Source organism: Megalops cyprinoides, chromosome 14 (assembly GCF_013368585.1).
Source record: "Megalops cyprinoides isolate fMegCyp1 chromosome 14, fMegCyp1.pri, whole genome shotgun sequence".
NCBI classification, from domain to species: Eukaryota; Metazoa; Chordata; class Actinopteri; order Elopiformes; family Megalopidae; genus Megalops; species Megalops cyprinoides.
This window is the reverse complement of record NC_050596.1, coordinates 5855586-5927674: the sequence shown is the minus strand read 5'-3', so window position 1 is coordinate 5927674 and position 72089 is coordinate 5855586. Positions and strand designations below refer to the sequence as shown.

Sequence of the window (72089 nt, the reverse complement as noted above, 5' to 3'; positions counted from 1 at the left end):
AGTAATATTACTAATATGTAATATGAGTAATATGAGTGATTTTGTTATTTAGCTTTTTTATTCTTATTGATTTTCAAAAGGTGTCACATACTGTGCATGAATGTTCAAACCACATTTTTAGCTTGCAAGTTTCACAAAAAGGTATGGTTTTATTGCCCGCGTGGCTCCTGGTTCCATTTCTTCAAAGAGGATAAAGTGGCGTTATCCTCTGTGAGACACGATTTTAATCCATACCGCGTGCTTCTGCTTGGGGGCTTGTCATCGATCATCCTCTCCCAATATAAGAGAGTGATTAATGATCAAATGCAGGCCGCTGTCAGTGAATGTTGGAGCTGCAGATGTTTCCGGTGGTGGCCTTGCTCTGCGAGGCGCAGCGCCATCTCTGCTTTGTGTGCCCTTCGGAGGACGAAACGGTGGCACTTAGAAACAAGCAAATGTGCCGTGTTGTTTATGCAGGCTTTCTCAGCTGCATTCACAGGAACACGCACGGTACCGGAGTGGAAGGTTTACTGTGGGAACATGGCTAATGACAACCAGAACACATGTTTGAGGGAAGCTCACTGCGGGTGGCTGTCTATCGTGCGTGGTGAGGTGTGGAAGTCAGACGTCATCGCGGCAGCTGTACTGTTTCATATCACAGCAGGATGTGGTGCTGTTTTCCCTGTAATGTGCAGATGCTTTCCCTGATAAATGACATGGAGTTTGCGGCACTACGGAGATGAACAGAGCACATCTCTCACAGAAAGATGATCAGACCTGCAGCACCCTGTATGGAGAACATACTCCTCACCTGTGCAGGTGCCAGGTGTTTTTTTTGGGGGGGGGGGATCAAAAACACACAGGAATGTGTGTTCTGACTCTCAATGTTCTGAGATGATGACAAAATGGTAAGGATAATCAAACAGTAGTAAGTTCTCCATTTATGCTGTTCTAAGCTCACTACAAATATCATTACACAGCAACAGTTATACACACTATGCAACAGAACACCTGCCTTTCAGAAGAGCACAACACTGAGCATTTGATTAACACTAAAACGCCACTGCGCAGTGGCACCAGATGAGCAGCCTTTGCTGTGGAATAGAATACTGCGTCAGGCTGAATGAACAAACTAGATTAACAGACAAAGCCCTGCTGTGGTTGTATGCCCAAATCTGGCCATGTTTCAGTTGATTTATGTAACTGTGTTTTAATATTTTAATCCCGACTGGACCTCTGGCCCTTCTGGAAGATGAGGAATAGGAGAAAGAGGCAGAAAGAGAGTGAGAGTGCAGACTGCCATGATCTGGGAAAGGACTGGGCATGCTCCATCCACATTCAGGAAGTAAAAATAAATTTTCCATGGCAACAGCATCCTCAGGTAATTGTGTTTTCATCAGAACAGTCTGAGTCTCCCACGAGGGTATAGATCCATAGTGAACATGCCATGACAGTTTTAATGAGGAAGCAGAAGACAGTCACTGAAGGGCACATGAAGTCTCCTCTGAAAAATGTGTTTGGTAGCAGTGTGGATTAGAGTAGAGGTGACCAACTGTCAAATTCATATTTTTAGCACATTTTATTTTGAGCAGTTCCCATGTCATCGTACTCTTGGTCAAAATAAATTCCAAAACTGTGGCCATGAGAACAGAGTAGTGCAGAGTAGTCTGATATCGACAGTGTTACAGGATAGGTGTGTTTCTTCTGCATAAGCTGGTTCTGAATTGCTCTGCAGAAAGCCCAGAAGTAGATGCATGTTGGGTCTCTTGCACTCTGTTCACATTGGTGATAATCAGCAGCTCTACCAGTCAAATCATGATCCTCTTTTTATGACATCATCTCACACCTTGTTGGTCTACTTTCAGTGCTGTTTAATGTCATGCATTAATGTCAACTTAAGGGTGGAATCATTTTCTACCCTGATGCATTGGAGACAGTGATTCAGGGGCTGAGATGGATATCTAGAGATAACCAAGCTGGCATAAGTGCCCTTTCTGTGACATTTGAAGGAGAGCACTGGAGAGAAGCCAAAAAAACTGCTAAATATATCCTATGTGAGAAACTTTTGGCTCTGGAACATTTTTATGGGGAAATTGATTTCTGTTACAAAAAATTGAAATTATTCCACCATCTAAATGCTTGAATAAATAGAAAATTTGGTTTGAACAAACTGACTATTACTTGTCTACACCCGACATATCATTTTAAAGTGGGACTTTAGCTTCATGTGGGTCAAAGAAAACACACCCAGTTTTCCCATTAACCTTACATTCCCTTCCTTTATGAAACCCATTGCACTTCTGCACAATGGCCATCCACTTCTTCCTTCTGCGTGTGCCTTTGTGTGTTTATGAGATTCTGTCAGCGGTCACCAGGGGACAGAAGTCCAGAACCTCACTACAGTATATGTGCCTGTTGTGGTGAAAGCCCCCCATACATCATCATTTCAACCTGCACGCATACGCTGACTGACAGCCTTACCCAACAACTTTATCCCACTGTACTCTCACAGTTCAGACACACTCATCACTCAACAGTGGTGAATACAGAAAGAGACAGACCATGTCTGAGTTTGTGCAAACACATCACACAGTGCAATTGTATCTAGTGCCATACTAAATACTGGCAAAGCACTGCAATACTCAAAATTTCAACACCTTCCTGTGTTGAAATTAAAGTGCAACAATGATAACACCCTAAAGTACAAAAAACACAAGATGGCTGGGAGATGACCAGTGTCTCAGCTGTTTTCACTGATACAGGAAACTCAAACCACAACAGCCCGTCTACAAACACACAGACTCCTTAACTATATGGTCACTGCTATCTTTCTCTAGACACACTGACTCCGTAATTCTAGTGTTACTGCTATCTTTCTCCACTCCCTAATTGTAGTGTTACTACTATCTTTCTCTACGTCTTAAATGCAGTATTACTGCTGTCTTTCTCTACAGACAAACTGACTTAACTGCAGTGTTACTGCTGACTATCTCCACAGACACACTGACTCCTTAATTATAGTGTTACTGCTGTCTCCCTACAGATACACTGAGCCTTTAAATGTAGCGTTACTGCTGCTTCTCTGTAGACAGGCTCTTTAATAGGTTTTAATAGGACATAACCAGCTCCAGGAAGTTATCCCCCCACACCATGGAGAATCGTCAGCTGGCTGAGGAACTAAATGGGTACTACTGCCATTTTGAAGAGACAATAGCCACACCCCTCACCTGCTCCAATCCACACCTGGCATTCACAATTACATCCCCACCAGCCCCCATCTGTACCAATTCTTGCCCTGCCCATGCAACAATACCCCCCGCCCCCCAGGCTACACTTGGAGTCTGTGAAAAGGACATTTGCAGACTCTTTCAGCAACAAAAGATCAGGAAAGCACCAGGCCCAGATAGAGTTTCACCCTCCTGTCTGAAAAGTCTGTGCTTACCTACTGGCTCCTGTGTTCACAAAGATCTTCAACAGGTTACTGGAGCTATGTGAAATTCCCTCCTGCTTCAAACACTCCATAATTATACCAGTCCCCAAAAAACCCGGTATCATAGGACTTAATGACTACAGACCTGTTGCACTCATCTCTGTAGTCATGAAGTCCATTGAGAGATTGGTGCTAGCCCACTTTGAAGGAGATCACAGACCCCCTGCTGGACCCCCTACAATTTGTGTACCGGGCCAACAGGTCCATAGAGGTCTCGGTCAACATGGGTTTACACCACATTCTCCAACACTTTGACTGTCCAGGGACCTATGCAAGGGTCTTATTTGTGGACTTCAGCTCAGCATTCAATACCATCAACCCAGAACTACTCCACTCCAAACTTTCCCATCTCACAGTGCTGCCTCCACCTGTCAGTGGATTATCAACTTCCTCACAGACTGGAAGCAGCAAGTGAGGCTGGGGAAACTCACATCCACCACCCGGACAATCAGCACTGGTGCCCCACAGGGCTGCATGCTGTCCCCCACGGCTCTCCCTCCCTTTATACAAATGACTGCACCTCCAGGGATCCCTCTGTCAAACTCTTGAAGTTTGTGGATGACACAACAGTCATCGATCTCATCCGAGAAGGTGATGAGCCTGCATACAGATGGGAGGTTGAACAGCTGGCCCCTCTGGTGCAGCCACAACAGCTTAGAGCTGAACATGCTTAAGACAGTGGAGATGACGGTGGACTTCAGGAGGAACTCCACACCCCTAACTGCCCTCACCGTACTAGGCAGTGCTGTCTCAGATGTGGAGACTTTCAGGTTTCTAGGAACTATAATCTCCAAAGACCTGAAGTGGGAGACCAACACTGTCTCCATTGCATTGTCTCCAGCAGAGGATATCTGAAGAAGTTCAGCCTGCCACAGGAACTGCTGGTCAGTTCAACACAGCAATCATCAAGTCTGTCCTCACCACTTCTGTAACAGTCTGGGTTGGCTCTGACACTAAACAAGACATCAACAGACTACAGCGAACCGTCAGGACTGCAGAAAAGATAATTGGAGTTAACCTGTCCACACTCCGAGATCTTTTCAATACCAGAGCCAGGAAACGGGCAGGCAAAATCATTGCTGACCCCTTGTATCCTGGCCACCACATATTTGAACTCCTTTCCTCAGGCAGGTGCTTCAGATCGCTACCTACCAAAACAAGCCGAGACCAGAATAGCTTCTTACCACACAATATCACACTCTCGAACTGTTAAACTAGTATCATTTCAACCGTATCTCTGTTTCGCATGCTCACAGTGCAACAGTTGTACAACTACAGTTGTACATATCCATTGCCTGCATTCACGTGCACTTTATTTCAAGCTCATTGTACAATAGCTATATTTAACACAGTGCAATAGTTGTCTATAACAAATTGTTGTACAGACCCAAAGCCTACACTCATGTACATTTTAACTCATTGTGCAGTAGCTGTTAACTTATTGTACAGTATCTGTTCATATTTATTTTTATATACCTCATTCACTATATCCTTACTCCATTCCATGTATGTGTCCTGCACTACTGTTATTGTTAGCTGTACCACTACTGTTGTTTGGTATTTGTTGTTGTCACCTTGACATTGTATGAAAGCACTATGGGAGACATCAGAACTGGTGTCAAATTCCTTGTATGTGTAAAAGCATACTTGGCCAATAAAGTCTGATTCTGATTAACTGTAGTGTTTTTCCTCAGTTGATCTAGGCATGGCCACATGGTGGCGAAGTAGACCCTGTAAAAAAGAGTAAAGACCTTAAACATTTGCTCGTCTTCCACAGCCGTGCTGATTACCTACCCTCCTGAACACATTGTACAGAAATCATCACATTCAAATAGATGTTTTTCATGGTAAAAAATAATAATTTATAGTATGTGGAATTAGCACATGCAAAGAAGGTGCCCTCACTGTAACCCCAGTTTTTGGAGGGAGAAAGAAAGTAGTAGTGTAGCCACGGTGCAAACACCATACGCAATCAGTGGAGTAGACTGAGAATGTATGAGGCAGGAAAAAAATACATGATAAATGATTGCTTTCATGACCTCATGATATCAACCACTTATTAAGACTTGTCTGCTTTGCTTTACAAAGATCTGTTCTTTTTTCTTTTTGTTTTCTACACAATTCTGCAGCTAAATGCAGTTTTGTAAATGCTCAGTGAGTTTGTGTATTTCACTGATCATAAAAAGGAAGATTTCTGCCTTGCAAGGAGATCGGCAGATGTTCGGTCCACTGTTAATAATCAGTTTTTCCCATCTAGACATAATAACAACCGTTATGAGAAATTTTGGAATCTGAAAGGAATGACTCAAATGTCCAGATAGTTCCAGAACAGACCAGGGCCTTACAAGGAATCAGGCTATGAGCTTAGAGTCAATTAACTTCATTAACATGAGATTGTCCCCCCTTTTTACAGCAGCACATTTGGAGAAGATACATGATCAAAGAAGACACAATCGATAATATTGACACCAAATATTAACACTTTACTCTACATGGAAACTACCATCGTAAAAGCAAATAACTTTATTGTTATGTATTTCTTAAAAAGGTCACTGAGATAAAAGATATTGATACAGACTGTTCAGAGAGTTCTGTCCTGTTTCTTTTCTGTTTACTCCAAACAGAAAATATTTGGAATGCTTATTCCATTTTCATATTCCAGTAATAAAGAATGAGACTTGATACCTAACTCAGACACAGGAAATGAACACTGAATCCTGTAAACTTTAATAGAATAAAGAATATACTATAGCTACCCATAGAGACATGGAGAAGCAAAATCGATATTCCACAGCTACTCAATTAATGATAGGCATGTTTCATCCAAACTCTATACTTCAACAATGCATTTCCTCCAAAAATTTTAATTCTCATAAATTCTCATAAATTTTAAATATTAATATTCATTTCTCGATGAGAAGAAAAGACGAAGAGTAATGTCAAAAATAAAGGTATTAATAACTTCACACAAAATCCCCTCAACAACAAAATTCATACTCTTATGTTGTCCTAATATAAATGTGTACACAGAACACCTTGCAAGTGAAAAAAAATGCAGCCGTGTAAGAGACAACAGAATAGACAAAACTCTACATTGAATGAAAAACATTGATGGTACATTATACAGCACATGTATCTACAACATACTCACACACTTGTACATACACACTTGCATAAAGGATTTATATCCAAATTCAATATTAGACTCATGGCTCTTACACATTATAAAAACAATTTCATACTGAACACAACAGATAACATAAATTATTATCACCAATTACATCTATCTATTGAAAAAAAGTAGTCTCAAACAATTGATGAATGGACATAGCAATGCTTGACCATGCTTTTTTTTAAATGTACATTTTTAAGTGGTCAATACACAGAGTCATTTTCGGATTATGAAAAGGAAGGACTCATCTTGATCTGTTAGGTTGTCCACCTTAACCTCTGTATTCTTTGCGTGTATGTACCATCCGGTGCAGTTAGCAGATTCAAAACGGCGAATGTTGTCCCTCGTAGCTTTCATGTAGAAAACAAATGGCCAGGTGTCCTTATCCCCGTTGGAGATGTTCTTCAGCCTCTGTTTTTCGCAATTCTAAGAGGAACAAAACAGCAACACAAAGTATTTCTCGTGACACACAGTTAATTCATGCCTCTATGTATGGTCAGACCTTTAAATAAGCTCTTCACCTTGATAATCTGTTCAAGATAAATGTAGAGTAAGAAAACTGGAGTGGCACTATGAGCAACAAACAGTGAGAATATGGGTAATGCAAAATCTCGAAGCAACAGCTGTCACGCTTGTCTTGTGATGTCGACCCGGGGGAACATACCTCTACTGTAAGTGTGGCCCTGCCACCTTGGTGGTAGCATTTGAGAAAACAGTCTGTGCCGGTGAAGTTCAGGACGACTGGAGCCCCACGGAAGTCCCCATCCACGCAGTCCGACTTGTAGTAATAGATTGTAATTTTTGCTGACAGAAAAAAAACAAGATTTTGATTTTTTCTCCCGCCAAACCAAAGCCTCATTGCAAAGGCATCATCATACCATTTATTTTCATTAAAGACATGATATGTTATTTGTCATTAACAGTACTGAATGGATGTATTATTGTAGGACTGCTCTTTATGTTTTACTTCACTGTCATTTCACATACAACATATGACAGTTTTCAGAAATGTTGAAGGATTTCAAAAAGATAGCCAAAAGCCCACGATAAGCAAATGTACTTAATAACAGCAACAAAAACAGTCTTTGTTACCTACTTGAATTTGACTGGGACTGTCTCGCCATGGCTGGCGTTGAACGGGAACGTTTTTGCTGAATGTACATGTCATTCATTAAACTTTGGATTAGAATATTCTCCTGCACTTTTTCTCGAAGAAAATTTGCAGTTCCCCTTGACACTAAAGAAAAGCAAAAAACACACCGAATAAATGATAGCTGACATTCAAACACAATTTCAAAGGTTCTACGATGATGTAGTGGCAGGGCCGCTGGTTGTCATGCTCCTGCAGTTCTATCTACATAAACTTAGAAGTGTCCTCCTCCAACTCAAGTCTGCACAAGCCTAGCATGGGAGCTGCGGTGTGTAAAGAGGTGGCAGTTGACACGTTTCAGAGGAAAGCGTGTGTCTTTCTGCATCCTTCTGCACTGACAATAGTGGTTGCAGCAACAGGGGCAGCATCTGCCATAGCTGGGCATTTCAAATGGGCAAAATGAAGACAATTTGTGGGTTCCCAGTCATTGTTGGTTGGGTGATGACATGGCTGAGATTGAGCACAGGCTATAGTGCTAGGCATGCACTGAAAGAGAATGCCTCAACCACTGAGCTGCTTGGAAGTCCCCATATCCTGCTATTCTTGAACCACCACACAATGTGTGTCATGTTATCTTTCCTATTCATTGCTCAGACAGACCCATGAGCTGTGAAGAGCTTTCAGCTACCAGATTTTCACAGGGCACCCTCTCTTCCTTCTACCTTTAACTCCTTTAACCCTTCATTTTCAGATAGAGTCTGCCCCTTCCAGGACCCCTCCCTGGGCATCACCCTAATCATAGGAAGATTGGTCAGATTGGCCTTCCCCAAACTTGATACAACATATCAATTCATGGACACCCGTAGAGAAGAAGCTTTTCAAATTACCAGTGAGAAGTTTTATTCTCTTGAATTGTCTGTTACATTTCTGTTTTTTTCCTTTCAGAGCAGAGTTTGAAAGACTGTCATACAAGCAACAAGCTTTGGAGAAGGCTGCCTTTGCTTTGTAGGCCTCTGACGGGTTGATCTGTGTAGCTTGGTGAGAGTGTACTGCCCACCTGCAATATCACTTCTAGCAGTGTGTGAAATACCTGGTGGCAATCAGGGGGGTCCCCCCTATACCCAAACCTGCCAACATTTAGGTTTCAAAATACGGGAGGTTTTTTCAGCTGCGGGAAGTAAATAATTCATTGTATGTAGTGTGTGAATTGTGTGTGTAGATTGTATTTCACAGATGGTCTGGCAACTTGGGTAATGTCAGACAAACATACAAAACTTATGGATCCGTGTATGTATGTATGTATACGATTATTCATAATAAAGATTGTCATGCAAATTACGGGAGTTTCCCGGGAGAAACAACAAAACGGGAGGGCACTGGGAGATGGCCTTGAAATACCGGAGAAACCCGGGAAAAACGGGAGTGTTAGCAGGTATGCCCCTACTGAGTGCTCCAGTGTTATGTTGCAGTCTTACACAGACTCAATGCGCAACATACAAGATTTCATGGATGCAAGCTAAGACAATCAACTAGGCTATACACACACATCACCAAGGCTTATATTGTTAACAATAAGGCCACTCACACAACTACACAACCACGCAACAACTATGCCCTGCAACAGAATCCACCATAAAATGCTGGCAGAAGAGATATCTTTTCATAATTGTGTAGGGGAGATTGTCTGGAATCTGGCAATATCAGAACCATGATGGTGGGATACTCTATGACTTAGCAATTTGAAGAAATATGTGCTTAGTGCCTAAAGGAAATAAATGTCATTGTTTTATTCACTGAAGTCTTGTCACTTAATCATTGAATGAAGAATGTGGTTTATTTTATGAAAACCTGCGCATGTCTTTTGTGTTTATTTTTCATACAAAGTGGGATGTAATGTCAGCCCTATGTCGGAGACAATGCAGAAATTTGCTGTGATTTCAAAACACTCAACAATGCTTTGTCGCACAGAGAAACAGCTAGTATCATCGGAAAGGGTGACTTCTGCTGTTTATTTTGATATGCAGTATGGGATAGGGACTTTGTGACTTATTCAACCGAGAAGCAGGAGTGTAAAAATGGGTGAAGAAATTAATAAAGATATTACTTTGCAGAAGTTTGATCTGTCTTCACAACGTGATTACTCGGTATGTACAAATATGTGACTAGCATCATTACGAAGCTCCAGTTCCGCTCTTTCTTGTGATATATGTGCCATATCTATGCAATGACGAGTTCATGAGTAATTCAAACAAGAGTAATGGGTGTGGAGATGGACGCAGAGCTGTATGCAGATTGTAACTATGATTAAATTTGATGTAAATTTTGATTTTTCGTCGCATAGACGAGCAACTAGCATCTTTAGCGATGAACACGGGAGAAGAAGGGATGTGAATTTGGACACAGGCTGCGTCTGTCAGGCTTTAAGGGTTAAAAGCCATTTTTAGTGACAACTGCAAGTGACAAATAATTTTTTAAAGATTTTTCCAGAGACCCCCCAAAATTTTGCTGTTGAGGCTTTCAGGGAGTCTCAAGTGTCAATCAAGGGGTCTTGGACCCCCCGAGACCCCCCATATTTCGTACCCTGACTTCAGGACTTTTAAGCACTCAAGCCTCTTGATGAGGAGAGGTCTGAATGCTTGCTCTAACTGTAAGGGGATTTGTGCGAGTTTAGCAAAAACCTTCCTGCAGAAAACAGCTAGGTGAACTACCAACCCTTGCCCAATGAAGAACACGCTGTGTTCTGTAGATGACCTAGATACAACATGGTGCTGTACTGACTGGTGAAAGTGCCCCTTGGCAAACTGGGAAAACACAAGTTAAGTGGTTATACAATGTCACATGCTCACTTTATAGCTTTTGTGACAATTCTTTTTTTGGAATACTTCATATCACATGAATGTCTAGTGTGACATAATGAAAAGCATTAGGAGCTGGACAAAGCAGCCTCTTTTCAGCTAGGTGTGAAATTTCTGTTCACACTGAGGAGAATTATCAGTAGGAGGATTCACACCATACCTAGGGTGATCTTGCTGGACTCCGCCACCATCACCACCTCGTTGAGGTTGCACCCAGTGCCACCACAGTCAGTGCAGGGACTTCCAGCATCACAGCCCCGCCCCCTGATGATGGAGATGGTGGTCCTCATCATGGAAACCAGCAAAAGGTCATCCATCTCGGAGCAGGTGTCATCAAAGAGACAGTCGTCACCACCGCCAGGCGTCTCCTCTCTGCCGGATGTCCCACTGTCGTCTCCTCCTCCTTCTTCTTCCAGCTCCTCCTCCCGCCTCATCTCCAGGCTGAAGTTAAGGATGATCTGCTCCTTAGAGAAAGGCTGTAGTCCACTCCCCTCCAGGCACTTATCCTCTGGGGCGTCCATGCCGGGGCTGTGCACTGTCTGAACACCATGGAACATCAGCAAGAAACAACTCAGAGGGCCTGTGCCATTCACAGGGAATGCATTGCACAGATCCCCAGTAATATGCAAATACTGCAGACTAATGAAGCAAAGGCTTCCTCCAAGGGGATGTGTTCCTGCATTTTCAGTATAAAATCATATAAAGAAGTGATTAATATGTATGTTTCTGCACTATTGCTATAAATGTGTGTAATATGGAAAAAGTGGAAAACATAATTTGCTGGCATGGCGCTCATCGATGTGGCAGCAGGTAGCAACAGATATAAGTACACAAAGAATTGCCAGTTCTTTTAAATACAATATGATATTATTTTTATACCCCATTCACAGTTGAATCCTATTCTCTACATTTACTGATGGACTAGGATCTGAATTTCACTCACTGCTCACTGTCTTTCTCTCTCTCTCTCTCTCTGTCTGTCTCTCTCTCTCTCTCTCTCACACACACACACACACACACAGTACACTAGAATAATTTGGACTCTCTTTTTTGTAAATCCTCTATTTGTTCCACAATTTTGTGGTTTTCCTGTATTGTTTTGTTTTTCATACCACATCACAGATATCCTGGATGGTTCCTAAAATTAAACAAACTAATTCTTGTGCAATCTACTTCCCAGCAAAGGCAGCAAAAAGCTGACCTGCACCCTTCATTAACAAAAACATTTTCAATCGAATTGAAAGACACCAAAGGCTTCTCCCTCCTTGGCTTCTGTCTGATCAGGCCGGGGCCACACCAGTTGCGTCGCGTGTGCGTGACGGCTACGTCGCTGAACTGTTTGTCCACACCGCCAGCGTTGCTGCTGCGGCCCTGCTACTGCCGGTCCGACCATTCTACATTGAGTTTGCCTTTGATAATAGACACCAGTAATAGAATGTCTGCATTTATTTGAATGAATGAATTTAATTTATATTTAGTTTAGACAGACAAAGGTTAAGAAGCGTGCGCTCAATCGTGGTTAATCCATTTTTTCGTTGGTTTTTAGTGCGAGTTATAGACAGAAGAGAAGAGGAGAAACTGGCGAAGAATGTGGGTTCACCCAATAAACCAGAGAAGGAGGCAACTTGGAGCTTTTCACCATCTTGCTGCTGAACTGCGTCTTGATACGGACAAACACAAGTATTTCAGAATGAGCGCTGAGCAAATGGATCATCTTCTTTCCTAGACTTTCTAGTACACATGTAGCCTCCACTTTCCCCTTTAATAACATGCGATAGCTAAAATGGTTAAAAAATATTTATATTGTTTCGTGTCATATAGCCTAGACATTGAAACTACAGTGAAAGGTGTCAGTTATGTAATGTTGCTGGTATGATATCAATATGATATCATACGCACACACGACGCAACTGGTGTGGCCCCGGCCTCATAAGTCAGAAGCGTGAACGCACCAGTCCGCGCCGAGGACGTGACACAGCGTTTGTGCACCTTGGCATGTGACATGTTCAGGAGTCAAGAGGGAGACAGAAAGTCGAATATATAGACTTCTGCAAACGCAGTGCGAACGCCTCCCTGGCCTGGCTTCCCTCCTCCATCAAACTCAATTTTCACAGTGAGTCAGCGTGCATCTCGGGGCAGAGCAGCGACCCACCAGCATTGGTGAGGCTTCTGCCAGCAACTCCGCAAACGCCTCCGGAGTCAGATCCTCTAGGTCCTGGCCATTGATTTTCAGGATCTTGTCTCCTTTCCTAGGACAGTATGAGCGCAGATATATACATAATAACAATAATAATAATATCTCTATAATGTGCATATATAGGCTAATTTTTCGATATTCCATGGAATACTGTTTATTGTAATTTATAAATGATATGTTTTCATCTTTAATCCTGTGTCTACGGCAAAATTGATATTTAATTATATTAAACATGTGTTAATAAACTATATTAATGTTACCATGTGAATCTTAAACCATCCCTCCTTAAATCTCCCACGAAATTGAAATCGAATTAAACTAACATAATGTGAATAGAAAATCATAACAGATCGCCGTTTTATCATCACATGCCATTTAAAATCGCGGCGCATCAAAAGTTTCGTGACTTACCTAACGAAAGGTCCGCTCTTGTAATCCTTTTTAAACTTCATTACATGCGCCACCTCATAGTGATGTTTTTCCTGTAGAACCTTATGGATTATGGAAACGCCTCCCTTGATGGGGTTATCCTGGAGGATAGGGGAAAAAATAAACATGTTACCCATCATGGTGGTGTTACAGAATCAAAGCAGAAAATAGTTAAACCAAAAAATGAATTGCACGTCCTTGGTAAAAATTCATATTCACGTTCGTATTCACGGTCACTGAAAATCACATTTCTATCAATGAAGTTTACTATTACTACGACAAAAAAAGACGTCACTAAGTAATCACATAAATTTTTTTTCGTTTTAAAAGGATTAAAAGTGGTCTTCACCTTGATCTCCATGGTACTCTGGAGTTTGCAGTTTAATGCGCCGTCAATAGCGCTGTCCCATTTATAGGTTTGTGCTGATTAGCATGAGGATGTAGAACACTTACACTTCTGTTTTCGTTGCTTCCTTACCCTGCTCAGTAGAACGGAAGTTTAAATCACACTTTAAAAGCCATGACATTGCCCTTAACAGGAATTTTACTCAAAAGAGGAAATTACCTTCAACAGTATTATCACAATCGCCAACCGTTCGTTTGTGCGATTGTACAATGGGCAGGTACTTAATGAAAATGAACGAATTAACCATGTTACAAAGTTCCTGAATTTTAAATCAGAACCGAAACGTAAACTTTGTGGTAATATTTCACAGTTTCATTGTAACGTTAACAGTAATGGCAGCAGAGGGACAGATTGGGAGAATATGAAGGATCTCATTGTAAGAACGGCCAATCCTCTTTGCTTTACGATTGGTATTATTTACGTGACACTTAGATCAGATTATGTCAAAAGTGTCATTGTATGAAACTTTCATGCCATCCTCAAAAACAATCTGTACAAGTAGAAACAGAGATTACTATACTATGAATATTTTCAGTTACATAAACACAAGTGCAGAGAGGGAGGTGTGGTCCTCAGAAAACTCACATTTTTCATTTTCAATTTTGTTGAGCAGATGCTCTTCTCCAGTGTAACTTACATATCTTTAATTCCATGCCTCTACACAGCTGGACACAGACTAAGTCAAGATGAGTTATTCCTGTGTTAGTATTTCCACTAGGAGTCTCTTCATCACCTTTTCACCTTTTTTCCCCTCAACTGGCCAGGGTTTTTTCTGATTTTCTTTATTCCCCCAGAAAATCCACTAAGCTATTTGTACAGTGCTTGAGACAACCTGAACTGTAAAAATGCACTATAACAAATAAATTCGGTTTGGTCTGAAGCGCTTTGCTCAAGGGTACAACAGCAGTGCTCCACCAGGGACTCAAACCAACACCCTGACAAGTCCTATTCCATCCCACTACTCCACACCACTACACTATGGAATATGTGGTCAGAGTGGTGTAAGACCTGAAGGCAAACAGCAGTCACAGACACAGGACTGGCTCATAAAAACACATCACAGGAGTGCGAAAACAGTGGACACTGCTGTTAGGATGAGAGTAAAATGATACGTCTCTCCCCTGCATAACTTGTTCATTGAGTTGAATTTTAACAGAACTACATTTTGACCACTGCTCTGGTCTCTGTGTTGGAAGGGTTAAAGAACTGGAGCTGGAAGAGTTAAAGTGTGGCATCATTTCACACCCTTACTTTGGATTAGCTCTGTTAGTTATTTAGGGCCTTCATCCTATTGTTACCACAACTTGTTTCAAACCATTTCCGGGCACAAACCGGACAAACAACTGTCACACCACTGCTCCTTGTGCAATTGACACTATTCTTTTATTTTATAGTGGTCAACCATTTGGTCATTAATTCCTTCATCAGAGCATCAGATGGCTGTATCAGACTAAACTGATCTTTTGGTTATAGCATGGTGTGAATGGTTTCGCCTCTCATTATATGTGCGCCAGACATTGCTATTCATGACTCATGATGCTTAGTAGTAACTTTTTGTGATAGATTGTGTGTCAAGTTACATTCAATACGCTATGACCACCATAGGAGAGTATATAATTGTGCTGCATCATATGATCCAGAAACCAAGTTCTGAGGTGATGACACATACAATGACTCCCCAATTTCAAAATTGTGTGGTGCTTCAGCCTTTTCTCCACCAATTCCATAATGTCCACTTCATTAAATTTTTTCCTGCTTGATTTAATATAGTTTGGAGGCAGTTGCTCAGTTTTAGTTGATCCTACATTCTGTGCATCTGTGCCCATGCATAGGCATGCTCTTAACACAACCCAACATCCTGTGGTTTTAACACCACATTTTCACCTAGAGCAGGTCTTTCCTGTGTGCTTCTTTCTTGCCACATTCTCGTACAGGCCAGTTTTGAGCAGATCACTTGATATTGTTGACTGGTGCACCTTTACTCCACTCTCAGCCGTTGACCTCTGTAGTTCCTATAAAGTGATTGTTGGCCTCTATGCGGCTTCTCTCAAAAGCCTCTCTCTAGATAAGCATTGGTGTGTTTAAACATGTCAGGAGTTCAACAGGCACCGGGCGCTAATGTTCTCCTTTGCAATATGTGGCACGCATATGTGGGGAAGGGGCGAGGGGAAAACAACCACATCCTCTCATACACAGAAGTATCCAGCCCACAGTGAAGGACGGGGGGAAGCAGCGAGAACATGAGAGAGAGAGAGAGAGCACAGAAAAGACACTGACATTGAAAAGGGGCAGTGTTTTGTTTGCTGTTCATTTAATTTTCTTTTAGTAATTTGGTTTATTATTTTCTGTTGGCAGCCCCATAAGGACAGCCTTCTACGAGCTGTTATCACTCGCCTCTCGGCTGCTCAATAAACACCAGTTTGCAGACAAAACTGCAAATTCTATCTCTCATCAGATCACTTCTAAACTAGAGCACATCTACAGAGTGTGACATAGGGCTGTTGGGCTATGAGCTGTTGCAGACTGAGCTTTGGGTACTGAAAATGGGTTCATATTTAGTCACTACATTCTCCGTATATATTGTATTCATCAAACAAGTGTCATGGAAGGGACCTCAATGTTAAGATCATACTGGTCCTAATAAATAGGTATTACTCTATCAGTTACTAATTTTGAGTAAATCGAAATTGAATTACCCCTGATAAAAATGAATATTGCTGGGGCTGTCCCTGACATTGAGCCATTCACACAACACAAAAATCAAAACAGGAAACGAGGAGTATCAAACACTGCAAGTGAGCAGCAGGACACAAAGAAGAGGGAAGTGAGAGGGGTGCTAATGCAATTACCCTGGCAACAGGCAGGGGAACTACATTTAGCTTTCCTTCACGAACCTGGAAGCCTCTTGATTGCTTTGATTAGTGTGTTGTAAAATCATTCTTTTTCTGGTCACCTACCCACTGAGACCACACCCTCCTCCCTAATTTCTTAGATGTAGTCATGATAATAACCTAGGATACACATACATACCTACACACACACACACACACATATTTCACACCGGATCACACACCATATCAGATAAATATCTAAGATGAGTTTAAGACTAAATAGTTCTTATTTAGTACACCTAAGTGGAATTTCTGCCTAATGTCTGTTTTACCAGTGTGCTTAGAGTAAACTATGTTTCATAGCTCAACTGAAACACTTTTCAACAGGCTTACTTATAGGCTAAACACTGAAACATATAGACTGAAGGCTGTTTGGTCTTAAAATGAAAGTAAAGAGATGCTTTCAGAATCAGAAACATGCCTTTAAATGTAATTTACTGAACAGCTGGCTCAAAAGAAAAAGTGATATGATGATATTCCATTGCAGCATGAACTGGTCATTCTAACCTTTGAGTTGAACATGCTGAAAAAGTAATGAGAGTTTCCTTGGCATCTCATTCCCTTGGCTGAATGAAAGCTTTTTGAGGTTAGTTTTCAATACTGTGCTACCGTTTACACCAGTAAAAAACGTAAGGGAGAGATTTAATCAGAACATAAGAACATTGGTGCTAATGCTTCCTGTTGTGAATCACATTCAGAGAAAGCATTACATCATTGAATGTTTTAGACAAACCATTATTGCCAAACTGTGTGTGAGATGAGCAATATTAATCAACACTCTGACTCACAACAGGCCAAAAAACATCAATACTGCAATATGCATTACATCATGTGTCAAATGGTGCGTGCTTTACAAAATCTACAGGGACCTCAAAAACACTTGTCATAGAGCAACTGCAATTCATCATATGTGAATATATGATTGAGGGGCAGCCCGATTGCTGGTCTATCCTGAAAACATTGTATTTTTCCCTCTAAGAAGGCTGAGGTCACAGGTTGGCATAGGATGTAGCCCTGTCAAGAGTTGTTCCCACCATCCAATGTCTGGCACAACATGAACAATTTGTTGACCTATCATGTACTCAACATTATGACATGTCAAAAATGAGGCTCTGTTTTCTTATTACAGATGGATGGGTACATGCCTGGGATGTGTTCAGTTCTTGGGCTTCAGAATCAACATGGTTCCAGCAACATGGTGACCACTGTGAAAACAAGTTGCTCAATTTCAGGCATGTGTCACAGATGTGAGGTCTATCTTGAGAAGAATAAATGGAAGGATACTGCTGAAGACTAGAATTCTTTCTAGTTTTTCAGATGATCCTGCTACCATATGCAAATGTATGCATACCTGGCCATTCTGTGGATGGGAACAGATGCATTTGGTTAGAATTATGACATTTTCTCATATACTACAATAGGCATTCTAGATCAAGGCAACACTCTGGTGACACCTAGTGTTGGACCAATGCCGCAGGCCTCTATTCAGTGTCCACCACTATCGAGTTTAGCTCAAAATGGATTCATAAAACGCTCCTCAAAAATGCACTCTTCTCATCTGTATTCCAAAAAAGTACCCAAGACATTTCTTTGAAGCTTGTCTGATACACAGAAATTTGAAATCCTTCAAAAAAATACTGTGGCACATTATAATTATTCTATTTCCATTTGGACTCCAGTATAAAGTTGGAGTTGCTTCAAAATACAGTATCGAATCTACACTAACAAACAAACAACAAACTTTCGGCAGCATGCATCTTATATCAAAGAGGCTTATCTACAGGGAAGATCTTACAAAACCATCATTTCTAAGACTAATCTGCACTGACAGAAATTGTACCTTGATTTAAGCCTTACAATCAGTTTTCTGTCTTTGACGATTCTTAAAAATATCTCCAACACATATAATCTCAAATTGAAAGGGACATGATTTCAGAATGAAATTATGAAGACAAATGTTTGTGCTGAATCTGTCAAGACTGGCTGAACATTTTATTTAAGTGTGTGCACATTGATGCATGCATTGTTATTTAGGTGTCATGAATGTTTTAAAGAGGTGTAATGCCTGTATAATTTTTAAAAAGTCTTATAATGATACCAGGTACATAACCTTACCTTCATTTATCAGACACTCTTATCCAGAACAGCTTCTGGGACAAGAGCACAGAAGTGTATCCATCCAAGTTAAATGAGTAACCGTGTCAGACCAGGCTAACATCACTCCCAGACCAGCTATACCAACACCATTCAAGCATTACCACAAGTTAACATGTACCAACACAGCAGTCAGCCCTGGCCCATTCCCTTGAAAGAAAGAGATCAGACAAGCTGGTTTAAATCTCCACCCTGACACTGATCTCACACCAGTTCACACAGCACCCAGAACAGGATTTATGCTGCTAATGGATTTCTCCAAGATGTCCTTTCCTCTGATTCACATGTACACATATTCAGTCTCATTCTGCCTAATGACCATAACAGCATTTGCTTAACATTGAAAAATGATACATTTCATGAGAACAGTGAATTAGACATTGTTATTATGCGTTAATAAATGTATGACGTACTGTATATAACTCACTGTGATATTTAACAGACATTGACACTAATATAATTTACCTAAACCTAAACATCCCAGCAGGGTAATCCTTTTGCTGAGATTTTTGGTTCATTTAATGCATTATGCATGTGTGGTTTCATCGTAAATGTGTGTATACTTTTACGTAGTGTTTTATCATATGATTGTTGTTTTGTAATTTTTCTCACCCACTCAAAGCAATTTGGTGTAAAAAATTTCCCGCAGCAGTCAGACATGCCTCTTCTGACTGAATCTTGACTTCCCTACCCAAGCAGATCTCTCATTCCCCTATTTCTGTAGTTTTCCTGTAGGGAATGCTGTACTGTACTTACACATTGAACACGCAAATGTATGTACACTGTGGTTATGACAGCTTAATGTACGGGGCTGTCCCCTATTCTAGCCTGCCTGTTTTATCCTGCGTGCACAGTTCTTCAGACCACTTTTCAATGAACTTTGTACTTTCTCTTTGCTTAAATCACTGAAGGTAAAATATAATATCTGTGAAACATCTGGAGGCTAATGTGTCCTTTTTGCAACCATGGTACATTCAGTATTTTTCTCTTACAGCTGCATCCTTTTGAAAGAGAATTCTTTGGAACAGGTTTCTTCACTGCAGATCTGGTAATAATCATTAGTTGATTTCAAATGATACTGAAAGTGGGTGGTGGCAATATGTCCTTTCACATTGCACATGACCACACCCAATTATATTCATGTTTTTTATTAACAATGGATGGCGTTCAAGGATCTTTGAGCACTTTATAGTGAATGTGAAGTGACTCACCAAACCACAAAGTGTAGCACCAACCTGGGTGACACAATGGAGGTCATTTTCCCCTAGAATATTCGCAATACATCAGCTGAGGAAGGACAGGATTTATGTAGCCAAAGAAATTGGGAGAAAATTAAAGTTATATTGTGACATCAGAGATTGGCCAGGACATCTGGGAGCCTCTTATTATTTCCTATCAAAGAATCAAATTCTCTGATCTGAGTTCCATATGCTCTTTAATGGCCACATTAAGTTGGAACCACAGGTTTCATCCAATAGGCTGCATCTCCTACAACACAGTGGCCCCTCAGCATATGGATCAATGGAGCAGGCTTGGGAGGGAGAGGGAGATCAAGAGGTTAAGTTTAGATAACATCCCTCAATTCACAGTGGTCATTTCAGTTCCTGAAACTAGCCCAGGGTATATTAAATTACTTTTATACTGTCTAATATGAAATCCAGTCTAGACAAATTATACTATACAGTATATTTTAAATTATTTGGAAACAATTCTGTGGTGACTTTGCTTCTATTTCTTCCTGCTGTAGATACAACCAGGAAGTGGATGATGGCAATTGGATTAGGCCTCACGACATCATTTCCATTGCCACCAAGCAGCCCATGTGACATGGATTATATGCAATTATTCATAGGTGCCTGCCACTCTGTAGAGACCCTCCAGGCAGGTTGTGTCTGACTTTCCTGAGAACAAAATAGAGCGCCTTCCTGAGAACACAAAGGTAAGCACTGTATCTACTCCATACATGTTTATATATATATATATATATATATATATATATATATATATATATATATATAAATAAAATTCTAATTATTTCAGATTACACTCATCCAGCTTTTAAAATGAAATAGTGAGTGCTCAGTGCTTGCATGAAAAAGCTAACCGATTCCAGATAGCTCGTCTTGCTGGTGGGTGGGAGGTAAATGTTCTCGGAATGTCCACTGCCACAGCTGCGCTGATCATTCTACAGATAAGCGAACCAGAATAAGGCAACGGCAAGAGGTGGCCCTGCTCTGCGGCTTTGTATGACCGCTCCCCATGCTGAAGCAATTCGACATGGGCGAGGCTGAAAGTGTTACTTCCACATCAAGCAAGGCATGAAGCACAAGGCATAAAGCAACTGCCAATGATCCCCTACATTGTATTGCACAATTTGCTATTACAGCCACAGATTGGTCCTCTTTTTTATTTCTAATATGCTTGATTTATTCCTCTCTGGCAGGGCCAGATGCCTGGACTGTACAGATTGTGAAAGAGGAAAAAACAGGGCAACCAGATGTGATTGCGTGGACTTGGACTTTCTGAAAAGCTAGAAGGATTCCAACATTTCTCACAGTAGTGAGATATACTGCAATACATTGAAGGTTAAATGCAACAGAAACTGACGCTCAAGGGCTGACAAAGCTTTGTGTGACCAGAGTCACCTGGTCACACAAAGCCTGACTTTATTATGAACAAAGGTTATAGACCAAGCGACCAGTCCTCCTTGTTTAGCAGATACGATAAAGGATTATCTGAAATCTAATTCTGTATTTGAAATATAATAGTTATGAAACGTTTAACTGATGTAAATCCGAGCCTCAATGCCACAGTCATGTGATAATTTCATGTGACCTACATTAGCTTGTTTATATTCCCATGAAGCCCCCCAATCAAAAGATGTAACATTGTTACAGCTACAAGAAATGTCGTACTATAAGATAAGATAACAGTCAACAGCGACCATATATCAGCTCCTCGTCAGATCTAAATAATATTCTACCGACTTCAGACAAAGACGTCCTTAAAATTCTTATATTATCTCGGCGAATGATGGTGGGTAACTATACTACCTAACATAGCTAGCTAGCGAGCTAACTATCAAGTCATCTGCTAATCCGCCAATTTTCTCTTTAAACGGAAATAATTTGCCAGAAAGCCAGATCATCAGAGTTTGCCAGAGAGTAGGTAATGAATATTTTCAAATCAAAGCAGACATATGATACAAGCCCAATCCCAAGGGAAACGCACCGTGCTTTGCCTTTTGTGTATCATTTACTGCCGTTCACTGGTTGCCTTGGACACTCTTCCGCACATGCGCACAAACAAGACACGATCACGGTGTAAATTTGTAAGTGGGTATTGTCAACCTGCTTTGGTGCGTTACTCTGCGCTTACTAAACATTAACGTTAACTTAACCGCACATTGCGATTTTTAAGCAAATCCTTTAGTGCAACTTCTCTGTAAAGTAGTCGCACTTAGCTTATTGGGTTGCTAGCTAACTTGCTTGCTGTCTTAGTCGGATTGTATTGTATGTCATAATAGTATTGCTGGGACAGGTGTTTCTAATGTTAGGTAGACTAACTTCATCGCTACGTGTTTGGCAGTTATATTAAATATTTAGATGTGATCTCTGTTTTATATGTAGTGTATTCCCCGTTTAACTGTCGCAGGTAACTTTAGCCCGCTTACTTGCTAGCTAGCTTGGAGTAAACCTGTCAAATTACGCCTGACACCAGGGAGGCGCCTAGGTAAGAAGGTGATAGTGGTTGTCAGAATTCCTTAAAATACTGAGCATACATCAGTTTAGGAACTTAATCACATCAATAGGCTATTCGATAATTTAGTTTGATAAGCGTTCCGTATGTGCTGCCTGTTTGAAAAGTGCGTGCTGATAAAAGCGTTTCCTCTCGTTAGCAACATTTAGGCTAGTTGAAACAGTTCCTGGTTTTCCTGAGTCTACAACTGCACCTGGCTAGTTCACTGTGATTGTATTATGAATACATAGGGTGTGGAAATTGATGAAAGGTGATATTATAAACGTAGATCGCTTATTCATGATTATTTTATGTTTTATTTGGAATGGAAAATTATTTTAATTGCCTTCAGTTTATAACTGAGCACTGTTTGCCCTAAATCCAGTCTATACAGAAAGTACTGATTCTCATCCGTCTCATCTATTCAGTCAGTTATCAGCATTTAATAAGTACTAAGTAGGCCTATATGATAAACAACACAAATAATCAAGCGTTAGCCTACATGATGGATTGAATTGCGAGCTTAATTATGGTACAGAACTCTGCTAAACTGAAGAGTAATGAGTCATATCCAAATCAAATATTCTTCTGCTTTGCTTTTAAAATTTGCAGAAATAGTAAAACCTTCTGACGATATGCAAATAAGAAGAGTGGCGAATGTGGTTCTCAGTGTGGAGCAGCCAGAGGGCGTGGGAGCCCGAGTTCGCAGGAGCATCGGCCGTAAGGAGGTGGGTGGTGCTGTCCCAAAGCGCAGCAGTGATGGACATTTTCACCCTTTTTACTCAACCGATGCACTGAACGAACTGAACGAATCAGTAATGGGTCGTTGAACTGCAGACCCACGTAGTCACGACCTGAAAGAACTGGGTGAACGAAAGAATTGTAGGCACTGAACGAATCGGTGTACTGTTGACTCATTTCCTGAGTGCTTGGAGCGTTTATGTTCAGTGACTCTACTAGTTGTGATACACTGCCTGGATAGCAGTCTGTCCCAATGGAACTTTTTCTTCCACTCATGGCCATTTTGGTTTAGTAGATTTCTATAGGCTGATATAATTGTTGCTCAAAGCATATTGGGGAGTTTTCATGACTTTTGAATAGTAAAGCAGTACATACAACACAGTGAAAAGATTAGTTAAAACAATTGTTTTTTTTTTTTTTTTTTTTTCTAAAAAGCTTCATTCTAAAAGATTAGTTTGTTTGCTAACTGCACATCACTAGAGCTTACCCACAGATGGCCAACTTACATCTTGGCTGTATGGCTTTTCATTGGATTCAGCTGTTGAGCATATGGGTTGACAGATTCAAAATAAATGCTTCAGACTGAGCTTTCCACTTTGCTTTTTCACAAACAGATCTCCCACGTACCAGTCTGATTTTCAAGAACGATATGTGTTTTTTGTGTAAGATGATGCTGATTAATGCAAGTGACTTTGAATGACTGAATCAGACATGCCACTCTTTGTCTACAGTTGAGGAATTTGGACCCCTTTTTGATGTTAGATGAATTTAAAGTCAGCAAGCCTGCAGGTTTTCCTGACCATCCACACAGAGGGTTTGAGACAGTAAGTATTATATATGTAACCTTGTGCATAAGAAATTGTAAACCACATTATACAGATATTTAACTCAGCAGTGCAAATGTATGCTCTGAATTTTAAGAAAAAACGCATTCCACTTACGTGATAATTGCAATTAATCAGCGAGGAACATTCGACTTTTAAGCATTTTCTTCACGCTTGGAAATGTTTTTGCTTCACTATTGATACAGTATAGTCATGCATATGTTATGAATTAAATGGAAGGATTCATCTTCAGTCACTGTTGAGTGTGGAGCGGTATTGTAACTAAATGGTGAAAGTCCGCCCGATTGCATGTCACGGCATGTTTGCTTGCAGTCACACCATTCTGAGATCACAGGCCTCCCTCAGCAGGAGCTCAGGAAGCCACAGGGAGACAGCTGTTGACCTCTGACCCCTGGCTCTCTCCATCCTCGCCCACCTCTGTGGGGGAATGCAGGGCTACTCTCACACAGCCTTATGCACCCTGGCATGGTTCAACTCTTTATCATGAGTAGCACAGGTGCATATCTGAGCAAAATGCAAGCATTTTTCACAACCTGACTACCATAAAGCATTCCAAACCAGGCCTTCTGTGGACAAGTGTCAGATTGGATGATATTCTGCTATTAATTCAAAAACAGGTCATATGTCATAATGTTTTCAGTAACTGACTCAGGACATGCCAGTTGTGCCCTGCAGGTAAGTGCACCCTGTTACTCAGTCTTTGAAATCACTGTTTTAAATGAGTGCCTGCAAATGCAAATATATGATTCTCTCCAACAGCAGGTTTCCCTCAGTTTTGTACACATCTACTGTATAGAATATTTTACAGATTTGAACCTTGTTAGTTTTACGTTTTGCATTCACTGTCACAGTGCGTCACTGCGTCTCCCCACAAGAAACAGTATCAGCATGAGTTTAGACTGTTTACTGTTTATTTAGATATCTGTCTCTTTTATTCAGAGCTTTGAGTAAGTGCAGTGTTACTTGCTTAATGTCCCTTATGTGACAGTACTTAGCATTGTATGCCAATTTTGTCTTAAGTTCAGTATTTTCAATAATCACTTTGCATGCTTTACCATAATGTTGCTAGCAAATATTAGCATGAGATCATTTCTGTTCAACATAGTACTTTATTAACATGTCAGGTGAACTACAGTATTTCTTAAAATTATCAAAAGTATATGATTATATTTCTCAATTAAGCAAGTAAGAGAATAAAAAAACCACACAGTATATACTTTATTATGTATAATTTTTGTATAATAATAATGTGAAACAGGCCAACATCATAGAAGTACTATTCAGGCTATGCGGTTAAAAAAAGAGGGCAGAAGGATCTAAGTCAACAGCCAAATACATTTCTTTTGTGTGTGTGGTTAAAACATTCAAATGTTTTAAAGACAACTATAACAATTGGTTAGGTATGGAAATACACATTCAACACTTTTTAACTTCTTTCGGGGAGTATACTGTAATTTAGGAAGTTGTATCACAGAGTTACACATGAACTACTGCATACCTGTTTGGATTTAGCTTTTTGTGCTGTTTTCCGCAACTCTCATAGTTTGTCTTATAGAACCATACCCAGAGAAGCAGTTAGTAATGTTAACATGAAGGCATATCACCAGCAGGTGCTTGTTTAGACAGCTGGTCCTATTTGTGATGTCTTTACAAACCCCAGAATCAAAAGTAAATGCCAGTTTAAGTTTGACTGTATACTAAAAAGCTGCATTTTTTGACTGCTTAGAGTATTTTGAGCACAGTCATGAGGAGGGTGTTCAGCAATCCAGCATTAGAATAGTATATGAAATCCCTGGAGTTCCGTCCCCTCACCTACTTTTACTGCCTTTTTACAAGGTTTATATAGCTAAGCATGGTGGGATTGGTTAGATTATAATTAATAAGTTCATTTGTGCCTACATGGCAAAAAAAGAGATTGGGGTACTCTAAAGGGAACAGTATTGATACTAAGAGTACATTGAACACTGAAACCAATTGTGGTAAGTGTTTTTTTTCAGCATAAACACAGTAATGCATCTCACATCCCTGGCATCAATTAAGATATCAAATATAGTCAATTGTAAAATGTTGTTGGGTGTATTGCACAGGGAGTATCATTGTCCTGTCGATGACAATATTATTAGGTCCAGATGTACATAAATAGTCCTGAACATGCCTAAAATGGCTACAGTATTTCTCTGGATCGTATTAAAGCATATGGGCCTAATCACTGACAATATTTGTTCTGCCCTATTTAGAATCACTAGAAGTAGTTGGCAAGAAGATCTGCTCTCACCTATGTTGTTCATTCTTTCCATGGAAATGTTGTCTCTGGTAGATATCCAAAAATATTAAATTGATAATGGTAAATTCTACTAAATACTATATGTCATTATATGCTGATGATATTTAATTATTTCTTGACAATGTACATCAGTACATGCAAATCTCTTCTGAACTTGATGAATACATTTGAAAATTTTAGCTCTATTTTCAATGATTAAATAAATTGGACAAAATCATCCTTGCCACTCCTTTGTCCACCATTTCAGAGTGAGTGTGCCGATTTTGGTATTCTAGCTGTTTCAGACTTGAAATATCTGGTAATAGAAATATTCTCCTCCTTAGAGAAAACTATTTCCAAGAATTACCACAGAACTCTCAAATCAGTACAATCTTGTATTAACAGATGGTGCAATTTGTCTATTGTATTATCAAGCAGAATCTTGAAAATTATGAAAATTAATGTCCTGCCTAGAATACTTTTTGTAGGTCCATGCTGCCTCTCTCTCCCCCTCATGGGTATTGGGATAACATACACAGCATTTGGATGTGGACGTGACCCAAAATTAAGTTAGTTCATCTCTAAAGAAAGAATTAATTAGGAGATCTGTCAGTGCCTAATGTTTAACTCTATTTTAAGGCAATAACCTTTTGCCTTCTACTGAACAGTTTTAGCAATGAAACTCCATGTCCTTAGGTAATCATAGAGAGAAATGTGGTGGCCCCAACTCTAGGAAGAGGTTGTGTTTACACAGTTAAAATAATGTAGATTTTGATTTGGGCTCAATAGTGGCACATACAGTGTTTACCTGGTGCAAAACCGAGGTGCTATATAATTGAAAAAACAAACCCCAATCTTTCATATTTCATCTGTGCAATTAGGAAGACATCCCTTTTATTTTACCTCAATGGTGATACACTGGAATACGTACTGTAGGCAATATCATGGATAGTAATGGTTTGAGAAGCTTCCAGGAACTGAGTTTGCCACTTAGAGGCACTGTGTAAGTCTCTCTGCTACAGAGTGTCTGCTAATTGACAGTAAAATGTAATGTAATGTAATGTGAGAACTGTGCATCCTGTGATTCTTTTTTCTATTCTTAAGACTTCGGTCAGCTGTGCTGACCTATGGGGTCCCTTGGCATGTACAACTTTGTCTTCACCCATTGATGGATTTAACTAAAGAACTGTTTGGACTCTCAAAACGATTTGTTTGAATCACTTACAAAATATTATGAGGGTGTTTGTTGTCTCCCTTAGCAACTGTAAAGCTATGGAACAGAGATTTTTTTACTCCAACCTACCCATTAACTGGGAGAGTGAGTATGGAGTATGGAAGAATATCACCAGGTCATCATTCAATTTGAATCATCAGATGATTCATTTTAAGTTCGTTCACAAAAACTTGGCACACTTTATCTAGCTCCAAAGAAAAGATGTTTGGTGAAGATGTTTAGTGTCAGATGCAAATTGTACAGTACGTCACTCAAACCATGCAAGTAGATTTTTGCATATGATGTGGGAATGACATGCAGTTAAAGCAGTCTGGGGCCAAGTCACTAAGCTTCTCTCAAAGGTAATGAATACAGATTTAATCTGTTCCCCACACCCAGTACTAATGCTAATGTTAACATGAACCAGAAACACATTTGGCTGGTGGGTAGTATTGCCACCAAAATGATGTTAGCCCCCAGATGGCAGTCTCATCCATCTCTCCCAGTACTCCAATGGATGCAGTTACTAGTAGATATTTTATCCATGGAACTATCCATAACTAGAATGAATGGTGCCAGTCAGGATGTAGAGGCCTGGAAGAGAGGTATTGAATCAGTAAGGACTCAACTAAAATTTTTAGTGAATCTTACCGTAGTCTTAATAGATCTTAATTTTTAAATTAAGACCCATAAGAAAACTGGCCCAAGAGGCCTGGCACCTCTGTTTGATAAGCTCAAAAGCTCTGTTGTAGTGCGCTGTGTCTTTAACCTTGAAAAACAAGGACAGTCTCAGACTGCCTTGCTGGTTTCTTTTTCACGTTCAGGATCACTCTCTCATTGTGTACCACACAGGTCTGAAGGAGCTTGCAAAAATTTTGCACTCTACCCAATGATATCACCAGATATGCCTTTCCCATATATTGGGCATGAAGTTTTTAACCATTATTCTCCAGAGATGGACATCTTCCAGAATGCCAGCAACTTCTTATGAGTATGATACATTTTGTCTGTCTGATCTCACTCTGTATTTCACTCCAAGAATGTTATTTTTGAGAGAATGTAAGTAGAGAATTCAAGTCAGAATTCATACTTTAGGTCACTACCAGACATTTCTGTGTGTAGGACTGTAATGAATCATTTCATGTGAACCTGTCTGATACTGCCCTGTTTGTGTTTATTGTAATGCAGGTGACCTACCTTCTACAAGGGCGTTTGGCTCATGAAGACTTCTGCGGCCATAGTGGAACACTGAAACCAGGGGATTTGCAGGTAACGCCTTTGTAACACCTGTGCCAGCTTCCTTAAATGTTTAGATTAGTATCAGGAATAACAATACTAGTACAGAATAACTGAAACAAACTGAATCAAACTGTTCAGTAGAATCCTTTGAATCACTTTCTTGACATAATTCCATTTAGGATGTGAACTGTTGTAAAACAACTGAGTTACATGAGGTTATGTAACCCAGGATAACATGATATTTTGAGATTTATTTTTCCCTGAAGCCTGAATGCACAGCTTCGTCCCCCCTACATTCAGACAGATGCACGCACACGCTCACACACACACACACACACACGCTCACACACACACACACACACACACACACACACACACACACACACACACACACGCGTGCCACTGTCATGTCTGAAAGTGATTTCCTGTGCTTTGAGGGTAATAAATGATTTTTTTCCTTGTCCTTTGTCCCAAACGTCAGTTAGGGAGCATTTTTTATGAGACTTAATTGACTGGAGGCTTCAGCCATTCAGGGGCTACTGAGCTCTCTCTCTCTTCTGAGGTGCACATTAGAAAGCTCCTCTGTGTTTAACAGCACAGTGGAATGGGAATACACAGCTTTGCTGACTAAGCCTTTGTGTCGCATGCAACTGCTGCACCTGCAGCATCTTCCTCTGAACCCCTTTAACCCCATGGAATAAGGATGGAAATTTCCACACACATGAGTAGGAAAGAGAAATAGCCCATAGTCTCAAGAGCCTGCAGTTTGGCTGTAAAACTACAGTTGTGTTAAAAGCTGTAGTGGGTAATTGCCTTGTAAAAATGTTTAGTTAATTGAGTTTTAGTAGATTTTTTTTCCATTCATTTAAAAGGCTCATAGGGTTGCTCTGTGAGAAAGAAAACCCAGGGTAATTTTTGTTTGTTTGGTTGTACCAAGCGTGGATCGGACAATGCAGTGTGTCTGGCATGTCCAATGAAACACTTTCATCTGGGTTTCAGGTACAAATACTTAATGATTTTCTACCGAAAGCTTTGCATTTGAACGTTCAAGCTCAGTTGAGATGATGGAAAACCAACAGGAGGACAGGCGTAAGTGTACTTTAGATGACGTTAAGTCAAATTATTTGTTGTGAGCAGATGGGTCACTGTGCGTCTGTAAACCCTATGTGGTGCAGATGCACAGTATACTGTGCTGTGGTTGTGTGGCTCATGTCGGGGTCCCCTCACTCAGTGGATGACGGCAGGCCGGGGGGTGGTCCACGCGGAGATGCCCATGTCTGAGGAGCCTGTACATGGCATCCAGCTGTGGGTCAACCTGAGGAGGACAGAGAAGATGGTGGAGCCACAGTACCAAGAACTGAAGAGCAGTGAGGTCCCCAAACCCAGCTGCGAAGGGGTCACCGTGGCTGTTATCTCCGGAGAAGCACTGGGAATGAAGGTGAGGAGCGCGTGGGTTGTCAGAGCGAGTCCGTCTTTCACATGAGGGAACACTGGGAAAATATATAGAAAACATGCAGGAGTAATCCCTAGGCTGCAAATACTGGACCTTTATTGGCTTTAATTGTGACCAATGATTATTTATATAGTACTTAGGAAGATCAGGGAAGACAGATAACACAGGGAAGTCGGAGAACACAGAACATGGTGATTTGAGGCAGCATTGAGTTAAATGTGTCATGAGCAATGGATTTTTTCTGCTATCCTGTATAGTGGAAAAGCCTGTATGCTGAATTTATGTGCACTTCGCATTTTGGTGTTTTTGTATTTAAAAGCTAAAAAGCTTGCTGTTTATTTTAATAAGGACTGGGTATGATTACTCAGTGCTGTATGTTCAAGGTTTTCTTTCCTCTGGTGAATGTTCTGAGAGGTATTTGCCCTTCACTGCTATGAGATGGAGCACTCTTGAGACGCACCTGCTTGTGCCCCATAACAAAGGGGGCTTTGTTTTGTATTATGGAGTGAAAGGTCTACCTTTGTGTGGTGCCTTGTGGTTTTGTTCTCCACTGTCAACTTCTCTGCATTGTCCTTCTCTGTCACAGTGCACCACAAAGCAATGATGTGACCTGTGGCTTTCTTTTCAAGAGGAAATGTAAGAATCATAGGGGCAACAACCTTTACTATGTGAAGTGTGTAGCAACTCTCAGGTTACTCTTCTTACACTACTCTAAAGTTAACGTGTGAAATGAAAGTCATTTAACGCAGTGCGTACTCGTCATATGAGCATTGGAAGCCACAGCTGGACAGATAAGTGACTTTCAGCAGGAGCTAGTGTTCTGCTGACAGCATGCTTCTGTTCATACCACAACATCCCCTTCTTTCCCCCCTTTTACTGGCTTTTATAAGAGCCACTGATGATTTCAAACTGAACTCCATGTGGAGGAGTTTACTGGACATAATTGATAGCAGTCTCAAATAAAAAGCCTTTGCATGGAAGAAAGCCATGGTTCTGTTTTCCACAGCTAAGATGTTTTCCATCATTCAAACACAACAATCCTGATTACTTTTCTAAGGACTAAAGTAGGTCATTAATACTCAAGTGGGGTCTTTTTTCTTACTTCACAGTCACAGTTACTTCACTTCAATAATTTTTAGCTTTCACTGTGTTTCTGAGTGCCATTGTACAGGAGATAGATTAGGCAGAGGCAGGCATATACTTCTAATTTGTGTAAACACCATTAAGTGTCACTCACATGCCATTTATATTTAGAAATGTAGTCCTCCTATCCAGAATAATCTGTAAAGCAAAGGTACCTAAGCACTTATAACAGGACAACATGACCAACAAAATGTAAAGCCGCCTCTGAGCATGTGTCAACATATCATACAGTGCTAGAATAAGTGGTTCCGAACAGACTAAGTGCAACAATAATCAGACTTTCAGCTACTAAGGTCAATAATAATACCTTCAAGTATTACACAGAAATAGGCAGAATTACATGCTGTGACTAGACAGAGAAGCCAGCAACTGCACCGTCCTGACAATTATGGGTAGCTCATTCTGCCAGATTGTGGCCAGAACAAGCAGAGGACATGACTGGAAGTTCAGCCCCATAGGGCAGGGACAGTTGGACATGCTGAGGTACTTTTGGAGGTTGTGAACCAGCCGAGCAACAGCTTTCAGGATGGGACTTGAACCCAGACTGGCCAGGGACACACACAGACTGGCTGGGTTCATGCAGATTTTGCTTAAAGACAAGAGGGTACAGTTGATTATAAACAGCAGGTTTTAAGGGATTTGAAGTGAAAGGGAGAGTGGGTAGTAACTCAGCTCAGCAGAGGAGTATATAATTGAATTCTTGAGCATGACACAGACCTGTAGGTCAGTAGGAGAGGACAAGGGATCATTTTCAGTGGCAGTCAGTGGGGACATTGGAGGTTGTTAAGTGTTAGCAAATATTACATTAAGTGTTATTTTCATGAAATATGACAAATTTCTATCAGTTTGTCTTGGCATTCATTTTTCAAAAGGGCACTGGTATTATGACAAACAAACACATTTAGTAAAACGGTAGTAAAGTAAAAAAATGGGTCTGACTTTTAATTGTTGTCATTGTTCATAGTTTTCATTGAAAAAATTGTGGTGGTCCATGGAAAGGCAAAACAAATGTAATATGGTGAATATCTCAGTTAAATCCTTGCAATTTAGCTATCCTATTAAAATATATAGTTTCTGAATGGGAGAACTTTGCAAAAACTACTCTTATGATGTTTTTTGGAAGATGATTGTTTGATTGTCATTTCAGTCATAAATGCTGCATCTGATTTTCATCAAGTGAGTCTCACCCTCCCACAGATGTGTACTCATGTGGCTGGTACACATTTCGTTGTTTCACTTTTCTCGTGTTTGTTCAATGCCATTATTTTGACATGAAGTCCACACCCCACTTGGAGTAAAAGTGGAGGTAGTGCTGAGACAGGCTGTCAGGTTTTTGATTGAAGCTGAGTGTCAGAATCAGTAAAGGTTGCATGTGAGTATTACAAAAAATGATATTAAGAACTTGGGGGGGGGGGGGGGGCATGGAGTTTGAAATGTGTGCCATTAAGTCACAATAACAGACTGTTTTGGAGACGATACTTGCATAAGTGTTTTTGTAATGATTATGCTAAAAGCAGGGGGATTTTTACATAAGAGCCATTCATTTCACTCCAATGACCCTACTAATGCTTCTGTTAAGCGTAGGCCTAAAAAGTGCATGGAAATTTTATGACCTCAGAAAAGGTTAACTGTAGATTTGTGAACTCAGTAATTAACCTAAGTAAATCTTCCTTGATAATCTTCCTTGATAATCTGGAATTATACATACGCAGACATATATACATAAGTCTGTATATCTGTGTTTGTATTGCTCTGTTTCTTTATTAATAAATGGCATGCAGTAAGGTATTTCAAATGATTTCCAATGCCAGTTTGCACACAGAGGACCCACTTACTTGAGATGCTGACATTGTTGTGCATGTGCCAAGATTTTACCATTCTGTGTAATGACCTTTCTGCGTGACTGGACAAGGTGACTGTTCTTGAGATGGTCACCTGCATATTGATATTTTTATCATTATTTACATAAAAACACATGGAAAAAGTTCAGCTTTTTAAAATAATGAGCCTGTAATAATCTATGAATATTAGCCATCATCTTCCCAAATGAACTGCACTCTTTCTTACCGTATTAGTCAATGCCAAGCATAGGATAAGAGTCAACTAAGTTAATCTGTGAATTGCGTAAAAGCAGTAAAATATTGTTCCATAAACTGTTGTCTCGTCCCCAGCACAGCAGGGAGAGTGATGGCGCTCAGCCACTTTGCTACAGTCATTTTATATTTTACAGCTCCTGTTATGTAACCTGTGTACAAAATCGCTCCCTTTTGCGTTTGGAAGACGCAGCCAGCGGTGTCCTAATTATTTGAATAATGTATGCTGTGAAAATGTAACCTGCCTTGGAAGACAGATGACATGTTTGTGCTGACCAAATCTGTGATAGTAGAATGACAACATTATATACCCTTGGGCGAAACCAGTTATATAATTTTCCTTTGGACACCTCTGTGGTCTTTTCTTATGTTGTTTGTCTTCTTTATATAGTTTTTGTTATGCATGTCATATTGAATTGCCTTGTAGGCTTCTTACTATAAATTAGTATAGGAATGTCCTTTCTCCAGTGTCTTAATGTAAAGGTTTTGTGTTTTGCACATTGACTGTTGACTGAGACATTGCTCATTACTTTGTTTTGTAATGCAAAAAGGCACAGTTTATGTTTGGATCTTCTTGCTGTAACAAGTATTTCTTTAGAATACCTGCTGGTTTGCACTGGTTTGCCTGCTTGCCATAGCTATCTTAATACATTGTTCATTATCATCAGGCTGATTTTTCCAACAGTAAAATTAGCTCTTTGATAATATGTCTGTGTGTTGCTAAAAATTCCAGAAAAAACTGCTGTCTCTGATCAGCTTGAATAGGTTAACAGAAGTTAGAATAACTTGATTGAAAAACATCAGTAATATCCCAAATATACTGAAAAAATGTGGTAGGCGTGCAAACAATAGTTCTGCTGTAATTATTGTAATAGTTTCACTGGCATGTTTTTTTTCCACATCATTTTGATGTGGTTATTCATGATGTCAAGGTAAGCAATGTCTGTCTGGCTGACACCAGTGTCCCTGACAAACCCAGACCAGCCTTTGCGACTCCTTCGCCAGTTAAGTACACAGTCTGATCCGCACACTGACATTTGAGTCTACCACAACAATTACAATAAACAGGAGTCACCCTGATTTTTCTTATGTTGGGCAAGAGTGGGAAATTGGGAGCAGATTTCTGTGGAAACGTTTCTGAATGTTTGGGATGCAAATGTGACTTCCTGACGGGGTTACTTGAGGGCTTCAGCTCAGAGCATTTAATGTAGTTCAGTTCCCTGCGTGCTCAGGGAGGCTGAGGCAGCCAGGCAGTCTGGCCGAAAGGCACGCCCCAGCGCTGTAGCACCATAGCATTATGGTAATGTACAGCGAAGGTGGGAGGGTGTGCCCAGCACAGTCTGTCAAGGTTGCATGAGCTCCCCCCAAAAAACAGGGGGCTTGTCTGAAACAGGTTTTTCCCCCTAGAGAAATTGTGAGCAGGAGTGGCATTCGGACAACCTGTTCCTCACCTCTCCAGGGCTTTCGCTAATTGAGAGATGTGGCTGAATCATTGCAGGACTTGTAGGATGTGCTTTCTCTTTGTGGAAAGTAGGGATGCATTCATACAGTTAGTTCATATAACCCATAGCTGCCCTACTGCCTATTGTGTGTAAGGGTCTGTACTGTGTCTTTCACTTAATTGGAAAGCATACATACATGTGAGATGCCATTTAGCCACTGCGTGGATCTATGGGGTTACAATTATGTATTTTCCTTTAAAGTGTGATAACTGAATTTTTTATATATATAAAGTACAGAAACATTGTAGAATAATGGTATGGCTGCTGCTGGAGAGAGCTGGCTGTTTATTTCAGTTCTGGGTGAGACCATGCGGGCACTTTTTAAAGTGCAAATCAAGCTGTATAATATGAGTTATAGGTAAAATACATGTGGTAAATCACTCTAAGCGTATTAAATTGGATACACAGCGTACCTTGAGCTGAGCATGCATTGTTTTTCTCTTCTCTTCTAGTCAAAAGTATACACAAGAACTCCAACAATCTACCTTGACTTTAAGCTGGAACATGGAGCAAAGCATATTCAACTGGTTCCTTTAGGTAATTATAATCTATTATTATAGCTCAAAAATATGAGCAACATTTTTGTTATATTTTTTTCTTATAATATTGGATAATTCCTGTATGGTTATTTGGTGGTTTATTCTTTATATTATCAAATTTAGCTGGAAGGGTCCATAGCATGTGATCCCTGTAAGAAATTAAGGATCGTATGCAAGAAGGAAAATGTAAATAATCTGCTCCTAATTATCCAGAAAAAAATAGTGAAGATATCAAGGTATTGTTCTAGAGATGAATGAATACAGAGTGTTTATATATGAAGTCTTGGCTTCTTTTGTATCAGAACGTATTTACATAGACAGCAATTGTGTATCATTTAAAACTTAAAAATAAGAAGCTTTGTTTGTAGGCAAAGTCATTTTAATAAATATCAAAAAGGACATGAATCAGTAGTGTTATTTTTATTTCTGTTTTGACAAAATGAAATATTCATTTGAGGCAATTCCTGCACTATTAATGGGAGTGCCCAAACAGAGAGCGTAGTAGGCATGCTTTAGACCAGAATGGTCTTGAGCTTGAAATGAAATCAAAATTCCCCACAGTCAGACAGAACACTGGCACTGTTTGAATAAATGTATCAATATTGAAAACTTCATGCTGCTTCCTAAATGACTTAAAAGGCAGAACAGATCATGCATTTCCCTGTGCAGACTAGTATAATTTTCATACTTCCTGCTTTTGGAGATTTTGATTCATATCAATATGACATGCCTTGAGTAAGCATTTTTCAAAAATAGAAAGCACTGTGATAAAGCACTGTTGCATCACAGATAGAAACTTTATTTAATACTTGCCCCAAGTGGCTAGGGTATCCTTATGCTTAATCTATTTTAAAAGCTTTAAATTTGTTTTGTTTTTCCATTTTAGCTAGAAGGTAGGCATGCGCCTTCAATTTTTATTTATAAAAATGTCAAAATCTATTTATATGATATCAGTCCAACATGTGAAAGACTTCTTCATCCAGACCATTTGATTTCCTTTGTTGTAAGGAAGCCTAATTGGTTATGGGTGTGCCATCAAACTGTTTATAGTAACATTTCAATAATTAAACCGAGATTTAAGGTTAAATCCACATTAAAAGTATTTTTCCATCACATTAATTTCAACAGCAATGAAAATGAAGCCATTTCCACAGATGTGTTGCAGAGTTTTGGAAGCATAGAAGGTGGAACACTCGACCAGAAGCACTAGCAGATGAGCACACTATGTAGTACATATGTACATACAGTATACAGTATGCAGAATTCTGTGTTAGCAAAGTGAACACAGCTACATCAGTCAACCAGTTTAGCTTGCTACATATATCGATATTTTGTTCTCATAAATACCACAGCTGGCCGTTTAATTTACCCAATAGTACATTAAGTATGTTAGTTTCTGACCTAAAACAGATATAAAACAAATGTATGATAGTAATGATTGGTAAATATTAAAGATTTTTAGCTGTGGAGAAGCTGACCAGCACTACCCACAAAAAAATGAATAAAAAAAATTAGCAGAGGGAGCAAAAACAAATCGTTTATTTTAAAAAATCAACAAGGAAAAGGAACGAGCCTGAGGATACAGACAAACCAACTCAAACAGCCCTCTTCTCTCCAGCCACACCTGTATTTAACAAGCCTTAATTGGGCAGACGGGGCCAGTTAAGCAGGTGCTGATTCACAAGGTGTAAAGACAAAGACAATTGTGGAATAAAAAAATACCAATAACCTGACTAACAATAACCTGTTCAAATGAAATTGATTGACATGAGCTCAGATATTGAAGGGTAGCAACTGTAAACACAATTTACAGTTTGGGGTGCAGACAAGTGAATGTTCTTCATATGCCACCATATTTGCCACCTACCTACATTTGTGTGCAGATTAGCTGTTAGGCTAATCAGGACAACTGACAATAAAGTACTGTGCAAATTTCAGTGCAGGTGTGTCTTTGGCCATCACTGCTAAATACTATTTATATTTGAATTGGGCTCAATGTTTTTAACCATAGGTTTTTGGATTAGGGCAGCATTTTGACTGTGTTGTAAGAGAAGACGTTTTAGAGAAGAAATCTACTGAGGCCAAAAGCTTTTGGTGCTTGTAAAGTTTATGAACTTTCCTCAACCATGTTTTCAATCTTTTCTTTATGTGCAGTGGTGAAGTTCTGGGTAATAATGAAAAAATGTCAGGAACTGTAGAACGTCAGGTCCTGGATTAAACCATATCATTGTGGTTTCTCTAAATAGCAGGCTTTGATATCACATGGCAAGTCATATACTGATTAACCAATTCACTGTAGATGAAGACATGGCATTTTAAAATTATATCAACTCTGGGAAGGATTAATTTGTTAATCTCAAATGATATATTCTGATTCTGACACAGTGTAGCATTGTTTAAAGGATGTTTTCAGTTTACGTTTAGTGTTATGTTATATTTCATACAGGATGGACCACAATTATCTACACCCTCTCAGGAACTGTACATGCTGGTAAGTCCATCTCCCATAACGAAATGGCTCTGAAATTCATTGTAATTACATTTCTCTCTTGAATAAAACTCCCCAGCTGTTGATCTCTAAATGGGGTGTTTTGCCCTATTGCCTCTCTGACTAAGGAGGAGCTGTAGTTCTTATGCAGCAGTCAAAGTTTCTCAAATGTTTCATGGTCAGGCATGGTAGAATGGCATGTAAAACAAAAGAGGCTGACCAATTTGAGGATTAAAGTATTGCGGCTCTGAGAGGCCACTGAGTCCCGGTATGGTAATAGGAAATGACTGTCTGCATTTTGCAAAAGGAGGGGGAAAAACCTACTCTCGAGTTGCCACAGTGTAATATAAAATGTCTGTTTGTTTCTCTTTCTTTTTTCTTTGAAGGTCCTGATGATGATCAGAAGAAAATAGAACCACATCACACTGTGGTTTTTGAAGATGGAGACCATGTGAAACTTGAAAATAAGGTAGAAGCAAAATTTAGTATATTTCATCTGAAGAATAAAATTTGTTCATGACACAGACTAAATAGAAATAGAAGGTTCTTTCAGTTGTGTTTGTCTCTTCATATGCAGCTATTGACAGTCCTCAAGGTTTAATATTTACTTTAAACAATAACATGACTTAATAAGACTATGAACTGAGAATCAACTGAAGTGTATTGTATAACAGACATCCAAAACGGTTTGTTTTTTCCCCAGACAGCTGAAGTATCCCACTTTGTACTCATTGCTGGAGAACCAATAAAGGAACCAGTTTTCCAAGCTGGTAGGACCATTCTCTATTTTTAAGGAGCAAAGTTTTTATGATATATAAATACTGTCTTATGACACTGAGCCCAATTTTCATGTGATGTGAATACAGGAGGAAAACTGTATTTGTCCAGTCAAGAATAATCAGGACTAAATTTGTGATCCCTGCCTCATAGCACTACGTTGAGCAGTGTGGTGTTGCTGTGGGAGCAGTATTCTGACAGTAGTTTGTCTTTGGTTTCATATGCTTCAGATTGTAAAATGCTTTGTGAATCTGGGGTGAGAGGAATGAACAGATCTCTGTAGCCCTTAACAGAGAGCTAATGAGCGCTGCCTGACTTTGCATTGTACTGTTATTTTTAATACAAATGCTGCTGGGTTTTAGCAAGCATAAACAAACACGTGAATTATTTACAGGATGGTGAAATCATAAGATTTAGGTTATGTCTATATTAAGAGGCTTTATGTGAGTGCAGACTGAAAGGCACACTTGTCTTAATTTGGTCAGAGGTATTCTTTTGAAAAATATTGATCTGCCTCTACTTGAAGTTGATCCTAAGATTCAGGTACTGTTCTAAACAATATGTTGTTTACTTTCTTACATAACTGACTTTTTCTTACAAGAGTCAATTAGTGGTTCTACTGGTTCCCTCATATTAAAAGTAATTTGATACTAGAGTAGAAGTGTACACTGCAAAGAGTACTGTGATGTCTACATCAGAGGAAATTTTTGTTGTGTTGGTCAGGTTCATTTAAATATCGTCAGTTTTCCAACTGACACACTGGAGCTTGTTAGCTTTGCAGCATGTCCCAGCAAAACAAATTTTGTGTAGCTCTTAACCGGAATGTGGCTGTACAGTCTGAATGGCCAGTATACACCTCCATCCTTGCCAGACCCCCTACTCTCTATTAAGTGTTATCCAGCACCATGTGCTGGTCCAGTGCCCTGAGACTTACTGGAAGAAAATTGTAGATTTTTTTTAATGCTGTTCCTGCTCAGATGTGTTATGGTAGGATCTGTGTTCTGCCTGCTGATTGAGGGAAGGCTGGAAGAGGGAGCAGTGTGGTGTAGTGGTAAGGAGCAGGCCTTGTAGCCAAAAGGTTGCTGGTTCACAGGTTGCTGGGCCACTGGTGTTGTACCCTCAGGCAAAATACTTAACCCACAATTGTGCTGGTATGTATCCAGCTGTATAAATGGATAAAATTGTAACCTTTGCAAGTTGCTCTGGATAAGAGCATCTAGATGGTAATAATATAATGAAATGGAAATGGCAGAGCCATTTCATAGCATTCACATATTGTCACATGTTGTAACTATAAAGTAACAGTAATTTGTTCCTTGTGTCAAAAGATTTTGACGATTTTTACTCATGAAAGGTAAATATACAAGATTTTTCCTTATATAATGGTTTATGTGGTCACTGTGTCCTACACAGATTTCAGTGTCCTCCTTTTCTTCTTTTCTTAAGGTCCTTTTGTCATGAACACTGAAGAGGAAATTAATCAAGCAATCAGTGACTATAAATCTGGGACCAATGGATTTGAGAGGGCCAAGATGTGGCAGTCCAAAATCCGTCACACCTGAATGTTCTGGAGTCACCAATTCAAACAGATTTGTATAAATTGTGACATTTTTAAAATTCTGTTGCAGTGTAATATTGAAAGGGTCTGCTCATCTTAAATTAGGTTTTTGTGTTTATAATGAAGTCTCTATGAGCCTTAAGTACTCGTGTTTTGTGATATTTGCAGTGCAACCTTTGTGAGACTTTTTGTGCAATTAATGCTGACCACTTTACCTCTGAACATTAATCACAGGCACTTATAATCTTAAAACTCGAAAAATAATGTTTTAACTGTAATCACATGGTTTTGTCTGTATCTGAGTATCTGAAAAATAGGTCTTACTGCTGTCAATGGTGATTTTAACTGGAAATAAAAAATGACTTGTGAAAATATTTGTTGTTTTAAGACAGATTTAGTATATCAGTGTCATATAAAGTCACAGTTAGAAACAGCTTGTTAAACTCTGAGGATCAACTTTTGTCATACACACTCTTATTTAGTGTCACATGGCTGCAAAAATGGCTGCAAATCACAGCACCACCACTGACGTCTCTTTCGCAGTAAATGACTCTGAGTTTGAGCAGTCAGTTCCAGGCGGAGGCAAGCGGCTCATATCACATTTCAAGCTCATTTTCAGCTGTGACGGGAAGGACATCTCACTCCACCAATCAGCAGTTCTCCTCCAGCCCCTCCCTTTCCCATCCCAGACAATCGGCAGAGTTTGGGTGGGACCTCAGCCAGGCTCACTGAGGTCTGAATCACATTTAAAACACATGCTCCCTTGCAACTCTCTGTCAGCCACAGACTGAAGCTGGAAGGCACGGTGATATCGGATTAAACAGCTGGGGAACAGGCATGCCTGGCTCTCGGACGCCGCTCCACACCGTAAAGGAGGGAAATTGACCGACGCGCCGGATCTCACACCCTTGGCCGCAGTCCTTGCACCGCTGCAGGGCCCGCGGGACAGCGTGAACGGAGGCGTTCTCGACTTGGGTGAGATGTTGCCCTCATTCCTACATGAATGCTCCAGAGCAGAGGCTGCAGCTGGAGTTTTGAACTTGTCCTGCCGGCTCCAAAGACGCCCCCCCCCCCCCCCCCGAGAGAGTTTGGGCCGCCTCCTTGGCAGCGGCCGCCTCGGGTCACGGTCTGTCCGGCTGGTCCTCCTTCTCCTCTGCTCATGCGCAGATCCGAAGGAGCTGGCTGAGGCATCTCGCAGGCTTGGAGGAGCTGCGTTTTATGCCCCTGCTTAAACCATGCTGCGTCTCTCTGACTGATCCCAGTACAGGGGCGCTGCCTGGAGCCTGAAGCAGTGATGAGGATGCACTCTGGGATTGTGATGCATCTGCTGGTGTTCTCCTGCTCCAGGCTGATGTTGGCACACGAGGACCACAGCACTCACAGAGTAAGCAATCACGTCTGCATGTCTGCCTTACGGCTGATGGGATCGGTGATTATCATAGTCACAATGATTTATTTTAGCAAAACCAATCTGGCTGATTTGAAATGTTGAGGATGATATATTTCAGATATGACGTCCTGAAGTGAGTCAACAATAGCTGCGTGTCAGGAGAAAACGATCATTGGCTAACCAGGCTAGATTTAACATTTTGGTCATTCCTGAGATGAAACTCTTTTTGTTATTGCAGTCATGAGCGCCCAGTAGTAATGTCCTCAAAGGCTAGTAATGGTCCTCTCGCAATATAACTGCTTTTTTTTGTTCCTCTGAAGTCTTTCCCGACATTTCCTGGCTCCTACCGTCTGACACCTAATATAGTTAATGATGCCAGTAACATGCACATTTAGGGCAGCTTTAAGGGATGTATTATGAGCTGGTGTTTAATTAAATTTAATTAAATTTGGACTGAAGTGCTAACCAGTAAAGCACCACACCTCTCGGTCTGGAGTTCAGGAGCACAGGAGTGATGTTAACAGGCATGGCAGGGAGCTCGACCCCTGACTCTGTCACACAGGTCAACGCCTTGACGTGTCAGAGTGCAGCCTTTTCTGGGCCGTCACTTCTTGCGTAAGCTGTCATGCATTTATTTAGAGTGGAAGGGCGATTTGGTGTTTCCAGATGAATGGGGTGTGAGCGGAGAGTGGTGGGGCTCACGGCTGAGGAAAGCACCCTGAGGATGAGCGTTTTGAAGTTAGTGAGCAGTGCTCGTCTCTCCCCTCCCCTCCCCTCCCTGGCAGGCCCCCGTGCCTCATTAGCGGCTGGGCTTTCCCAGCCTTAAGCAACGATTGGAAAACTCCCCACACACCCTCTCCTCCTCCTCATCCTCCTCCTGCTCCTCCTGTGTTTTTATGTCAGGTTCGTCTGATTTAAGTGGAAGCAGCCTGTCACGCCCTGGCGCATTTCAGGGATCAGAGCACTCCTATCACTGATGGAGGCGGGGGGAGCAAGCCCAGCAGTGCTCTCTGTCAGCTCACGACTTTATAATATCGCACGACAGCCCTTCCTGCCCTGGTCTGGGCCATTTAACTTTCCATCCGTTCTGCGGGTTTCCCTGCTCGTAAAACATGGTTGGATGTCCCTCTGCCTCGTCCGAGTTCCCCCTCTGCGTTTTACCCACATCCTCCATGCAGTTAGCGTCAAACTCCCTAAATGGCTCGACTAAACAAGAGGGGCTTAACGGGATTGCTGCAGGGTAACGCAATGATGTTTTTTTTTGTGTGTGTGTGACGCCATTTGGTTAATGTGTACGCTAACCAAAGTCTGGCAGTTCGCGTCACCTTTTTTTGCTGCATGTGGAGCATGGCTGTGTGTATGAGAGAGGTAATATAAACAGCCTGCTGCTTGTTTACTTCCTTTCACGTTAGTGTGAGTGAACTGTAAACAGGCGTGGTGTGTTTTAGAAGCTGAGGGAGCACTGGGAATGCCTGCCCGATGCGCATTGCCAGTGACCCCCCCCCCCCCTCCTCCTCTCCTGCAAGGTGAATGGTGGTAAATCTCGGAGCGCGCTGAAAGAGGCCATGGCACCACGCCTGCCCCGGCCTTTCCCGCACCACGCCTTCCACAGTAGCTCATTGTGGAAGGAGGCGCTCCGGTCCAAGCGTGTTTACAGCGCAGCTGTGTCACGGTATGTGAGGAGGCCGTAAACCCAGAGTAGCGGGTCGCAGCAGGGATCCTCTGTAAGGGCTTCCCAATTGCTGACCCACACACCCCCCCCTTCTGCACACACTCCTGCCTGTTCCCCCTGGGGTAGCTCGACAGGTGGCTGTATGACATACACCAGCAGAGGCCAACTTCCTGAGCCCAGCTGTTGTCCATGGGACGATTCGAAGGGGTTGGGTGGCACCGAGCTGTTGAGCGCTAGCTGCCAAATCTGGGTGTGGGCTTTCCCATCTCCATCAGGCGAATGACTGTAGACCTATTAGAGCTTGGAAATACAGCCAGAAGACACCAGTGGAAGCAATCCCCGGTAAATTACTTCCACTGGTAAATTACTTGGATGCCTCAAAATTTGGTGCTTCTGACAGCCAGCACAAACCCCAAAGCCTGGCTCCTCCACTCTGCGGTGTGGTAATTTGCGGCTGTCTGACGTCAGCACTCCCATGCACAGCTGCAAGTCATCAGTGGCTGGCTGATTATCCCCCCATTAACACTGCGGTTCCAGGCAGCTCGGTGTTAAATCCGCCGGGCTCCCACCGCACCATAGAAGCCTCCCCGCACAGGACCGGCCCAAAGCCTGCGTATTGATAGCTCATGTTGTAGAGTTGGAAGTGGTGGGGGAGGGGGCAGGAAGTATGCTTTCGGGAAGCCATACACCTCAATTTTGGGTCAGGGGTGACTTTGCGGCCAGAAGACAGAGTGTATGTGACAATGCAGCATTTTGCAAAAGAGAGATCCAGGGTTAGTCCAGTCCCAGGCCTTGGGTCCTTGCAGAGGGGTGAGTGGGGAGGACCACAGAGGGACAGGTGACAGGTGACAGGTGATAGATGTTGGACGCCGATTCTGAAATGGGAAGCACTGAGCTAACCTGGTCTCCTGGGGTTTGAACCACCAGCGCTGCAGTCCTCCCTCCATCAGCCATAGGGCAGACGTACCTACAGGATATTCTGTAGCAGCAAAGTTGAAGGACATGTGTTGGATTTACATGGATAATATGTGAAAAACTGTAAGCCATTCAAGCCACTCCAGGTAAGAGTTTCAACTTAGCAAAAACCTAATGTGATGAAATGGTAGGGGTAATGTAATGTAATGGTAGGTAGTGGACTGGAGGCCCTTGCCATTCTTTGATTTGTGATTCGTGATTCAATTCATGATTTGTGATTCATGAATTCAGATTTGTGATTTGTGACTCATGAGTTGCATTTCGGGATTTGCAGTTATTTATACCTCTGCAAAGCAGCACACCCTGTTTCTAGGACGCGGAGCACTGCGCCAACCCATGCTGCATTTATTTGACATATCACACATTTATATAGTTATTACAGAGCTATAAGGATACATATGAATACCTTGTTTATTGAATTATTACAATGTATTTATACTGAAAATGTGGTTGTTGAGAGCAAATTCTCTTTTGGTCCATCCAGTGACCATCTCTTCTTTTATTCCTTTTTCATATTATTTCACAAAAGCTGAGTAATTCAAGAGCACTCACATCGCTTACAGTTACCTCAGTGAAATTGAGTTAGTGCAGTATCAGACTTATTTTGGAGGACACTGTTGTAGTCACTACTACAACACTATGGCAGGTACTAGGATTCTTCCCAATCATACAGGCAAGAGAGGAAAATTCTGCTTGCTGCCACAGCCAGTCAAATTGCAGCTCACTCAAGTGCCAATGAACACTGAGATGGTGAGCTGTGTGTTGCTTCCTTTCTCTGTACTTCCATTGTACTCCACTGTACTTACACTGTCCTTCTCTGGCCTTGTGCTTCCATTAATATTCATCATGAAACCACAAACAAGGAAACTTTTAATTCCCACAAGGACAGCCAGAAATTATGTCCATTTGCTTAATATGGTATGTGTTTGGTCTTATGTGGTTGTAACTCTGTTAACAACTCTCTGCAGTAAAAAGAATATTGAGAACGTTGAGAAAAAAATTCAGCTATTCTCATTGTTATTACATACGCTGATTCATGAGTTTGGATATGTGCCACTTGGAAATATTTCAGCGCAAACTGCTTTAGGTGAAGCCAGTTTGCATGGCAAGGGACATATATATATGCTGTATGGTCTTAGCAACAAAGTCTGCAAAGTCTGTCAAAGTGACAATGCCAGTTGGACATTTCTGTGATTTTTTTGTGAATAGTTTTGAGAAGCAGTTTCTCATAATACACTTTATGGGCAAATATTGACTGTGCCAAGAAAGAACAAAGAAAGCTTGTATTTGCTTGTATTTCTTCCTTTTGATGAAATACATCTCTAAATACAGTTCTGCATGTGTATCTTCCAAAATACACAAGTGCATTCCTGCTATCAGAACTGTCAAACACCAGCACATCATTACGGTGGTTTGTTAGTACTAACCAATTGGTATTTCTTCTATATGTACACCCGATTGCCTTAACTGTAGTTCTCATTGCTTACTTTAAAACTCATAACTCCCACACGACAAGAAATCATGACTTTGATCTTTTTCCCTAAATAATGTCAGTTTTCATGCTTGTAGCTAAATCATGGGGCAAGGGCTTTCTCTGTCGTAATACAATTAAAATGTGTTATTAATTGACCCCGCTGTCCAATATGCCTGAGAAATATTGCATGTTAGCCTTGAAGATTTAAGTAGCATAAAGTGAGACATACAAGGATGCATTTTAGTAGACATTCGAATAGAAGAATGACGCCCCCTTGTGGAAGGGAGAGTAATAATGTCAGAGAGAGGGAAAGAGGGAAAGAGAGCTTGCACATCTCAAATGTGTCTCTACCTGTGCCTACAGTCGTGATGGTATGTCTTATCATGCATTCTTGTTACTGTTGTTTATTTATTAACTTATTATGTGACTGTTTTGAAATGCACTAATGATGAGCAATTTCTGAATTTGCCAAAAACCTGTTTGTTTGTAATCACTGCGATCCGCCTTTCCCCTCCCCTCTCCTGCAGTCAAGGAACCAGGAGCAGTGGGAGAGGGATGTGAGGTCGGCCTCAAGCCTGGAGGAGCTGCTGATGCTGACCGACTACCCTGACTGGAAGCTCTGGAAGTGCCGCCTCCGACTGAAGCACCTGGAGTCGTCCTCGTACCCAGAGTCCCACTTGGCCTCCGCCAGGGCCAACCGCCCCCCTCGTTACGCCGCCGCCTCCTACAGCCTGGAGATCCTGAAAGGTGAGCACCGGAGGGGCTGTGCTAAGGCAGGGCCAAAGCCGGGTGCTTCTGGCAAGCCGTCTGTGGAAGCACGTCACCCGTGTTGCTCGGGTAAAGGGTGGCGTGTGAATGAGATGGTAATGCCAACCTAAGCCAATGACTTGAGCTGATGAAAGACCAATACTTCCGTGTCGTCACACAGGGGGCTGGTGGCAGAAAGTGGCTTTGGCTCCCGTAGACTTACATGCAAAATTCACGACTTTCTCAATGTTATTAAATAAGTTTACCATGTTTATATAATGTCGGTATATATATATATTTTTTGCATTGTAGCAGTCTCATACTACCAAATACTGTATATTCTCACCAACATGATCACATGAGTAACTTTAGAGATTTATTTTAACGCTGGTTTTCCCACATAAAGATAGCTGACCGAATGCATGTGTCAGCCAGCGCTTTAACAGTCACCGACCGTCTTGGTAAATTAACTTATTGATTATCTAAGTGCCTTAGATAAAGCATAAAACTTCACATTGGGATTTCGTTTTTTATTAATATTACACCTGACAGCACAACTCTTCGCTATTACTATTAGGCTACTGGGGATCCGTTGATATGTGGCTAAACTGCTACCTAGCTGCTAACTAGGTAACATTACTAGCCTGCAGATTCCCCATACAATCATATAAGAACATAAGAACATATGATGACGAGAACAGGCCATTTGGCCCAACTAAGCTCGCCATTTCTTAATTAAAGAGTATCCAAAACTGCATCAAGTCTAGACTTGAACACAGCAAGGGTCTCTGCCTCAACTACATGACCTGGCAACCTATTCCATGTATTGATAACTCTTTGTGTAAAATAATATTTCCTTACATCAGTGTGGAACTTAGTCTTAACTAGTTTCCATTTATGTCCTCTTGTTTTACAGACTGAACTCACCCTAAAGAATCTATTATAGTTAACCTTATTGATTCCTTTTATAAATTTAAATACCTCAATTAAATCACCCCTTAGCCTCCATTTATATTTCATGCCAGGAACTAATTTAGTTGCCCTTCTTTGAACCTTTTCTAAAGCTTCGGTATCTTTTTTATAGTGCGGTGCCCAGAACTGCACACAGTATTCCAGGTGCGGTCTGACTAAGGCATTGTATAATTTCAATATAACCTCTTTAGATTTATACTCAATACTTTTGGCTATATATCCCAGCATCCTGTTGGCCTTTTTTACTGCTACAGCACACTGCCTAGATCCTGTTAAGCTTGGGTCAACCATTACTCCCAAGTCCTTTTCACATTGAGCACATTCTAGTTTTTTTCCACCCATGAAGTAGTCTTGTCTAAGGTTCTTATTTCCTACATGCAAGATTTTACATTTATCTAAATTGAAAGTCATCTGCCAGGTATCTGCCCACTTTTGGATGCTGTTTAGGTCTTCCTGTATTACCTTAGTTGATTCTATACTGTTGGCTAGACCCCCTAGTTTTGTGTCATCTGCAAATTTTACTATTTTACTTCTAACCTCTGCATCAAGATCATTTATGTATATAAGAAATAGCAAAGGCCCCAACACCGATCCCTGCGGGACTCCACTTCGTACAGGACCCTGCTCTGATACAATTCCTCCCACAGTTACAGTCTGCTTTCTATTAGACAGCCAACTTCGTACCCACTCGGTGATAGCTCCGATATGGTCTTCCCCGAACGGTACACGTTACCTTTACAATTTTTTTTAATTGTAGGTGCACAGAATCGTTACTGTAGACAGATGTTATTTAATATACATCTGATAGATCATGTAAAAATTATAAAATGTAAGATTGCACGATGATAACACAATAAAACACACTGTCAAGAATGGTCAATTTTCTGTTGGTACTGGTTAGGCTACTGCCTGGTGGCTTTCCACCACCAGCTAATGCTCACGCGCCGCAAATGTTTGTAAATATAGGAAATGCAAAGTTAACGTACCAAATAATCATAAATAGCCTACCGCAGCCACCTTGTGGTAAAACATATGAATGAATGCTCATTTAGACCTATTAGCAATGTTGATAGTCTAATTTAGACTGATACGCTGTGGGTAGGCTACCTGCATTTAAAGGGTTCAAATAGGCTATTTTTTGCGGCTCCAGGCAGATAGTGAAGGCTCTTTAGATAGTGAAGGTTGCCGAACCCTGACACAGACAGTTGCCTAAGCTTCGAAGCTGCCTAGATTGGGATGAGAGATATGAGGTCTGCCTCCTGCCAGAACGAGGTGCTGATGCTCACTGACTTCCCAGACTGGAAGCAGCCTCCCAGCTGCCTCACTGTTCCCAAATGAATGTGTTGTGCTGTTGTGTCTTTGGCAGCCATTGATGACGAGTGGCAAAAGATCCAGTGCATGCCCAGGGAGACATGTGTGGACGTGGCCAAGGAGCTGGGTACCAGCCCTGACATCTTCTTCAAGCCGCCCTGTGTCTCTGTCTTCAGGTGCAATGGCTGCTGCAACAAAGAAGGCGTGTCGTGCAGAAATACAAGTACTACCTATGTTAATAAAACAGTGAGCACACTTCCTTATTTACCTCTTCAGTTACCTCTGTGATAACAGCATGTGGGTGTATGTGCTGGTGTATTATTAGTGAATAATTTCATATGCCCCCATTTCCTCTGTAAATCAAGTGTATTGCATCTTTATGATCAAGTACTCACTTCTACCTAAGTGCTAAGAGGTCATTATGCTGATCTTATAAACCAAACTGTAAGAGGGTTTTTTTGTTACTGTGTGATTACTTAGTAATGTGTTAAATCCTGTCTGTTTCTGTACTACACAGCTCTTAACCGTGATACCATATAAACACGGGCCAGAGCCGGTTCTATTAAAGGTGGCCAATCACACCGAGTGTAAGTGTATGGAGCCGTCGATGATCAGGCGACACGCCCACCCTCTGGGTAGTACCGGGTGAGTCACATGATCGAAGGGGGTCAGAGGAGTCTTCAGCACTGCCTCTCCCAAACCCTATGTCCTCTCACTAAAGTCTAAATGTAGTTTATGTGTAGTTTAAGTAGGTGAAGAATGTAGGAAATTCAACATATTTGATATGGTATGGCAGCAGTTGTATACTGATTATGCTTTCTATTACAAATACTACCTTACATTCTCCTGACAGTTTGTGTCATAGCAGCTATGCCGCGCTACAAAGAAAGGTCAGGATGCGATAGCATCTGCTCACAAGGTCCTCACAGCCCAGAAAAGAGCAACTTTTTATATAGCAAATAATAAGTCATGCCTCAGATGGCCAGTTTATACTTGTAATGTTATTAACTGTGATGACTGGTGCCATTGTCTTCCTGTAGTTTCCAAAGCATGTGTGACTATATGTGGTATTTTAGCGTTTGAAATTGCATTTAATCAATTTCATCACCTGAGACGACACATTATGTGAGTGTTCAGTTTGAGCCGAGCTCCTCTGTGTGACATCTGTGGCATCCGCAGGTTCCCACGGCAGCGGGTGACGCTGTCCGGTTGTGCGCTGTATGTTCTCACAGGTGTTCACCTAAGTGTGCATTACTCACAGGTGCTCCCCGGTGCTCCGGATCTCGGAATCCAAGGATTCCCGCAGGTTGTGCGCCAGCGGGTTGATCTGGGACTGCATGGCAGAGAGATGCATTCCGTATCCATCCAGCCAACCAGGTGCATCTCGCGCTCCAAAGGGTCTGCTCCAGCTGATTACTCCCAATACCACAGGGTAGACACACAAAACTAAGCACCAATGTGAAATCAAAATCTTGCCTTTTTTAATGTCGAGTGAGGTCAATGGAGGGGTGGTTGCCAGTGTATTATGTTAAAGGTTCACATTAAACCGTAATGCTTTAGGAGTTGGTGTCGTAACATTCCAATGTGATATGTAACATTGCAACTGCCTGCATTTTAAAATGGCTGATATTTTTTTTTTGTCTGTTTTTCCCACAGAATCCTCTTCTAGCCCCCGGATGCCGGACTGTGAGATTGACGTTGATCGCTGCGACTGTGTTCCCAGTAACAGCACGCGACCCCTCTACCCCTGTCACCTGAACTCCACTGTGTGCACCGCCAAGGGCAAACGTTTCGACCGGGTCACCTGCAGGTGTGTTCTCCCATCTCAAACCGAGCTGTTACCAAGGTGCCTCAGTCAACCGGCCTGTATTTTTAAATCACCACATTTCTGTCTCTTCGCATCATTCTTTTTGTAAATTCATAATATTTCAGTAGCGTGGGGATACAGTACAATGCATAGCTATGGTGTCCCCCTAAAGAACATGCTTTGTTCTGCTCTCTGCAGGTGCAAGTGACTACCCCCAGGACAAAGCAAAGACATTCTGCAAGGAAGCGGAGAACCAGCCTTTATTTATTACTCTCTATTTATATCACACACACTTCATTCCTATTAACCCCTGTCCCTATAAAATGACAGTGCTGAGTGTTTTAACATGTTGCTTGTGCTGTTACATAAAAGATTACACAACTGTCCCCTATGCACTGAATGATCATGTAATTTACTTTTTAAAGTAATATTTTTATAATTTCCTCCCTTCAGTAACAATTCCTATTTAAATGTATGTAAATAAAAAATTATTACTTTTTTGTCTGTTGCTTTACACTCATTATTTTAATCATAGTTGCCATGACAGAAAATGTATGGTAATGTTTTCCTGTTTACTGTGTGGGTAGAAACACAATGCCCTTATATTCATGTTATTTAGTAGTTCACATATTGGATTTGGACATTTGTTGATATCTTTCACTTCAAAAGAGTGACTTTGTCCCCTTTCATATTAATTTCCACAAAAATCAGCTTCTATGAATTATGAGAAGAACACTAATGTGTGTCGCTAGCAAAGCTGCTCTGGTCCCCAGGCGATTTGGCAGTGAGTAATACGAAAATTCAAACGACGATATAGTAAGTACAACTGAGCTCTCGGTGAAATACATGTAATTTCAATGACGTCAGTAAACGAAAAGGAATGTTCCCTGACCGGGAATCGAACCCGGGCCGCGGCGGTGAGAGCGCCGAATCCTAACCACTAGACCACCAGGGAAGTTAGTAGTACTTAGAATGGTATGACATATGAATATGATCATCCGTCATTATCGTCATCATTGTTGACTTAACTGTGTATTTGATACGTGCCTACAACCGTTTGCGTTTTTATCCCAGGTATTGAAGGTTCTCCCTTCATTTTTTTTTTCTCCCTCCCTCTCTCTCAGCTGTGAGAAATAGTCGAACCACAGGCCATACTTGAATTTGTACAGCAATTTGTAGAGAGCCACTTTCTCCCAAGAGTACAGCTGCTTAAAGCCCTTTTCCGCTGTTCGTGACCGGGACGACGGTAAATATATCGTCTGTGTAATTCCTGGAATTTATAGTAAATTCATTTTCACACACTTTTTAACACTTTTCACACAGATTAAAGTTTTATATTGTTGGCAGTGATATGCCCCATTTGTAAGTAAAGATTTCGATTTTTCTCTTGTCAGCAACGCAGTGAGATCCACGAGGGGCCTCTTGTGTCAGAGTCCGTCTTCCGCCAGTCCAAGAGTAGCCTCCCCTGACTTTTGATGTAGCCGTGGCTGTGTATTGCTTCAGTTTACAGGGGCAGTGGTGAAGGTGCTGGAAAAGAAGTAATCAATAGTTGGTCAGTTTAGCTGGACAAAAACTACAGCGATCTGCACTACGTTGTATTTTAAGGTGTACTCACTTTTTGTTGACAATTTTCGAGTTTTGTTTAGTGTATGTTCTAGAAGAGACTGAAAGCCTAAATAGTAATCTTCTACAACATGTACTAATATACATATATAATCGAGGATTGCTAACGGACCCCCCCCCCCCGCCAAAAAAAAAAATGGCTAAAAGTATCTCGTTCAATTTTCACTTACTAAATCGGCATGGCTGCGTGGGTTTGTATGGTATTTGTTATTTTCCACATGCGCTCTCTTTTACACCAGACCCGATAATGATTATATGAGGGAAATATGTAGGCCTATTTGTAGACAGGATTTCTAACAACTTTAGACACATAACTACGCGCACAGATTAACTGTTTTAATTGTGCTGCATTTATGAACTATGAACGCATACGATATCCTAACATTAACTAAATTTAATTGCGTTAATTAATGTTTGTGTCGTGTCGTGTTACCTGGAAAAATAGAAGGTTCGCAGTACAGATAAGCACACTTATTTTGGCCTTTAGTGGCTGCGTGAGACTGTGTAGGCACAATTAATGAATGTCTACTCACATATGCAAGGGTGAAGAGGAACAACAGAGATAAGGTCGTTGTGACCGTGTTTACTGGAAATCTTTCCAGGCTTTCAGTGCTACCACACTTCATGTTCTCCACTTGTCAGTAGCGTGTCTCCAGGGGTGACGCCTTGGCTGCCCCGGGTTAGTGTCATTGCAAACCCTCTGGCTGGATATCCGCGGTAATAGTTCACGGTTGTGCTCCCGACGATGGCACTTAACTCCTCTTGTGGCGGTGTGTCCCACAATGGCACTAATGATTCATTGTTTGTGTGGCTAATTGCCAAATCATAAATAACACACTTCATTTAAGTCTCTCTGGATAAGAGCACCTGATCTATGAACAAATGTAAATGCACTACCATTTTTGCTTGCTTATTCCTGTTTTAATAGTTATGTTTATGCTCCTCGCAATGCACATTTAACGTTCTCGAAATTGTACGTTGCTCTAGATAAGAGCGCTGGATACATAAATAATATAATGTAAAAAGGAAATTTTGTAAATGTTATGCTCTGCTTTCCCAATACTATGCAGCATTTATATTGGGAGCCACGCTACGCAGCTAATCACAGCAACCTAATTCCTTATTGTGTGAATTGTTGTATAATTAATGGATTTAATAAAGTGTTTCTTTTGCCTTGCCCAACTTTTTTTCATAATTTAATTGACCCCCAAACCTTTCTTGCTAGGTGAAGGCATAGTCATTTCTGTATGTTGCAGTGCACTGAGCCGTCGGCAATGACAATCAAATTGGGGGTGGGGGAGGTGGGTTGTATTGTATAACTCCAGGTGCACATTTAATTTGCTATGGGAACAGGGGATAACAGGCTTTGCAGTGTCAGTCTATTTACTAGGCATTAAAGGAGCAGAAGGTTAATATGGTGATATTAATTCTATGTGCGGTTTTCTGTATTTTTTTATGATGGCTGTTCAGTGCATCATCTATCATTTTTTACCTGAAATAAGATATGATTATAATCAATCCTAAGTAACACGTCTATCTCAGTGTTTGGCAAGCTGTGTAGGATGCAGCTCCCACTCCTCCAGTACAATTGTACTGTGTTCTGCAAGCTCTCACCTCGTCTTGAACTATAACCACAGTCTGAACCAGACCCAGGCAGAGCCAGAACCATCAACCAGGCTTCAGGAAGCTAAGTATAACATGTAAATAAGACAGAAGTTGCAGGTTTTGTTACCCTGTGAATAAACCAGCCAAAATGGTAGATGATGATATGAGTAATTCGGTCACATTCTGCATTCTTCTGTTATCAAATGTACTTCAATCCTCAAAATTACTTTAATATCCAGTAGAAAAACCATGAAAGGAAACTACTGCATGTTTAAAATTATTGTATTTCCTATTGTTTGTCTAGGGTCATTGTGTTTATAAGACACTTATTTGACTGTGTGCAATTTCAGCTGCATTTTTCTTGTTGTAGTCGTCTTGTTTTTGGTTTTGTTTTTGTTTTTTTGTGCTGGACAGTTCATTCAGTGGCCAAGTAGAAATGCACTGGTCACAGCCCTCCAGAAAGTCTGTGCCAAAAGCACATATGTGAAAGTAATTGAGCTTGCCGCTCTCACCCTCTCTCGCATGCGCGTAAGCACACACACGCCAGTGCAACATGAGTCCCCGTGACCGCTGCTGCATGCTGTAAACAACAGACCGTCTGTGGAGACGCAGCGCAGGGAAGCCAGCGCAGGGAACCCGTCGGCATGACCGAAAGCCTGACTCTTCCCCCTCTGACCTGTGCAGGGAGGAGGCAGGACATTCGGGGGATCTCGGCCCTGTCCTGGGACTCCAGACATGACCTTTACGGGAACTACATCTGTCACACGTTTCAGGGGGGTGAGTGGGAGTCACACATATCCTCTAGCCAAAGCAAATGAAAAATAAACAACAACCATAAACATAAAACGCAAGATTTTAGAGTCAAGTGGATTTGTGTAGAGTTGAATGTGAAACCTCTGCCTGAGTGTGAATAAAGCTGGAGTTAATAGATAGAGCACCTGTTTATGGTATCAAGGTAGCATTTGTAAAGAAGGAAAGGTATAACTGTAATGAAGCATTCTCAAAGTAGAGGTAGGCATCTCTGTGTTGATGAGCTGTGTAAAAATCAAAGAAAACATGGATTTTCATTATCCCAAGCTGTATATTTCCAAATGGTCCAGTCTGTGAAGCACACTGTGGGAGAATGGTCTGAGCTGACTTTGCCAGAGAGGGGCCTCTTCATCACTTTTCTAAACCAAGTGGGTGGACTAATGTAACAATGTGAGTCTTTATATATATGGTAGGTGGGGCAAGGGCTTATTACATGCCATGCATCTGAGGTTGGTAGCACATATGTTTTTAATTTTGCTAAACAGAAAATATCATCTGGTGGTTATTGCCGTGGTGAGTTCAGAAATGTGGTTATGTATTTACTTTTTTTTACATTTCCCCTTCAAGTCATGACTTGATGAAAATAAACCAAGCTGAAACAGAACACCGTCACAAAAGTCATTCTCAAGTCTCGGCTCTTCTTTCTTTCTACCATAATGTGGAGCACCTCATTCAACTCTGAATGAAGTGTGCATTCCAGAATCAGTCAGCTCTCAGTGACGTGTGAATTCCAGAAACTTTTAGCTTGCAATGATTTGTGCCTTCCTGAATCCCTTACTTATAACTGCAACACTGCCAGGGAACAGGATTTTAGGACAGCTTTTACTTCAACTTCAGTCCTGCCTTGTGGGTGCTGCAGATCCTAAAATAAAAGTATTGCGAAAAATGTTTTAGGGACCAGTCCACAACTGATGTCAGTGTCAGATTTCTAAGGAATTTGATAAGACGGTTGAGGTGTGGCTGAAAACACAAGTCTTTGGTAATGATTGGAACTGTTCACTAAGGTATTTTTAGCAGTTGTCACGTTTAAAGATTCACACCCCAACAGCGTAAAGGGTGGGGCTGAAATTAGAATAAAACTGGTCAGTTGACCCATTGTCTAGCACCCTCTGAAAGTGGGGACTCCAGATTTTTTATGGAAAGCACAAACACATTAGAGTTGAATGAGATGCTGTACACAATTATAGTTAAATTTGAGCTCAGAGCTTCATAATCTTAGCATGAAATGACCCATAGCAAAAAAACCTGAAAATTTTTTGAATATTTTCTTTTTTAAGTGAGCAGATATGTGAACACAAAATTAAAGCACTAACATTGAAAGACACACTCAGTACAGGGCATGTTTCTGTACCTTAAAACCCAGCCCATTTGAAAAAAATGCTAAATAAATCCAGTTTTATCACACTGAGGATTTGTATATATGTGTACCTGTATTTGTATTAAAGTGTCTTGTAAGTAGGATAATGTGAAACTCAGTGAGGATCAGGTTACAGGAACCTATGTGGCATGGTCCCTTTGTCATTAAAAGCAGGGCTATCCTTCGGAGGAGGTGTTAGCCTGGTATCCTGATAAAGCAGGCAAGGGCCCGTGCATTTCATCTCATTCACAACAAGCTTTGCTCTGCTGTTGAGGTTTTTGTTTTAAAATGGCTGGTATGCAGGCTGAGATTGCTGTGGGACAGCGACCTTGGAGCAGAGAGTTTCACATATACGGGGGGTTCATTTGCAATACCCTCATGGCTGGTAGGTTTCATTCATTATGTTTTACAGGTCAAACATTCTCTGTGGTACTGTTATTATCCTGTGTTCTAACCATATTTACCTCATCGTTTGGGTTTTACTCATGCCTTTGAAAACTAGGAGAAAGTGGTGTGAAAAATGAAGGCTATAATCAAATGTTGTAGGCTGCCTTTGTGAGTATGAGGTCAGAACACCAGGCTTCTGTTTGATGGAAGGAGCATGACTTTTTAGGCAACAACTGTTGGGAGTACAGCAGTTTAAGTTCTTTCCCCTTATCAAAGGTATTGTTCAGTTGTTTTACCAGAGGAGCAGAACACACCATGAGGATTTGGTGCAGTTCTGTCATTTATTTATGTGTTGCACTGTTGCACCTAAGTACACCCTGTACTAAATCCTGGGATTTCTGTTCAGATGTACTACCTGACCAAAACCTCACGGCATTATCCTGTGGTTTGAGGAGGATATCTATTGTCAGGATTCACTGTGGGTGAGGGGCACAGATGACTGTGCATGAATGCTGGGTCCTCTCTCACATGGAAAGTCATAAGTGTGTGTGTGTGTGTCCTAGGATCGTGGGCAGACAGGTCCCCACTCCATGAGGCTGCTTTCCAAGGACGGCTGCTCTCCCTCCACACACTAATTGCACAGGTACACTGAGAATCACTCCACAACAAAAGCTTTTATTAAAGCTTTAGCGTTAATGTACTGATATGCAATTCTAATTCATCACCTTGAATTAGGTTTTCCAATAATGTGATTTTCTCATTCTTCTTTTGTCCAGGGCTTTAATGTGAATATCGCCACTATGGACAGAGTGACGCCCCTTCATGAAGCCTGCCTGGGGGGTCATGTGACTTGTGCCAAGTTGTTACTGGAACACGGGGCCAATGTATGCATTTGGTTTCTATTAAATACACACACCTTAATGCTCTGGGATGTTTTCCACATGGCTTTCGGCTGTGTGTTGACAGTGTTTGTTTGTGTCCATGTGTAGGTGAACGCTGTAACAATCAATGGCGCCACTCCGCTCTTTAACGCCTGCGTTAGCGGAAGCACTGCCTGCGTGAACCTGCTGCTGCAGTACCGCCCCACGCCTGACCCCGCCCACCTGGTGGCCTCGCCCCTGCATGAAGCCGCAAGGAGAGGTGCTGCCCATGCATTTGCCTGCTTCAATGAATTGAACTTTTTGCCACATGACAAAACATTTGCTTTCTCCCTTGCTGGCTTCCTTCTCCTTAACAGGGAAAAGCAACTCTGGAGAGCTGGACATGCCTTTGGTTTTTAGTCTGAATAGTTTGAGTGCACGATAGTTTGGCTGATACCATGACCTAACAATGAACTCAGTTGCAGCAAAAAAGCACCTGGGACACAATGATTCACAAGCTTTGGACCTGTCATTTTCAAAAGGCGCTTGTGATAAATATTTATGTCGAGTAGACTGTTGAAGACAACATAGAGAATGTTTTTTTCAGTATTGATTCTTGTTGCGGTGGGTCTAGAGAGGGTTTAAATGAAGTCCTTGGTACTCAGCCCTGGTAGGCCTTGGAGTCTGCAGCCTTCTCTTACAACTGCTTCACTATCTGAATCAACAAGTCATTGTTTTGATTGAGCCAATTTTGTGGTCTGAAGATAACTGGAAAACATGCAGGACTGCAGCCCTCCTGCTGTGATAGTGATGGCTGCCTATTTAATACTGCTGCCCTCTGCTGGAGGAAAGTTGTGGATCATAAACGCAAAGACTATGCTTTTAATGGACACTGGTACAAACAACATTTTAACAGGCATGTTAACATTTTATTTAAATCTGTCTGTATGACCAGTTTCTAATGTAGTTAGCTTTCAAATCAGGTCACGGCATTTATGAGTTCAAATTTGTAGTCTTGACATTGAGGACTGCTAAAAGTGATAATGATTTGTACGTTGGTGGGTGTCAGCCAGAAGTAATTGGCCACTTATCTGAAGCAGAAAGCCTCTTTTGCGAAACAAAGAGTAGCCATTAGGAAGGGGGATGTGGTCTACCATTGTGTTGGAATGTTTTGAGGTGTCAGTACCATTGAATAGTGAAAGGCTGTACTTCTTTTAGGGAAAAACTGTTGGTTAAGAATGTTTGGTAAAGACTGCTGTCTTCTGTTGTCAGGTCATAGGGAATGTATGGAGATTTTAATCGCCCACGGAGCAAACATTGACCTGGAAATATCACAGCTGGGAACTCCCCTCTATGCCGCCTGCGTTGGCCAAAGACCAGACTGTGTGGAGAAACTCCTGCAGATAGGTTAGTCTGCTCCTTTGTAAAACACAATACATAGACATTTACCTTTACGTACACCAGCTTTGCAATTGTGTAACGTGAATTACGCTCTTGCGAGTCAAAAGGAGACCAAAACATCATACGCAATCATCATCTTTGTCTTCACGTGTGTGCGTGTTTCTCCCAGGAGCTGATGTCCACCGCGGGAGGGCCCGGGACAGTCCCCTGCATGCTGCTGCCCAGCGGCCCAGCGTGAGGGTGGTGGAGCTGCTGATGGAGTATGGGGCAGATGTGGGGAGAAGGAACTCTGAGGGGAGAAGGCCAGTGGAACTGGCAGAACATTGCAGCCCTGTAGAGAGGGCACTGCGGCTGAGAGAGGGTACAACAGCCTGCACATACACACATATACACATGGGTGCATACATGTACATGTGCACACACAAACAAATACACACATACAAAACCAGGCTCATAAAAACACAGATATATATATATATATATATATATATACACAAGCACATTACAGACCGAAGGACACACCGAAACGCACATACACACACTCACACACACAGGCAAATAGACACACACACGAGCCCCACTCAGCAAGTCAGCCTCTACATTGCTGCAAATTCTCTACTGAGGTTCTCACTACATTAAAAGCACCAGGAATTAGTTTCTTGCTTATTAGTCATGGGGCTGACCTTATTGGAGATGCTGGCTGTGGGGCAGATATCTACATAATGAGAACGAATGGCTATGCACGTTAGAGACAGAGAAAATTGGAAATAATTATTGTCTGGTTTTTTATTCTCTTTAATGGTCTCATTGGCGGAACTTGAAAATGTTTTCCAGAGCACTAGTGATGAAATGGATGCAGTCGATATCTTTGCCAGAGCCATCTGAATACTTCTGTTTCATTCAGCCTGAAATCCTCACCACCCTCTTGTCTCTCCATGCAATGTGGTCTTCTCTCTTACCTGAGATCTGATATTTTTTTTCCCAGGTCCCTCTGCGCTCTCCCAGCTGTGCCGTCTCTGTGTTCGCCGGTCTTTAGGACGGTCACGTCTCCACACGGTGCCCAATCTCCCCCTACCCCATCTGCTCAGGGACTTTCTGCTGTACAGATGACAGACCTCCTTCAGGTGGGAGGTGTCTCTTTGACATCCCATTTAAAACTAGAAATACAAAATCTCTATTGGACTCATTTCTTTTTCATTGTTTTTTGCTTGTTTTGATTTAAAGTACAATGTCCATTCAGTGAAAACAGTCATAGGTTTTAGATTGTGAGTATATATGTATACTCTGTACATATCCACAATCAGCAAAATTTGCTTTATTGCAAAACTATTTTATTTGTAAATAAAAGTTGACTTCAGAGCATTGGTTGTAGTGTGTTCCTTGAATGAGAATATGCTGTAGAGACAAAAAGTAATCGGCATGCTATCTGTGTAGCTACAGGGCAGCAGTTAACTTAACAGTTGAGCTCAGTACAGGGGGTGGTGCATTGATGCTTTCAGGATGTGTGTGTTTAGCATGTTTCCATTAGTATCCTTTTATTTAACCCATATTCCTAAGAGGAGCCTATTAAGTACAGCATCTCTTGACCTAACCAATCAAGCAAATATTTTTCAATACATGAGTCCTAAAAGCATTGGATACAGCAGCACACACTCAGGCAAACACAAATGGAGACTAATCATGATTTATTTTTTCTCCCAGAAGTCATTTCAAGTATGTTTTTTTCTAAATATTGTATAGGTGCTATAGGTTCCTGAGCTGAGCACTTCCTGTTGAAGGGTAGTTGCACTGTAAAAGCACTCAGGTGTTCCCACCTCCCACTCAATATATGTGTCTGTATGTACAAGAGAGCATTCATAATCACATCTGTTTTAAGACTTGTTGCAGTACTATTAAATATTCTCATGGGTCTCATCATTTTCCTTGGAATTAAATGGGCTCACTTCTTATGTCTTGATTACAAATAGAGAATAAATATGTTTAACTATTTAACTAAATATTTAATTAAGCCACTCTGTTGCTCCCAGCATGGGAGTGACTTGTTCTTTTCATTGCCCCAGAGCATGCTTTAGGAAGATTAATGGGTTTTTCTCAGCTAGTTCTCCACCATGTCATTATTGACTTCTGCAGTAGCCCATTCTCTGAGGATTCTTGTATTTTTATCCTCACGCACATCCAGATGAGATAAGAGAACTCTGCATTTTCTCTGTCTACTGGTGGTGGTAGAGGCTGCAGACAGCTTACAACACGCATCCCTTCCCTCATGAGCCCTGTGCCCTCATTTAGGTGGCCTCAAAGTCTCATTCAGCACCCCTGGGGGAGCAAGACGTGACCCCCCGAGGCTGCGCTGGTGCTTGTGTGTTTTAATGCGATAGCCATCAGGCCACCGCAACTGTTCACACCTCCTCTCTGGTGTCCATGGTGTCTTACAGGGACACACACTTGATCCCTGTCATCTCATTTCCCATCATGCCCTGCTGCAGAGATGTTCCCTGACAGATTAGCCTTGACACTAATGGAATGTACAGCATGGCACATCCTCCCGGAGTCATTTTGATCATTCCACATCTGTCAGAACTGATGGAGTGTTAGTTTTATGTCAGCTGCCCTCAAGAGCATTGTAGTCCCAGTCTAGGGGGTAGAGAGAGAGCGTATGCTCTTTGTACAGCACCAGGAGATCCTCTACCTCTCCCCTCTTCTCCACACATGCCACTTTAAATCAAAACAGAAAAGGTCAGATCTTTAAATAAAAAACAAAAAGTCAGGTTAAATTAGGTGAGCATTTCTTTTTCTTTACCTTGATTATTGATTGATTATCACTTAGGATAAATCATTCAAGTTTCACAACATTGTAGAAACACCTGTTGAAAATACTATGAGCTATGAACAGGTGACATGCGTTTGTGACATTTAAACAGATTGGTTCAGTATTATCTGATCAAATCATATTGAGGAGTGAAATGAACTGATGTTTATATTTAAACTGGCCTTCACCTTCTCTGCCCTCCATCTCTCACCATCATTTGAAAAGCAAGTCCTGAAAAGACAGCAGGAACAACAGATCTATTAAGATGACTGCAAACTTCACACTTATAATGAAGATGTGAAGCATCTTTGTTTCATTGTCATACTGTGCGAGGTCTTGCCATCAAAACAGTCTAGCAATTTGATTTATTTTTGTCTGCACAATGAAAGAACATTTAACACTAATGGGCTTCAGACTGAGAAAAGTTTCACGTTAACAGAAATGAGGTCAAATACATGGAACATCAAATAAATTGCCAAGGTAAATCTGTATATGTAAAGGAATACATTTGACACAACTGAAGTACTTGAATATTATGTCAACTATCTGAGTGTTCAGTTGATATAAATTTCCATATAATCAAAGTGTGAAGGTGTGTGAAGTGGTTATATCAGTACTTCTATTCGGCTTACAGTCTGAAAAAGGGACTGCACCTGGCCGTGAGCCAAGGTTGTTGACTCCCCAAGGTTGTGGACATCATAATCAGGGAAAAAAGGGGGGAGATGGGATGGAGGAGGGATGCCATGAACAGATGAAGCAGAAAGGAAGTGGTAAGTGGGATATTTATAGTAATGGACGGAACTGGTTTCTCTCTTTTTGTTTAATTGGGTAGGGATTGTCTGAAAATTCTTTGCTCCAATCTTTGTTTGGCTCGTCAGTTAGCAATGTCAACAATTGCTGATCCCAGCTCAAGATCTGTAATTTCTGAATTTTTGAAAGAGGAAATATCCATGTAAAACATGTAAGTTCTATGATCTCCATACAGAAATATTTTTTTTGGCATCAAGATCCAGAGAGACCACTTATCACACCTAGCCAGACAGAGACATTGATTGTTGTGTGGGATAAGGAGGCGGAGAGTCCTTTTTCAAAGGGAGCTGCACCTCAAGATAATGTGAAAGAAACATATTGTGTTCATTTTCAGAAGGACACGTGTTTGCCGGGGCTGTTGTGTTACAGGTGAAACGTTGCTAATGGAAACAAGCCATCACACGTATTTGGATGGCTTTTTGTATTAGGTTTGCCTGATGTTGCACAGTGAGCATATGTCAAACTGCCTCGATCTGATTGGTTGAAGATGAGGCTTTTCTTATCTTGGTCTGAACTGCACTTTCTCGAAAGTACATTCTGAAGAGCTTCATGCAACAGTAGATTAGCGATCTTTCCAATTATCCAATTTTCTGGGAAGTACACCTAACCTTTCAAAGTCTGCTCAGAGCCAGAGATGGACAGTTCAGTTAGTGCTTATTTTATCCTGAACATAGCAAGATTTCCTCCTGAAAAGCTGTCAGGTATGCATATAACATTTTCCCCTTCTTCTCCTGCAGCACTCAAAGTCAGACAATTACAACACAGATGCTGCAGGCATCTCTGTATGGAAATACTGGAACGTATTGTGCCGAACTGCTTACCCTTTAAGAAGAAGGCTGTGGACGTGGTGATCTCTCATCACATTGCTTTTGAACTATCACCCGAGTTTTCCTGGCCAGTACGTCCTTTTCAAAAATGCAGATTTCGTAAAGCAAGGTTAGTTATGCAAGAGAAGGCACTGTGCCCCAGTCAGAATGTTGCACTTCAGTGATGTGGCTTTTGCCACAGATGTGTCTTACAGTGGACAACTGCTTGGTATGGACCATGATGCCAGATGTCTTGCATCACACAGAATGTTATACACTTCAGTAAACAGTTCAGCTTCAGGTTAAATGGATTTTTTGGTTTGCTTGTTTGCTTAGACCTTAGAGCAATGTCTAATTTTATTACTGAAGGAGATTTTCCAGACAATCTCACGCGATTAACCAAACCTCGATAAACCAGTCCCATGCAGGACTATAAAAATCCCACTCACCACTTCCCTCCCACGTCAGCTATTCAAGGCATCCCTCCTCAATCCCATCTCACCCATGTCTTTCCCTGTTTATGGAGTCCAAATTGGGGGCCAATAACCTTGGCCTGTGGCCAGGCACAATTCCTTAGTCGGACTCTCTACTCACATCAATAGCAGTCTTTACGCTTTGATCATATCTACTGAATTAAATCCAGTATATAATTAAATTAGACCTGTGCTCAGTTAATGCTGAGTGGAGGCGGTATCAAATATCATGCTGAATAGAAAATTTATGCATTTTATTTTCATATAGTCTAATTTCCACTCTAAGCTGATCCATGAGGCCATTGTCTTTTTTAATGATTGTCATAATTATCATTGGAAATTATTGTCTTTCTGAATGAATGGGAGCACACTCACAGTATTTATGACATGGTTAACAGAAATGGGCAATCGAATTTCAGATGGTTAAGGCAACATGCTCCAAAGATGGATGAAGTAACTGAATTCTTTACAGACCATAAGGCAAGCTTCCCTGCGGCTACATGTAAAATATTTTCGTAGCCCCGAGGACTAGTTGTGCTGCTGCTCTCATCTCCACTTATATATGATCCCTGAGGAGGACATGGAAAAAGCCAACCCAAGCAAATGGATTAGATCATATAACCACAGGAACTACGGGAAAAGAACACCTTCAAAAAATATCAATTCCTATCTGGATCAAAGCCACAATGGAGTGAGCCCGCTGTAGCAACACAAGGCAAGGGAGGTGCCCTCTCTAGGCTGTTCCTATTCATTAAATTTATGTAACAGCTTCTCTATAGAGGAGGAGGAAAAAAAATGTGTTTTAGTCACTGAAGACAGACAGATGTGAATATCTTGCAAGGGTAAGTCTTCTCACATGTCAAACAATGGAATTAACTCTGAAAAGCAGCTGTCAGGCATGTCTTGCTGTGGGTGGATATGACTGAGCTTGTGCTGCAGACATTGACTGGTCATGGCTGATGGCTCATCAGTCACAGCAGACAGCAGCTTCTCTCTCAAATCAAGGGCACCTCCAGAGTGGGAACGCCACATAGCCGTGGGAAACAGGAAGTCAACGAAACCTCACAAGCTCGAACTGCCAAAATGCCAATGCACGATCCTTCCAGTGCAACCATGACAACACAAACTTGGGGTTTACGCCTAAATTTCTCTTGGTATTCTTTTATCTGAGAATGCAAGCTGGAGGCTGAAGCTCAGTATAATAAGTAATCAGTATAATCAGTATAATAATTGGGCCTGCTCTGCCTCGTTCTCTTAAACGAAGGCCTGGCGTTAAGCTACACCCTGTTGCCGGAGTATTTTCATCAAAGAGTATCAATGAGAAAGACGAATGTTTTCTTCTCATCTTATCTTATGAAGTTGCCCTTTTGCCAGATTATTGTTGAATTTCCCCACTTGAACTGTAGAGCATGTGTCACAGTGATAAAGTGCTAACAGCATTCATACAAAACACTATAGCATGAAACGTAGCATTATGGTGGTGTTTGCCACCATACAAGCAATGGTGACATGTCGGGAGGCACAACAGTAAATGAAAGAGCAGGAAATCCATTTACTAAGTGTATATGTATGGTTGTTTTCATGAACTCCAGTATGAGGTCACTTTCTGTACTCATGAATATCTGAATGCATGGAATCTGGCAGAGGGTCTCTCCTTCATCAAATTCATTTCTTTAATCCCTGCAGGAGAAGAGACAATTGGCTCTGATAAAAATTAAAATGCAAGAGACAGCTCTAGTTTCCTAGCTTCCATTTTATTAAGTGGTTATGCTACATCAGTTTGTACTTGACTATATATTTTTTAACATTTTCAATTTCATACAGACAGAAATTAGGTTAAAAAATGAATAAAATGGATGCCCCGTCCCACTGTGATTATTAATTAAGGATTGAGCTCTGAGTCAGAATGGGGCTCCCATCCAATTTTATAAAAACCAACTGCATCATAAAAGTGTGTGTTCAATCAACCCTGGCCCTATCTGCCAGTTACTCGGACATCCATTGACTGATCATTGAGAGGAAAACGAGTCCACAGAGATGCTGCATGATGGGTATTGATCTCTGATCCAAATGCTACAAATGCAGGACAGTAGCATGTACCCTCACAGTGGGCACTCAATCAATTTCATGTTGCCATTACCACGAGTTTTAAATTAGAAGTATGGACACAATGCCTTTCACCCAATTCACAGTCGATTGGCTCCTGTGGGGCCTCATTGGGGTGTGTCTATTGGCACAAAAGGCAATTTCTTCCATTCCTTCCACAGCTATGTTACATGCTACCCTAGCAGGTTACATGACTGATATAACACAGCTTGTGCTCTGGAGTGTTATCGATTTATCCAGCTGGGCATTTACTGAGATAATACAGATAAAGCACTTTGTCCAGGAACAGAATAGCCATGTCTCACGAGCAACTTTTCGGCTCCAGCCCAACTCCTTAAGCCATACTGCACTGCCACCCTGTGACCTATGACTGGTTTTGCTCTGGCCATCCCACATGATTATACAACACTGCAGTACTACGACACTAATCCCTGTAGGTCAGAGATGCTGTGTGATGTTTGTGAATCCCATGTATAACTCGCAACCAGTCAAGCCCATTGGAAGGATGCTCATTCAATAATAACAACAGTAAAGATAATTTTTAAAAAATCATATGGTAGAGGAATCTTTAGGAATCGCTTCTGCTTCACCTGTTCAAGCTTGATAGTATTTCTTCATTTACTCAACTCAACTTGCAGACAGGGCAACTTACCATTTACACGTTATCCATTAAGACAGTTGGATATTTAGTGAAGTCACTTGCTGAAGGGCACAGCGGTGGTGTTCCACGTGGAATTTGAACCAGCGGCCTAGACAGCTTAGTGCTCCCACATGGTGCTACTGACCTGACCGATAACTCAGACACGAAAGTACCCATAAAGACTTGGCTGGTTTGCTTTGAATCTGCCCCATAATGTCGAGTCATTAAAACGTTCTTAGGAATCCACATATAAATGACACCAGCAGTACAGGAGAGTCATCCTTTGTGTGGGGGGTACATTCTTAATTTTTCTGTGAATGGGGTAATTAGTATAGCACCGAGAATAACAGGGGAACAAGGGATGCTGAGGGTCTCCTGTAAGTCTGTGCATATCCTCTATATAACACTGTGCAGATCTGATGTTTTCCTTGGTTTATATAAAGGGAAAATGCTGGAAGGTACTGAAGTTCTCCCAGGAAAACAGGAGACTGTTTGTAGTTTCTCCAGAGAGTGTATGTGGAGGTCTGAACACAAAGCTCGACATGTTCTCCAGGGGGGAGAGAGAAGGTGTGACTATGTGTGCATGTGTGGTGGGGAGGGGAGGGGGTGGGAAAGAGAGGAAGAGAAGTTTTCCCTCGAGAGACAACAGGCACTTTTCATGTATTGTCAAGCTAAAATGCACCTATTTTATTCAACCATTTGGCCTTTGCCAATAGGATTTACAAGGGTTTTTGTCTCAGCTGTTGAAATGCTAATGATTATTACATAACCAAATTGAAAGGATGACGCCATCTCATTCCCTTGCAGGAGCAGGGTGCATCTGCAGAGGTAAATCCCTATCAGAAAGTCAGCATGATCTGATGGACATTGTGCACAGTTAGTCAGTTACATTCTGAAATATCTGAATAGGAACATGACTTCAACAAGACCATTTGAGGCTAAAAAAGCTATTCCAGTCAATACAATTAGAGAGATGATATCTTTCCAAAGCATGTTCAGAGCCATTACTTACATACTATTAGGTTGCTGCAAACTTCAGACTTTACCTATTGAATGTCTTTAATTCAAATGTCAACGTCATGACTCAGACTAACTAAATTTTCTTGTAGTTCAGCCTCTAGATTCCCAGTGCTGAAGCTGTGACTGGAATGGCTTCAGATGTCTCCCAGTGAGGTATTTTGGGAAATAAAACATCGGCTGGCTTGCACTTGAAGTCTATTACATTTTGCTTTGTACCTGCTGGCAGTAATTGCACAACCGATTACCCCGACAACATAAAGAGGGGCTTGTCATTCTGAAAATGTGTCTTACCATTTGCATGCGTCAGTTCAGTCAGCAGATTCTCCACACCCACTAATGACGTTCTGTCTGAGATGCCCCAAGGTGCGGAAATGTTTGAAACATGTACTTACAAAATGGATGCAATTATACTCGAGCAGTGTACATGTGGGTGCTGTCTGCCTGTATTCTGCATTGCAGTTTCACAGTGACTCTGATGGCTCACCTGCACCTGGAAAATTTTTTGCTCTAAATCTTTATCCACGACCATCAATTTTACTCTAGTCCCTGTCCCTCCAGGGCTAAAGATCAAAGTGATGCTTTGGCTCATTTGGGATTTGAATTTAATCTCTGTGTTTGAGTTGTGTTTGTATTTGAATTATATCAGAGGGGGGCAATAATGGTGAGTATAGCTATATCTGTTATATTTCTATTAGGAGGCAAAGGGGGGCACTGGGGAGTTAAACATTTTCATAAAACAACTGTGGAATGGAACATTCACTTGTAGGACAGATGTTAATATTGCAGTTTGCTTTGAGTTAGAGGATATTCCTATCGGAATGCAGGGGATTTTTTTGGCTAGATTCAAATTTAGAATACAAGATCCATAATGCAGTATATCAGGGAAAATTAGGGCAATTGCTTTTCTGTCATGTGTCTTTGTCCATGGCTACCACAGCCCTAATATCACACCTCATGTCCACACACATTCTATAGTCACTGTAATGCAATCACGACAAGTAAATGCATTTCCATCAAATAATTAAGGGAGAGCTTTACCGTAGCTTTCATGGTAAGTAGCAACACAGAAAAGATTTATCATCCAAGAGCTGATTCATTTTCATTATTGGGATGCTGCTAATCTGTAGCAGACAATGTCATCATAAAAGATCCAGGGTTTAAAAAAGACATTTGTAGTGCTTGGAAATGTGCAATGGGAAGAATACAATTGTGTCACACACACATCCTTATGGCAATTAACCTTGGAAGTAAAAAGTGAAAATGATTAACCTAATGACTGTATGACCCCCTTATTTGGGATAAAATTGGGGAAGATTAACCTACAGAAAGTAATAAAAGACTATACATTGAACATGACTAAAGGGGGCTACAGGGGAAGCAAACCCTTTCATACTGTTGGAAAGGAAAGAGTATTTCTAGATGAAATCATTTCAAATGCATAAATTGTGAAGAATCCAAGGGAGATAAAAAATAAAACCTTGAGAAAGAAACAGAACATTTGAAAATAACACATAAAAAGACAGGGGAAGACAGCTTTTAAAAATCTCAAATCAATCGGAATTTCAATGAGTGATCTCCTGCCAGATAAAATCAAAAGTTGTTGGTACTGACTAGACAAAAAGATATGCTAGCAAGCCACTAGCATTAAAGATACTGGCTTGTTGACACAAAAAGCTAAGAAAATATGCACATGTCAAACCTGAAAGACCAAAATATGAGAAAAAAAACATTACTAGGAGGTGAACAACTGTAGAACAATTAGCAAACCACTGGAAGAAATTGTGTGATTTAAACACTGAAAAAAAGATAAGGAAAACTATAACTTCAAACAACTTCTTCAGAGCCATACACTATCAAAATTGCCAGAGGAACAAAAATTGGCTGAATTACAAGGCCAAAAAGTAATGAAATAAAATAAAACATCTTGAAAGTAAAATTTTTTAACATCAATTAAACTTGTTATTAATAACCTATTCCATAACATCACATCAACAAGACTGAGAACTACCTCAGGTGCAGGTATTGTTTTTTGTTTCAAGTTCTGTCATTCAAAAAGTTGCTGGAGGTAACCAGAAAAGAAGGCTATAAATAACCAAAGAATAGTTAAAAGTAAAAAAGTTTACAACCAAACATGTACTGGAGTCTCGCAGGAGTCTGTGCCCACTGCTGTTGCACTCATTTGTCATGGCTTCCACCCCCTGTCACATATGTGTGTGTCTACCAGCATGCCTCAGTTGCTGATGGTTTTTAAGCAGTTTCTCATCCTAGTCTCTCCTGGTTCAACGAAACACATGAAAAATATTTAAGTCACCAAGTAATGCAATTCCCATCATTTCTTAGACCTGATAAGCCTGTGTACATGCATTAAACAGAGAGGCAAAAGCTGGGGGTAGAGGGTATGTGTATGTGGAAAAATGCATGTATATAGACAAAATTTACGGTATTTTACCAAAATAATATAATGACGTACATCTAAAATGATACATAAAAGACAGAAACTGATACCAAAGAATTCTATATACCTGAGCCGCAGATGAGTTGGGGCTATTCAGGTCAATAATAGTAACACTACTATTACTGATGATGATGATGATGATGATGATGACAATGATGATAATTATAGTGATTATCCCCAGCATGATGGATTAAATTCATACAACATCTTGCATGGATCTGAAAGTGCTTTGGAAAGTGAGGCTTTGGTGGTGGGTGGATGGGGGGGGGGCACCTTCATGATGCTCTCAGCAGCCATTTTCCGCCAGAATGCTCAGCACACATCAACTGAGGTAGAGATAAAGAGATATTTACTCAAAGTAAACCACTAGAAGATTGGATAGTTAGACTGAGAGGACAAGACAAGGAATTTGGCCAGAAAACATATTTAACAAAATATTATTATTTGGTTTTCTCTTATTAATTAATTTGTTTTTGCTTTTCTGTTATCAATACAATTGTTTTCAATAAGAAAATTAATAATGTTTTTTTAGCTTAAAAATAATAAATGGTTAATATCAATGTAATTGTTCTGAGAACTTGGGACTGCGGTGGCAGTCACTAGCAGCCTCCTGCTGGTTAATGTTATTTTCAGTTTTTGAATATGGTTAGGATGAGTCTGAGGCTGGAAAATCTTTCATGACGCATGAGAAATACATAGCAACAGATGAGAGATGTGACATCCCTCTCTCCAAACACAGCAAACGGCTGCTTTCCCAGGAGCCCTCAGAGTAAACATCTGGCCCCAAACATGCCCAGATCTTGTTTGGGTTAAGTTGTATATCTACTGCTATGAGATCATATTTTGATCTTGCAAATGTAGTATTTTTAGGCTGTTTTATTTCCTTTTAAAACATGACTGTCTGGTATCTTCCTCCTCAGTTTAACAAGTGCATGGTTCTGCTGGTAAGATATTCACTTACTGCTTCACAATAATAGCTGTACATAACATCCCCATCTCTGTGTTTGTTCTTCCCTAAATGCATCAAAGTAAACGATGCAATATTATTTATAGCATCTGGCATTGGTTAAGAACACTCTGAATTCTTTCTGCATGTGTATTATGTGTCTCTCTAACAGGCCCTGCCACACTGACTCTAATTTTTCAAATTAATATGTTTTCTATTCTCAACTTCCAGGCGAAATGAGACAATATTACTGACAGCTGAAAGCCCTCCCAGGAAAGGCTTCTGCACCAAATAGCAAAGTGTCAGTATCCACAAAAGAAATTACTAGATTGAACTACTTCAACATGATTTAATGCACAAAAATTACTGTTAAATATGTTAGCACAAGGCATACATGCACACAACAATCTATAAAAAGCACACAATCATGACAGGGCAAATATGAACCTTTTTGAACATATTCTTCATGAATCATTTTACAAAATCAAGATCACATTTCAGTCTATTCAACAGGATTACACAGGTAAATTTAGAACATCAAAACAATTCATACCGCTCATGCTGCAATCAAGACGTATTCAATACTGAAAACCAATTAGTTCAATAAGTGGTCTTTGTTTCTACATGCACATTATTTAAAACTGTCTTTCTAGTGAATAGCACAGGACATCCAAATACTTACAAAGAATTATACAACTAACTTGATTCTACACAAAAAAACAGAACAGTAAACAATATTGTAGTTTTCCCACTCAAAACAAAGGACATTAAGACAGCACAAACAGCACATTATATACACGTTTCATATATTTTAATTAGAAGTCCTTAAATATATAGAATAAAAAACACATTTGAATACATCAATAACACTACACATCTTAAATCACAAACACAAGTAATGAACAATACATTTAATATTAGCAACAAAAATATTTAAGGCAACGTACGCAACATGAAACTGTGGAATGGACGCAGATTAGGGAAGACGAATACAAATAAACAGAAGAAAGGTAATGTAACCTTTAAAGAGGTGCGTCTTTATGAGATGAAAGGTAATGAGCACGTGATATATCCCAGTACTGGCGGACAGGTAACTCAACAGGAGAACAAAGTAATGGAACAGCTAGCCAACCAGTCAAGAGTGATCAGGAAATGGAGTGGTATATACAAAGAGAAGAGGATAGAGACAAGCAGAAAGGCTGACACAGCAGTAAGCAACAACAATGATTTGAGGTGAATTTGAGCAGCTTTTGGGGTTAACAGAAGGCCTGCAACAGCACCATTCAGTAATTCAAATGCTCTAGCATGTACACATTGACTTTTTACTTCTTTTCCATACAATTACCTCACATCATATTAATTTATGACAAAAACAGCCCCC

General features: G+C 40.9%; 4 protein-coding genes and 1 non-coding gene across 7 annotated transcripts; 3 read left to right on the top strand and 2 right to left on the bottom strand.

Moving 5' to 3' along the window:
* Positions 1-6852: 6852 nt before the first annotated feature.
* il1fma (interleukin-1 family member A) lies at positions 6853-13579 on the bottom strand. Its single transcript, XM_036546016.1, has 7 exons — positions 13562-13579; positions 13195-13313; positions 12739-12835; positions 10747-11125; positions 7738-7878; positions 7306-7445; positions 6853-7067 (listed from the first exon to the last, which is right to left on the bottom strand). The coding sequence occupies exons 1-7, from the start codon at positions 13571-13573 to the stop codon at positions 6858-6860; spliced, it is 1098 nt and encodes a 365-aa protein (XP_036401909.1). The 5' UTR covers positions 13574-13579; the 3' UTR covers positions 6853-6857.
* Positions 13580-21969: 8390 nt separating this feature from the next.
* Positions 21970-40476, top strand: pir (pirin). Of its 3 annotated transcripts, none has more exons than XM_036545723.1 (10): positions 21970-21994; positions 23020-23129; positions 23874-23966; positions 28652-28732; positions 29934-30140; positions 35346-35430; positions 37879-37923; positions 38307-38389; positions 38624-38690; positions 40144-40476. In XM_036545723.1, exons 2-10 carry the CDS (start codon positions 23037-23039, stop codon positions 40257-40259), a joined length of 870 nt encoding a protein of 289 aa, XP_036401616.1. In that variant the 5' UTR covers positions 21970-21994; positions 23020-23036; the 3' UTR covers positions 40260-40476. The 3 variants fall into 3 exon arrangements, with proteins under 3 accessions (XP_036401616.1, XP_036401618.1, XP_036401617.1); XM_036545725.1 differs by having other exon boundaries at positions 38628-38690; positions 40144-40210; XM_036545724.1 differs by lacking the exon at positions 21970-21994 and adding an exon at positions 22116-22395.
* Positions 40477-41046: 570 nt separating this feature from the next.
* On the top strand, positions 41047-51041 carry vegfd (vascular endothelial growth factor D). The gene is made up of 8 exons (XM_036546029.1): positions 41047-41230; positions 41518-41639; positions 46294-46513; positions 48852-49042; positions 49314-49441; positions 50058-50173; positions 50453-50606; positions 50802-51041. The coding sequence occupies exons 2-8, from the start codon at positions 41550-41552 to the stop codon at positions 50809-50811; spliced, it is 909 nt and encodes a 302-aa protein (XP_036401922.1). The 5' UTR covers positions 41047-41230; positions 41518-41549; the 3' UTR covers positions 50812-51041.
* Positions 51042-51486: 445 nt separating this feature from the next.
* trnae-cuc lies at positions 51487-51558 on the bottom strand. Its single transcript has one exon. It is a non-coding gene; the product is annotated as a tRNA-Glu (tRNA).
* Positions 51559-54432: 2874 nt separating this feature from the next.
* asb11 (ankyrin repeat and SOCS box containing 11) lies at positions 54433-59756 on the top strand. The gene is made up of 7 exons (XM_036545808.1): positions 54433-54608; positions 56949-57028; positions 57162-57269; positions 57375-57525; positions 58518-58652; positions 58816-59007; positions 59632-59756. Exons 1-7 carry the CDS (start codon positions 54476-54478, stop codon positions 59754-59756), a joined length of 924 nt encoding a protein of 307 aa, XP_036401701.1. The 5' UTR covers positions 54433-54475.
* Positions 59757-72089: the final 12333 nt, after the last annotated feature.

Bases quoted from the DNA above. Each gene is read 5' to 3' on its own strand.
- il1fma (XM_036546016.1), bottom strand. The intron at 11,126-12,738 runs GTGGGTCGCTGC...CATGGTGTTCAG, and splicing joins CAGAAGCCTCACCAATGCTG to ACAGTGCACAGCCCCGGCAT. The intron at 7,068-7,305 runs GTATGTTCCCCC...TGTTCCTCTTAG, and splicing joins GGGCCACACTTACAGTAGAG to AATTGCGAAAAACAGAGGCT.
- vegfd (XM_036546029.1), top strand. From the start codon at position 41,550: ATGAGGATGCACTCTGGGATTGTGATGCATCTGCTGGTGTTCTCCTGC. The intron at 49,442-50,057 runs GTGAGTCACATG...CATTACTCACAG, and splicing joins CACCCTCTGGGTAGTACCGG to GTGCTCCCCGGTGCTCCGGA. The intron at 50,174-50,452 runs GTGCATCTCGCG...TTTTTCCCACAG, and splicing joins GTATCCATCCAGCCAACCAG to AATCCTCTTCTAGCCCCCGG.
- pir (XM_036545723.1), top strand. From the start codon at position 23,037: ATGCAAATAAGAAGAGTGGCGAATGTGGTTCTCAGTGTGGAGCAGCCA. The intron at 30,141-35,345 runs GTGAGGAGCGCG...CTTCTCTTCTAG, and splicing joins GAGAAGCACTGGGAATGAAG to TCAAAAGTATACACAAGAAC. The intron at 38,691-40,143 runs GTAGGACCATTC...TCTTTTCTTAAG, and splicing joins GGAACCAGTTTTCCAAGCTG to GTCCTTTTGTCATGAACACT.
- asb11 (XM_036545808.1), top strand. From the start codon at position 54,476: ATGACCGAAAGCCTGACTCTTCCCCCTCTGACCTGTGCAGGGAGGAGG. The intron at 57,270-57,374 runs GTATGCATTTGG...GTCCATGTGTAG, and splicing joins TACTGGAACACGGGGCCAAT to GTGAACGCTGTAACAATCAA. The intron at 59,008-59,631 runs GTACAACAGCCT...TTTTTTTCCCAG, and splicing joins GGCACTGCGGCTGAGAGAGG to GTCCCTCTGCGCTCTCCCAG.